At 38.1% G+C, this 69,512-nt stretch overlaps 3 protein-coding genes across 3 annotated transcripts; 2 read left to right on the top strand and 1 right to left on the bottom strand.

Moving 5' to 3' along the window:
• Positions 1-9,032: 9,032 nt before the first annotated feature.
• On the top strand, positions 9,033-12,962 carry LOC110162765 (proteasome subunit alpha type-6). The gene is made up of 7 exons (XM_020927661.2): positions 9,033-9,218; positions 10,018-10,112; positions 10,462-10,543; positions 10,770-10,925; positions 11,168-11,346; positions 11,450-11,544; positions 12,770-12,962. Exons 1-7 carry the CDS (start codon positions 9,143-9,145, stop codon positions 12,825-12,827), a joined length of 741 nt encoding a protein of 246 aa, XP_020783320.1. The 5' UTR covers positions 9,033-9,142; the 3' UTR covers positions 12,828-12,962.
• Positions 12,963-14,840: 1,878 nt separating this feature from the next.
• Positions 14,841-17,106, bottom strand: nfkbiaa (nuclear factor of kappa light polypeptide gene enhancer in B-cells inhibitor, alpha a). Its single transcript, XM_020927659.2, has 6 exons — positions 16,799-17,106; positions 16,193-16,298; positions 15,897-16,104; positions 15,699-15,787; positions 15,342-15,602; positions 14,841-15,225 (listed from the first exon to the last, which is right to left on the bottom strand). The coding sequence occupies exons 1-6, from the start codon at positions 17,032-17,034 to the stop codon at positions 15,196-15,198; spliced, it is 930 nt and encodes a 309-aa protein (XP_020783318.1). The 5' UTR covers positions 17,035-17,106; the 3' UTR covers positions 14,841-15,195.
• A 9,179-nt stretch (positions 17,107-26,285) lies between these two features.
• On the top strand, positions 26,286-35,293 carry brms1lb (BRMS1 like transcriptional repressor b). Its single transcript, XM_020927730.2, has 10 exons — positions 26,286-26,564; positions 26,778-26,868; positions 28,035-28,162; positions 28,948-29,027; positions 29,559-29,655; positions 29,749-29,838; positions 30,015-30,079; positions 31,275-31,314; positions 31,951-32,080; positions 32,887-35,293. The coding sequence occupies exons 1-10, from the start codon at positions 26,429-26,431 to the stop codon at positions 33,002-33,004; spliced, it is 975 nt and encodes a 324-aa protein (XP_020783389.1). The 5' UTR covers positions 26,286-26,428; the 3' UTR covers positions 33,005-35,293.
• Positions 35,294-69,512: the final 34,219 nt, after the last annotated feature.

Below are 69,512 nucleotides of genomic sequence, written 5' to 3'. Positions count from 1 at the left end.
ATGTCAACTGGTAGTACAGGAAGTGCTCCACTGTGTTTTTAAACGCCACACACCTTCACTAGAATCATTTGGATGATTTCAGTCCTGGAATTGCCCATATCTACTGAACTAAAGGTAAAAAGTAGCTGGTAACCTGAAAACTACCAATACATGACATCACAAGGTGGCCATTTTGAACATTTTGAACTTTGGAGATGTAAGCAGACAAATAACACAGGATTACGCAAACATCTGTGAATAAAACAAAACGCAACTCCAGGTATGTTTTTGAGGAAGTAGCAACATTAGAAGATGGCTTAAAGTTCAAAAGAGCCAATTCACATTACTAAAGTGGTTATCTTGCAGGGGTCATTAAGTGGTCCGAATTAAAGTCTTGTATTTCACTTGGAAGCCCCTGTCCATCGCCTAAGTGTGTATACAGCCCCGGGCCCTGCACACTTGTTATGGGGGCCGGGCTGTGGTTTGGAGTTTCCTCTCTGCCCTCTGGCACAGCTCTGCAGACGTGTTGACATCCTGGAGTGCTTACATTACACTGTTGTTGTTGTTTTGCTCACCTTTGCCTTGTGGCTTTGCAGCGCGAGTCACTTCTGCAAAACCCAATGCAAGACTTAGAAATGTGCACAAGTGTAAACAGATGATGACATGCGGCTCTTTGGTTGGTATGTGTTGTTTTAAAACCTGAACATGCTAGATGTTTTTTTTTTTGTAGGATCACAATGCAATGAAAGTAAAGTTTACACAGAATGCAAGCTCTTAACTGTTAACCCATATTACACTATTTTCTTTTCTATGTTACAATGTTATTTACTCATCAAATCATTCCTGGTGTTATGTTTTGTTTCATTCACACATTTTTAAGTTCTTTAAGAGTTAAGAGTCAGAGACTGTTCCACCTTGTGATGTCATGTGGTAATACAGGAAGTGCTCCACAGTTTTTTTTTGTTTTATTTTTTTGTTGTTGTTGTTTTGTTTTGTTTTTTTACTCCATGATTTGGATTATTTCAGACCAACAATTGCCATTCTCCACACAAAATGTGATACTTGAAAACTACCACTTCATGACATCACAAGTTGGAACAGAGTCCTTGGAACTTTGAAGATACAGTCAGACTAATAATAAAGGATTACTCAAACATGTGTGAATGAAACAAAACACAACTCCAGGTATGGTCTTGATGAGGTATCAACATTATAACATGGCTTAAAGCTCACAAGAGTCAATTTTATGTAATATAGGGAATTGAAACATCAATCTTTTGCCTGAAGTAAGTGATGCATTTAAAGCACTCATAGTAAGAATAGATATTTAAAGATATTTTTGAGCAATAAATAACACCTGTAGTTCAATAAACACCATACTGTGGACAATTTAAATCAAAGTATTAACATCTCCATGGAGACCCCCTCCAGATTACACAATGCACTTTTAAGGACACAATGATAGGCCCAATCCCAGTTTCTGAAGTTAGTCAAGAGTTTTTTTCAGGTCGAGGCCTTTTCAGCGTGGTATGGTTGTGGACCATGACATCATGGTTATCAGGCTCATTCATAAATTTGATTATGATCTGAATGATAAATCCTATCAGAAAATGTCACACCACAAATGAAACCAAAAGTGTGTCACTGTTATCTGCTCTCAAGTAAAAGTATAGAAAAACTGAAAGTATTACACTAAACCTAGCATGATCCAATAAACTATAATATAATAGTACTATTATCAATAACACTTTACTACTATTTACTACTACAGTCCATCCATCCAACCACCCATTTTCTTCCACTTTATCCAGGGCTGGGTCACTGGGGCAGTAGTCTGAGCAGGGAGGCCCAGACTGCCTTTGCCACACACATTTCCTCCAGCTCTTTCGGGGCTATCCCAAGGCCAGCCGAGAGACATAGTTCCTCCAGCGTGTCCTGAGTCTTCCCCGGGGCCTTCTCTTGATGGGACATATCTTGAACACCTCTCGAAGGATGCGTCCAGAAGGCATCCAGAACAGATGTCTGAGCCATGTCAGCTGGCTCCTCTCGTTGTGGAGGAGCAGTGGCTCTACTCCGAGTTCCTCCCATGTGACTGAGGTCCTCATCCTGTCTCTAAGTTAGCGCCCAGCCACCCTGCAGAGTAAACACATTTCGACCACTTGTATATGTGATCTTGTTCTTTTGGTCATTATCCAAAGCTCATGACCATAGGTGAGAGTAGGAAAGTAGATTGACCAGTAACTCAAGAGCTTTGCCATTCGCTTGTCTATTACCATTACTACTAATCTTTTTTTTTTTTTTTTTACTTAAGCACATTTACTTGACTAGTCCTATATTTGCATTATGTAACTTCTAAAGTGGAGGATCGGCTACTTGCTTGTCTCCATGGAGATGTTATTTCTTTGCCTCGAATGTTCCACAGTAGGGCATCCCTCGCATTTGTTCAATTACAAGTGTAGCTCAAAAAAATTTTAAAACCTGAATTCTTACCATGTGCAGGCTTGCGTCTCCATAGATCTAACCATATCTGATCATATAGTAATATCTCCATGGAGATAAGCAGAAGGAGGACTGTTCACCAAAAAAGTTACTTTAAGTAAAGTTTTGATTACTCCTAGCAATTTGCTAATGTGGGTCTAAGTGACAAAGGTTTATGCTGACAACAGTTAAGTATTTTTGTGTGTGTGTTTTATCCTTAATACCAGATATTGTCCATTATTTCATGTTCGATTCTCCCAATTACATTAACTTCAAATTATAAATTAAATAGTACATCCTCTCTTTTACTCAGTCACAATTACTCTTACCTGCGTGGTAGTTTTTACTTTCTATTTCTAATTGACTAATATTACCTTGAGGTTTCAGATTTTTTTTTTTTTTTTTTTTTGACTCCTACCCACTATCTGTTACTAGTAGTAGTTCCCCTGTGACTGCCACATATCTCTCACAGTTTAGACCACACACACCCCCAGACACACAGCCCTTACTTCCATTCTCTACCACAGACCTCTGCAGATTTGGTTCATTCAAATCTCGAAAGTGCTTCCAGTCCAGACTTACTCACACTTCATTCACAGTGAGTGTTTTACCAGAAAAAAATTCTTGAAGAGGTTCACATCAGGGACACAGCGCTCACAAGTCAGTTTCACTTCCATCTGATGACCTGATTCAAGAAAGTGATTTAGACTGTAGTTTGTCCCTCTTTTTCTACTTTGACTTTTTATGTGATGAGAAAATATTGACAAGTGAGAAAGTGAGACAAAGACTGCACACTTAATAGCAAACTGCATTTAATGAATGACAACATTTCAATTAGAGGATCTTCATCAGGTCATGGTTCCCTCTGTATGCCACTCCCAAATGATCCAAAAATGTTGTCATTCATTAAATGCAGTTTTGGAATAAGTGTGCTGGCTTTGTCTCACTTTCTAGGTTCTATGTATGTAGTAGCCTGGTACCAGTGATGTGCATATACCTATACCTTTTATTCTAAAATATTACTACTACCATCAAAAAATCTTAGTATTTAACTGTTATGTTGAAATAAATTTCAATTGTCCAGCAAGACAAGCAGACATAAAAGGCCAGAAGGGGTTTAATGTCTTGCCTAATGACAGAAAGTCAGAACACAGTGGTGAAAGTGGGAATTGGATTGGCAACTTCATAGCTCTAAACCTATGACTTCAAATCTTTGACTTCGACTTGGTTAGTATTGTGTAGTTTAGAAATCATAGTGACATTGTTGAACAGTTGGACATATGAAATGATAATTCAATGTAATTCTATAAATAATTTAATATTATCTAAAAGTATAAATCATAGTTCGGAACTTATCTATCTCTCCATGGAGATAGATAAGTTTTATGACATGATGTGGAATATCATAGCCAAAGGAACAACATCTCCACAGAAACCTCCAGACCAAATAAGAGTCAAGTTTGTGGAGATGCAGGCCCACTCAACGTTTTCTATGTTTGTCAGTGCAATAAACACATCCATCATGAAAGACATACTTTTATATTTGTCTACTTTTTTGGTAAAATTAAAAAAAAAAGTTACATATCTGGGGCTTTAAGAGTGTACTATTCCAGTTGATTACCGGTAGATCTAACTTGTAACTTGACCTGATTGTTTTCATGGACATATACAGAAGTTTAAAGCCCGTCAAGTAGGTAGTAAACTCTTCACAAAAAAGTTACAAAGTTGGTCAACTGTGTAACTTTTTTGTGAAGAGTTAAACAATGTATAGTTCAGTTTATTTGTTCAGTATATGCTGGATGGTTACTTGATTCCCACCATGTTCTTATTATTTCACCAGCTGACTCCTACGCCAAAACCAGCTCCAGTTGTAAAACTAAAAACTACCTTCACTCAACATCCAAAACAGATTTTCTTAACTCTTCACTTGACAAAAAGCAGTACTGACATCTGTGTAACGCATAATAATCTTCATGGAGAGTGCTACCAGCGCCTTGTCCCACTCACTCTGGTTAAAGCAAACTGCAAAGTCAATAGACCACAGAACAATCAAAGAGGAGAGCTCAATTTTCCAGCTCACGATAATCACCTCCAGGTCTGAGGGCCGAAGCTGTGGTGTAGGTCAGTTCTGTAGAAGTCATATAGGCTCTGACCACATTACATAAACACATTTACAGACAGTTTCCAGACGCTTATGCCCTTTCTGTAAAATTAGTGACATTATTTCATAGGCAAAATGAAATACCATATGCTTGTTTTTATACATTTAGTCTGTCTGAGAGTTTGTCTGGCTATTTCTTTTTGAAGTCACTTCACATCATTATATTTTGTGTTTCAAATATTTCAACATATTACCAGAAGAAAGTATTACTTGCATATGAGTAACTGACCAGAACTGGGGCAACTCATTTACTGTCTCTGTCCTTATCTGGTTAGCATTTTAGTGGTTCATTTTTCTCAACAAAAAAGTTGATTTAAAAGCATCATTCTAGTTTGTTAAATATGAATTTTATATCTTCATCAGATTATTTGCAAAAATAAACATTGAACAACAATTAAAGCCACTTTGTAATATGTGTTTAAGCTCAGGAAGCTGAAATAGTCTCTCATATTGTTATTAAGTTAGAATACTGTAATAAAACTACTTTTCAGCTTTATAAATATCATTGTTGATTGATTGATCCTCCAGTAAAGGTACTAACCAAGCCTGGCAACAAGATCACAGCGATGGACCCTGGGGGTGGTGGCCACTGCTCCTGATGAGAATGGGTCTAATACAAAGGACAAACTTCTCTATGTGGAATAAAGAGTACTTTCACTATTTCCAGTAACTAACCACAAACTATATTTATCTGCCAAATATACAATAATGAAGGTAAATAAATGCTGGCCTGGTCAGTACTTGGATGGGAGACCACAGTAAATACCGGGTGTTACAATGGGTCTGCAGAAAAATAAAAATAAATTATAAAATATTCGTTTATGAATTAACACACACCAAAGAACTGTATTCAAACATCTCACAGAAAGCATTATATCTATCTTTTCATTGTGGCAGATAAGAGTTCTTAGAAGCTGGCTGCATTTCTCAGAAACTCAGCACGCATGATGCATCCAAAAAACTCTAAATAATCACCACTTTATTGGAACAAAAAATAACATTTTGAACAACATATTCTAAGCAAAATGAGTCACATAAGTTCTAGTTATAGACCCTGGTAAATGTCTTTCCTTTATTGCTACACTTTAAACACTGATTGGAAAACATTAGACAAGAGCTTTGCAAAGTGAAAATGCATTTTGAGTGCACAGTGGAGATCCCCCCGAAGTGAGGCAACTCCTACACAAATGTTTAGATGAACGTGGGTGGGGGTCTTTTCTTGCTTTATGTTAGCAATGAGTGTGTTTTATGAAAGGGTCATGCTAAAGAAGAAAGGAGCAGTAGTGGAGAGCAGGAAAGGGGGAGGAGAGAAGTGTAGGAGGTGATCTTTAGCACTTAGGGTTAAGTCGGGTCTAGCTTTGTAAATTTTGGTTTAGGTTTATTTAGTTTATAAGGTTTGTTTAAAGAGATTTATGTTATAATGTTGTTTCCTCATCACAAACATACCCAGAGTCGTGTTTCGTTTCATTCATACATGTATAACACACAAATCCAGCTTATTTAAGCTGAGTTCTTCTCTCAAAACACACTGTTCCACCTTCACCTGAAACATTTGGATAAATTCAGTCCTGGAATTTCCAGTCACTGCTAAACAAAATATAAAAGGTAGTTGTTAATTTGAAAACTAGACAAACTTTATTGATTTGACCGATAAGGAAAATGATTTATCTAGACAAACTGATAATAAAGGGTTACTCATGTATGAATAAATGAAAACACAAGTCCAGGTATGTTTTTGATTAGGTAATATAAGGTAAAATAGTATTATAACATGGTTTTAAGCTCATAGGAGTAAATTTTGTGTAATATAGGACATTTCTATGGTGCAATATAGGTGACTTTTCTTGTGGTGGTGGTGGTGGTGGTGGAGGGGCTGCTTGTTTCTAGAGATAAAAGATTAATGCTGTCCTGTGGAACATTCTAGGCAATGTAGCAAGATAAGCTATTTAACAGATTTTTGTTGTTGTTGTTGTTACACTAAATATTCAATTGACATATATTTATTTATATATTTATTCATATTATTTCTTAATTTAGGGGTGAATAAAGTTGTATGACATAATAATTATAATCATAGTGAACCCACTGAAAAATGCCTTGAAGTAAATTTAAGTAATAGTAAATTGTCACATTTTTATTTTCACCCAAATTGCTTTTACAATCTGACCCAAATAAATCCAAACTGTAGTATCCACTTTGAAAGAAAATGAAGGTGGATGTTTACAGAGGAGGGATTCTGAAGAATTTCAGTTGAGCAATACTGTGTTTTCTATCATTGCTTTATAAGTCAGTGTTGATAAAACTCATCATCTGTTGGGTAATTTAGTCAGAATTGACAGTGTGTGCATATCAAGTGTGTGTTGTATGTATTACTATTGGCATACACCTCTTTGTGTGGGATTGATGTGGGTGGTGTCTATTTTAATGTGAAAAAAAGTTCATGTGTACTCACTGGATTTTTAAGAAGTATTACTCAGCCAAGAGTGCTGTTTAAGAAAACTATATTTAGTAACTGTGGTCAAATTTCACAACATCAGGTGGGGTATGTTATAATTATTTCTGATAAAAGATAATTGCTGATACTAATACAATATATGCACAATGCATACAATGTGCATATTAACAACAGGTTTAGGCATGGTGTAATAAGGAATAAATGTGCATATTGTATCAAGTATTCCTATATCCTGCATAAACATTCAATGAAGAACAAATAACCAAACATAGGCTCTAAACACAAATCTATCTATCTATCTATATATCCATATCTATATCTATATCATAAATGTGTTCCTCACTTTCCACAGTGGTTGGTCTCTCTCACCCTCATCCAGCTCGGGTCCTCTGCGCAGTATCTTTGCTGTTTCTGGACTGAGATGTCTGATGTTTTTCCTCCTCCAGTTTGGGGGCTACAGTCCCGAGTGCTCCGATCACCACGGGCTCCACTGATGCCTTCACCTTCCAGACCTCCAGGTTCTATTGCTTATCCACCACCACTATGTCTGGTTGGTTCTCCATCACCATTCTGTTAGTCTGTATCTGGAAGTCCCACAGGATCTTGGCTCGGTCATTCTCCTTTGGAAGTGTTTCCCACCTTGACCTTGGGGTCTCCAGCCTGTATTTTGCACAGATGTTACTGTACACCATGCATGTATGCTTTACCAGCTGCAGCATCTTACACCCTGCAGATATATATATATATATATATATATATATATATATATATATATATATATATATATATATATATATATATATATATATATATATGTGTGTGTGTGTGTGTGTGTGTGTGTGTGTGTGTGTGTAGTTCTGGCCACTACCTCATGTGATTTACTGTCATAGTTTTGCATCATTATCTTATCATTTGCCTAGTGTTTGGATGGGACTTTTTATCCCTGTATATTTACAAGAATAATGATATAGGCCTAAGCCATTCCTTGTTGTACAATGGGCAAATTTTAATTGCGCTCAGGCACGACACCAGATGAGTCATTATGGTCATTATATAATGAGGAAACAGTAAGCTTTATCATTTACCTGCACAGGGAAAACCCACAAGACAGATTTACTGTTTTAATCTGGAACAAGGAAAAGGGAACTGAAAAGGCTGTGTCATGTTTAAATAAGAAAATTGTAAGTTATACAAAAGAAAATTTCCATCTTGTGTTGAAGTGTATGTATGGAGACGCTGGCTCCAGTTGACTTGAAAACATTGCCCCTTTCTTAGGGACTGATCTCTGCTGGTGCCAGTCAAGACTAAACACGGGGGAGTGAGCTTTTCAGATTCATGCAGCTAAAACCTGGAACAGTGTTCCTGAAGATGTGAGACAGGCCTCTACTTTGACTGTTTAAATCCAGACTGAAAACAATTCTGTTTAGCTGCATATGACTGAAAGGTTTTCATTTTTCCTTCCACAGTCCTCTCTCTAATTTAATGTCTCTCTTTTTAATTTTATGATGATTATTTATGTTTTCATTTGTTTGTATTGTGATTGTGATTTGCATTTCTTATTCTGTAAAGCACTTTGAATTACTTTGTGTATGAATTGTGCTATACAAATAAAACTTGCCTTGCCTTGCCTTTCTGTAACTGTTGCTGTCAGACTCCTCATTTTGGTCTTAAAATGTAAAATGTAAACAGGTGTTTTTCTTTCCTATTTTGTTTGAATCCTTATTCCTAACATAGAGTCTACAGTGGCCTATAATGGTCAGCTACATGAAATGCTACAGGCTTTTAGCACTGTTCAAACATCAACTCTTTACTTTAAAGCTTACCAATTCAACATACTATACTGCGCATTATTTGATGTATGAATGAAAGAAACAATGAAATATGTTGTGTTGAAAACATAGTTAGAAATGACCCGTGAAAGGTAAAACATCACCATGGAAACTAACCTCTCGCACCGGATGTAGTTTAGTGTTGTCAGATTAGCTTCCGGGTGGAAATATTGTCCATGAAGTAAATTCATCTGCTGCAAATCCTTTTGGACGAACTTTTGCCACACTGAACTTTTTACAATGTCCAGAGGCTCCAGCGCAGGGTTTGATCGACACATTACCATCTTCTCCCCCGAAGGAAGACTCTATCAAGTTGGTTAGTATTGACGTTTGCTCAGACAAAAGCCGGCTCGCTCAGTTTTGCTAACGAGCTAAATGCTCTGTCATGGTTGGGGTAGCCTGGCTTCTAGCGCCGTGACAAATAATATCCTTCAGAAGTGAAAGTAAAAGTGGAGAAAGAATAAAAGTCGTCTTTATTTCTTATTGGTTTTTAATCGCTAAATGTAGCTAAAGTTATTGTTTAGCTCTAGATTGTTATGTTACGGCTAGCTGTTAGCTCATTAGCATTGTTAGCATGACAACCAAGCTGATTCATTGCACAAACTGTACTGTGTGATACTACAAGCAGGATTTCATTAAAGTTTTTTGTGCAATTAAATATAATTGAATGTAGATTTTAGTGATATATATTCCTCCGCACAAAGACATTTTTATGCTGTAGACATTTCTTGTTATCTAACGGTATCTGGACTTATGGAAAAAGAGGCTCCAAGTGTGAACTCTACTGACTATTTGTTAAGTGCCTATAAATTGTAATAGAAAAGTCAACATAAATTAGTTATTAAGGTGTTCAACATAATTTTTGATCTAAAATTGTGCACTAAAGATGTAAAACCAAAATGTAAAAGGAAGAAAATATCTGAAATATCTGCACTGATGAATAATTGAATTTAAACAGAGCTTCATATACCATGTATCCAGTCTTCATCAAATATTCATGAGAATTTGGAAGCAAAACAAATGCATTGAAATTATCATTGGCTTTTCACTGTTTGGCTAATGCCATAACAATGGTTGAACTAAGTAAATCCTATTTCCTCTCCATTCCTCTGCAGAATATGCTTTCAAGGCCATAAACCAGGGAGGACTCACGTCAGTAGCGGTCCGGGGGAAGGATTGTGCAGTCGTCGTAACACAGAAAAAAGTACCGGTGAGTACAGTGGAGCTTTTGTTCATGTTACACCACAGGGCTTAGACTTGTCGATTTAGGCTGCCATGAAAATAAAAAAGACCTACACTTGTCCACAAAAAAAAAAATATATATATATATATATATATATATATATATGTGTGTATATTTATGTGTATATATATATGTGTGTATATATGTGTGTGTATGTATATGTGTATATGTGTGTGTGTGTGTGTGTATGTGTATGTATATATATATATATATATATATATATATATATATATATATATATATATAATTATAAAAAAACAGCAACTGAAAAATCTATGAAGGCTCCTTTTGTAAACCTCTTGTATTCTGTTTGCAGGACAAGCTTTTGGATGCCTCTACAGTCACTCATCTTTTCAGAATAACAGATAATATTGGATGTGTAATGTCTGGAATGACAGGTAAATATTGTTTTCTATTAAAACACTATTAAAACGAAATAATAAGAAGTGATTTAGTAAATTTCCTGGCACATCAAAGTGTGTTCGTAATGCATTGCCATGTTTGTTTGATAGTTTGCCCAAGACACTATTAGTTGTGTTATATTCTACATTTAAAGATTCACAGTTCCCAACAGCAGTGTGCTGCTTTTACAGTGAAAGGTTTGTTTGTTATGTTTTTCTTCAGCCGACAGCCGTTCTCAAGTGCAGCGAGCTCGGTATGAAGCAGCTAATTGGCAGTACAAGTACGGCTATGAGATCCCTGTGGACATGCTGTGCAAGAGAATCGCTGACATCTCCCAAGTTTACACGCAGAACGCTGAGATGAGGCCACTGGGCTGTTGTATGTATACTATATTCTGTCTACTGACTTGACTTTTTTTTTTTTGTTTCTTTACCTTTTTTAATAAGTAGTAGTAAGCGTGTAAGTGTTTGGCTTTTTTTAACCTTCTATTTTGTGTATAGATAAAATTTAAATGCTAATCAAATTAAATTAGCTACTTGTACTGTGACTAATTGACATCTTTTTGCTTTCTGGTTAACTCCAGTTTAACTCGCGGTTGTCTCCGCCTCGTGTGTGTGCAGGTATGATCGTGATCGGCATAGACGAGGAGTTTGGTCCGCAGGTGTACAAGTGTGACCCAGCAGGATACTACTGCGGTTTCAAGGCCACGGCGGCTGGAGTGAAGCAAACGGAAGCGACGAGTTTTCTGGAAAAGAAAGTCAAAAAGAAACTCGACTGGACTTTTGAACAAACTGTGGAGGTATGATTCTGAGTCCAACTTTGTTTCGGTATCGAAGGTGAAATGGGGCTCTGTTGAAATGAGACTAAACGCACAGGAAATTTAACATTGCTCTTCTTTTTAGACGGCCATTTCTTGTCTGTCGACTGTTCTTTCTATTGACTTCAAGCCCTCTGAGCTGGAAGTGGGAGTTGTCACTACACAGGATCCAAAATTCAGGTAAACTGGTTAAATTCACATTTGTTACTCTTCAATTCCAAACAAATGCTAGTCATATTCCACTGTGTATTACATAGTAATCTGTAAGTAGACAAATTCCCAAAATACCAAATACATTAGAAAACATACTGCAGACTATGAAGTCTACATTTCAGTTAAAAGATTATTTTTAAGAGTTTGAAAACAGGTTGTGGCTTCGCCTGTCTGCACTGTCCACTTTTGGACTTCGGCTGAAGCAGGTTTGACAGATGTTGTGGGGAGAGGCCATGGAGGATTTTAAAAGCAAACAAGAAAATTTTTAAAAATCAATTCAATAGAGAGCCAGTGCCATTCTTTTAAAATGGGTGTGCCGTGTTCTCATTATCCCCTTTTAAAATTTTTGCCAAAGGAATTCATAGGCCAGAAGTATTTAGCAATGGTTATCATTTACAATTACTTGCAATGCTCACAATGCTGGCCAAAACTACACATAACAATAATTCCAACCTCAATACTTACTTAAAGCAGACTGATTATGCAAAATCATCCTTTCAGTGCATTTGACCATGTTATAGGTGTTTCCGCTTCTCACTTACCCTTTTAGAGTTGTATTTGGAGAGATTCAGGCATGTTTGAGCAATCGCTTATTTTAAAGACATCATATTGCTGCTCAATCCCTGTTTTCACTGTCACAGGCATGTACCCACTGCTCTGTAGTTACTTTGTTCTCCATTGTATTTGTCAATGAGGCATGTAGGATTCACCAGCATTGCGTAGTCATTTTGGTAAGAAAGAAAGTATGATCTGCAGCTTTCCATCGGCGCTTTCAACTCTTATTGTGATGGCATTTACAGCAATGTAATCTCCCATTGGGCACCACAGTTTTCTAATGTGGAAGTCAATGGACTTGTTTATTTTATTAAGACATTTTAGATTAATATTGCAATTTAATTTAAATGTGCAAATCTAATCCACAATGACCCACAAGTGTCACAAATTATAACTATACAGCAGACTCCAGCTGTTTTAAAAGCAGTGAGTAGAATTGTTTAAGGTTCAATACAATCACATGTTTTTGCAAATGGAACCTCCTCCACAGTTTGAGAACCTCCGCAGCACACATGCACAAACCTCCGCATGACCCCATAAGGTGCTGCTCTGCTGATCACCAAAAAAGAATGAACTCCTCTCTACCATCACCAAATCAGCTCTTTTAATTCACTTTGTTGTTACCTCTTTTCTGCAGGATTCTGGCAGAGGCTGAAGTGGACACCCACCTCATGTCCCTGGCAGAGCGGGACTGAGCACAAGAACGTTGGACTAAAACTAGAGCATGATGGGACATCCCGAGGTGGAGACCTGCGTTATCTTTGTTTTGCTGTACATTTATCCCACTGTTTCATTCAAAAAAATAAAAAGTGTTTTGGAGTAAAATACAACTTGCTGAAAATTTTGTGTGTTTTATGAAATGGTGGTCATTGTCGTCACATAAGGCTAGTATTGGTTTGATCATTCAGATTTAGAAACAGTGGGGCTGTGGGAACAGGAGCGCTGCAGAGTTGTAGACTTCCTGTTGTGGTTTGATGCACTCAAATCTCACACCTGCGGTGTGGCAGACTGGTGCTTTTATAACACGCGTCATACTCGCCAGGCTTGACCTGCTTTTTATCAGATCTTCTCATTTCTGCCAATCTGTCAAATTTAGGTGAATAGGAGATCTACTTTCTGTGTACATTTCTTACAATATACTGTAATGGAGAGTGCAGTATAAAAAGAAAAAAAAAAGTCCCAAAAATATGCTTTGTTTACTGCTCAAGATTTATTTATGGCTGTAATAATGATTAATAATGCTAATAATAACATTGTTTATGCTTTATAGTTGCACAATATGTTGATTAAGTATTGTGCAATCATACAGAGTTATATCAGATCTAATAATAAATTGCATGTACTATTTGTATTTTACATATGGAGTGCATTCCAGCTGGAAAATGACAACTATGATGTGCTTAAATTATACAAAGAGTTCAGCATGTGACAATGCTGACAATACTGACCTCATCTGTGCTGAAAATTGGTCATCAGCTCGTTTCCCCTTACTCAAGACTATGTATTGTCCAGTGTCCTTCCCATTTAATTGTAGGCTGACCAAGCATTATGAACTCTGGAAATTACCTGCATCACCTGTTTAACAATCACAGCTGACTAAAGTGCAGGTGACTGCTTCAAATTCCCCTGGATTTGTTCCTGTTAATGATTAAGCAGAAATGACAAGCAGGCTCCATTAAAACAATATACAACTTTTAAAGCCCACATACCGTACTTTGCCATAGGAAAGTACATTTGTGACCCTTTGTAAAGAAACTCAAATTTAAATAAATACATTTTAATTTTTTTTTGTTTTTATTACAATGGTGACTAACTTAACCACAATGCCCACTACAATCCTGGTGTGTACATTTTATCTATTCTGCGGTAAATCTCATGCTTATTTAATAATAACAGCCTGTAGGAGGGACTGGGTGGTCAAGCAAGTAAGTCTGGCCACACTCCTACTTGTTTTGTCCTAATTTGAGCACAGTTTAATTGTAATGTAGGTTCAGTTTGGTCCTGGTTTAGTCCTGTTTTAGCTCTGTTCTAGTCCAAGTTTTGTCCCAGTATAATCTTTATTTACCACTAGAATTTGCTCACCAATTATCACAAAATATTAGTGATTTTCATCTTTAATTCTACAACCTGGCAACAAAGCAACCCAGCACTTAACAATGCCTGACATAAGTGACAGATAGCGTTGTGGAAACCAACTGTAGTCTTTTTTTAAAGTTAACACCCACTCAAATCTACACTACCTTCCAGTCTACTTCTCCAAAATATATTTTTGTGAACTATGCACTATCTATGACACTTTATCTCTCTCTACCTCCGTTCACAAAACACTAACGTATCCCTTTCACTATCATGTGACCAGAAAACTTCCCATACTCTGGCAATTTCCCGGAAACAGTGACTTGGCACTTATGTTTTTGTAACCTTTCAGAATTCCCATCTTGGTATAAAGCACAATTTCCTACTGTCACTGTAGCTTACATGGAATTTTCAGTACATTTTGTTCCTCTTGTAGCGCACAGGGACTTTCAATGGTGTGACTCACATACCCACTGACCTCGCCCAGACAATAGGAAATCCCAGGCTGGTTCAGGGTGACAATTTTTATGAATTTTGTGGTGACTATAGTGTTTGTCATCATTTTTGCAAGCTAGGAGTGAACAGTACTTTTTACTGTTAAGTCATCACTCATTCAAGATCATGAGACCAAATTTTCATATCAAGACTTTTTTCTTTTATTCTCTCATAATAGTGTTTAAATTCACAGTAGATATTTACAAATACAAAAATAGTATCTCTGTATTTACACTATATAACAGCTCTTATATACAGGATATATATATAGTTTATGCATTTTACATGAGGGACTTTCAGAGTTCATGATCTTGCTTCTTTTGCAATTCAGTCTCCACTCTTGTATTCGGACCAGCTCGGCATCGCCTTCACATCTTCATGGTTCGGTCCGGCCAGCACTTCTGGACGTCCTGGCAGCCAGTTTGTTGGCCCTGAATGGACAGCCCCGATATAGCAGCTTCACATGTATCACCATTTTTTGTTGTTGTTTCTTTATTGGCCAAACTTTATGTCATCGTACAACTGCAAAAAAAAAAAAAAAAGCACATACAAACTGTTACGACCAATGCATTTTCAACACAGTACTTCTTGCCAATTGGCTAGTAGTTTGGATAACAACTATATTTTCCAATACTGACCTCATCATCTGACAAGTCCAAATCCTCCATTTCGCTTTCGTCTGATTCGCTCATGGGCAGTGGCCTCAGCTCCAGTGCAGTTTTGTGATACAATTGCTGCCGGATTTCTTCGTTTTGGCGACCATATGTGAGGTGATATGGTGTGAACCCTCCGTAGTTTAGGCTATTGACGTCTGCACCCAGATCTACCAAACACTGGACCAACGCCAGATTCTGGAAGTCTACCGCCAAGTGGAGTGCCGTTCTTCCACTGCACTGCTCCTATGGAAATGACAAAACACATAACATTAGATTAATTTGAAAAGATTATTTGGAATTACTTTGTGCAGGCTGTTTGTGAATGTATACTCAATTTACCTGTGCATTTATATCTGCGCCCAGTTTCACAAGGTTCTCCACAAGTGAAATGTACCCATTTATTGATGCAAGGTGAAGGCAGTTGTGTCCTATAGAGGGAAAAACAAAAACAAAAAAAAGACAGACCATAAGTCCATATTCAAAGTGCATTGTTGCTTTTGCATGCAGTGTATTCTTTGTACTTGTGTCCATGCTTACCACTGTAGTTGGGGAAGGACATGAGCGCTGTGAGGTGGCTGTGGCAGTTCTGTGTGATGACGCTGAAGCTGGCCAGGGAGCCCTTCTTGCAGGTGATGTGGAGGGCTGTGTTTCCGCTGTTGTCAGCTAACCTGGGGTCTGCTCCGGCCTTCAGCAATCTCTCCACAAGCTGAGGCTGGTCTGTGATCACCGCCAAGTGCAGTGCAGTCTGGATAAAGAGGGGAGCCAAGGGTTAGATCTGTTTGTGAATTTATATCAAAAGACTTCATTTTGGTCTTTTCTGTTGAGTTGCTTACCTGTCCCTGGTGGTTCTGTGCATTGAGGAAGGGGTGACTGTGGGACAGCTTGATCATCTGCAGGACATGTTCAATTGCTTCATGAATGATGGCCAAATGTAGAAGCCTGTTGGTGGTAGGGGAGAGAGAGAGAGAGAGAGAGAGGTGAGTTAAAATAGTACTTGAAAAGAAAAAAAAAACTACCCACTACCCACAGAGGAAGTGGTTCCAGCTATATAAGAAAGAACAAAGCCAGCGCAGCACAGCGTTTCGCAAGACTGGAGTTTTGTAGGGTTATTTCCACCAGTTGTGGCTTGACACATCTGATGCTTTATCAGTTACTGGCAGGGCGCCAGGGACTTTCCTAAACGCGCACAGCGGACTTTAGCCCCGCCCCAACTACACTCTCAGCCAAAATACACACGCAAGCTTGAATAAGCACTGCTCTGCACACACATACTTGAAATTTCTCGTTTTATTGCAAACTTTTTTTTCAATCATGTGTGCGCATCTGCAGGTTTGTTTACTTTTGCATCGGGGCTTTTATGCGCAAAGTTACTATGGGTAACAACCAAAAGCAGCACATTTAAATTCATTTAACAAAAATATTTAGAATAATGCACTTACGTATCACCGTCGTCCGTGATCACATCTCTCCAGGGCTCGTATTCCGGCGTAAACTCCGCATGTTCAGTCATCTTCAGCTCCTCCAAGTCTTTAACTATGTCTTCGTCTCTCAACGAATCCACGCCGCTGTCCAAGCGCTCCTCGTGGCAGGGCAGCATTTTCCCAGCCTGCTTGCCCTCCATGTTGTCCAAATTATATTCCATTCGAGTGTGGTGTGATACTCGGTGCACGTCCATGTTGACTGTTGTGTGACTGTAGAACAGCTCTGCGTCTGTCCAATGTTCAAGGCAGAATGAGCAGCGGAGGGAGGTGCGCTGGGTTAAAAACAGCAGCGGTGGGCGGGGTCAGCTCCTGGGGATTTCCATTGAGGGGAATTAATGCCGGGCTTTTGTGAGAAAAAATCCCCAAAATATACTCAGAATAAGAACTTGTAGTTTCCTATTAGACACCTCTGTTCACCTGTTATGTAGGCTGCAATACAAATCACTGTTTATTCTAATGAATGGGCTGCAGGAGCATGAATGAAAGAGGGCAGACAGCCCCTGACAGGCTGCCCTAGAATTCCCTTCTGCTGGGGAAATTATTTCATTCAAGAATCAAACAGTCACATTTAGGACTTTATTTTTATGTTTTAACCAAGCTATCCCAGTTATGATGGACAAGTTTGTTCAGTGGTTAGCTATGTATGAATGTATGCAATGATTGCTACACTTGTGGTTGTGATATAAACCTGTTGGATATACCTGTGACTGTGCCCAGTAACAGTGCCATAAACATATTCATATCCTTGTAACATGTAAAACTCACATTGTTATGACTTGTGCAGCCAGTTTTGCATAATGGCACTATTCCTGGATAAATGTCTACTTTAGGCTTCTGTGGGAGCAGATTTGCATGTGTATTGTATAACTGTAGACACACTTTCTTCTATTAGATGTGCAACAGTGCAAATCTGCAAAAGGACAAATGACAAAACCTTTTCCTATATTCAGGGAGCATCTGAATTTTTATTTCAATATATGATCAATATTCTAAACAATATACAATTGTGCATATTTCTAAGAGTCATACTGAAACTTAAGATACCCAATTGTTGAAAGTAACCATGGAAGCAATTAACATGCCATCCCTTTAAGCTAAGCTTTGGAGCCCCAAATTTGGGTTAGTTAACTTTGTTTAATTAACATATTTTGTTATCTCCTGAATTGCAGCACCGTACTTTACTCGAACAGGATTTTAAAATGATTTGTATTATATTATTATATTTTATTCTCTTACTATAAATGGTATGGGTCATGCCATGTTTCTGACAGAACAAGTTTCCTCTTGGAGACTCCCTTATGACAACAACACTGTGTATCCCCAGTTATCTTTTTTAGTGATTGCCGAGCATTGCTATGTGTACAATCAACATTCTGGGCAACATACCTTCAATGTGGAAAACACTGTAGAAGTTGGAACATATTTAGAAATTTGCATAATGTCCTTTATTTCCTAAAAAAATCCTTTTCTATGCCAAGATACTGAGAATTCTTGAGGGCATTCCTTCCTCCTCCTAGTGCGTGATATTCACCTGTCCTGTACTTTCTTGACATTCTGAGAGAAAATTCCCAGGTTTACCTTGTTTGTTTACACTGGAGAGCAACAGTAACCAAGCTCAGTGCAGCATTCAGCACTCTATGGGACGATACTTGTACCTCACGCATACGCAGAGTAGCTTGTGATGTCACTGGGAGCGGTATTTGCGTCTGTGCGCCACTGTCGTCACTCAGACATGTCCTGCTTCCTGCACATTGACAATTCTCTGCATAGTTTTAACACGGACATTGTGTTCAAAGGGTTATCTTGGATTGCCTGCATTGCCAACAAGTAGATAAGCACTTTATCACTTTATTTTGGCCCACTATAAGACATACTGGGACTTCCATTTCGCTTTACTCATGTCACCACTTGCAGTGTGTTTCCTGGCTGTTGCTATGGCGACTTAAGTTCTCTGCTTGTGCACTTCATGTTGGTTCAGTTCCACCTAACTGAGTCACTATGGGAGTAACTTGGTAATGTTAACACTAATATTAGAGAATCCCCAGACTAATGCAAGCATTAACTTCCAATTTAGACTTACATAAGACTGATATGTAGCACTTATAGTGCATGTGCAAAAACATATTTATCTTTGCATAAACTTGTCAACACACAGACATATTTGTATCCTAGAAAATCTGTTGCAGCTGCAGAGGCAATAGTTCAAGGGCTGTGTAATGTTATTCTAGTAGTGCACCTGCAACAAGCAATAAGCCATTATAATCATAAGTATAAAAAAATAAATAAAAGCTGCTTTATGTAATTTCACTACAAAATGAAAGATATGTTTTAAAGGTGCACTGTGTAACTTTTTTGGTGGGGTTCCACAACCTGTTTGTTTCCATGGAGATGTTAATGATTTGGTTCTCCACAGTATGGCATTAAACTAATCTGTCTTGCATTTACTCAGTTACAGGTGTTATTTATTCTTCAAAAATATATTTAAAGAAAAAAAAAAAACTTATTGTGTGTGCAGTCGCCTCTCCTCAAATCTAACCTGCAGCTTGCAAGTCTCCATGGAGGTTCATATATTTATGGCCATACTGTGGAACATTAGGCACATCTCCATGGAGACAAGCAGGTGACAAGTTACACAGTGTATCTTTAAGAGTAATTTAATGTAGCAGACAGGGGGCTTACTGATGATTAGAACCAGAGACCAGAGATGTTACAGGTGTTAATTAACACCTGTAACATTAACATTAAAATACACTATGTTAATAGAGAAACTAATCAGGTCTTTTGTGCACTGCATTTTCTCCACCAAATGTGTGAATCTGTTGCTCAGTTTCTCTACTCTCTCCACATTTCACTTCAGCTGTTCTTATCAACAAAACCTTCAGGACAGAAAATGTACAATAAATATATACAGAAGTGTGTTACCCAAGAACACAATAGCTGTATATACAAGAGCAATTGCTGCCCCACTGTGGCACCTGGTATCCACAGCAGTCCCCCATCCAAGAACTAACCAGGTCCAAACCTGCCCAGTTTCTGAGATTAGACAAGATCAAACATTGTCCAGGTGGCAGGGATCTTTATATTTGTACAGTGGGGAGATGATGGTCTATGTAAAACTAATCCAATAAAATGACTTTATAGGGCTTATTGCAATGATTCTTTTCCAGAATTTGTGAAATAATATATATAATATATCAAAGAGTAGTAAGAACTGTCAGTGGGGACAGGTGCAAATAGAAAATGCAGGACAGTGCAGGATTACTCAAACATAAATTAATCGGTCTAAATATAACTCTGAGATGTGATTAAGGAAAAGCATATTAACATGATTAAAAGCTCTTACATTTTGATTTAGGGACTTTTTTATGTTATTTGTCAGTACGTTTTATTAATTTGAAAGGAAGTACCCATGAAGCCACCATTATATTGTAATTATCTAATTATGTTATGTAAAAATACATTTCATGAGATAGACTGATAGAATCTATGGCCTTATCAGTGTTTAGTTATATAACACATGTCTCTTCTGCTCTGGCAATTTCCAAAAATGTGTTTGCTTCTGTCCATCATTCATAACTCTCTGTCCCATTCAAACAGGAAACTCTTGTTTATATCAGAACAATGACAGTGCACTCCATATGTTTCTGGTAGTGACACAGCATTACGCCCACTCCTCTCTCTCATTGACAACGTAGTTTCTTGTTTAGGTATTTATGCACAGATCCTGGATTAAATAATAATGACATAGCTGGGTTTAGTGAGTCAGGCTTAAATTACTCAGGGACACCATGGGCCATGCATAATGAAAGGAATGCAGAGTTATGGTATTGTTAACATCCCCAGTATGTCACTGGGTGCAAGTTGAAGGCCAAAGGAATGAATGACTTTTACTCTATATGGCCTGTTTCCAGTCTTACTCACTGGAAGAAATCATTATTAAAATTATTATGTGTCATGGTATCACCCGGGTTGGTGGTCCTGTTAGTCAAGGTTTAGTTCTGGTTCTTTAGAACTAGATTAGTCCTAATTTAGATGCTTGGGTGAGACTGAACGCATCCTAAAACTGGTTTGTGACTTGAGATGTAGGAGCAGATCTGGGGTTCTCAAGAAAAGTTGTTTTTAGAATGGTATTTGAACAATGTGACCTTAGGTAATATCTGTTTAATTGATCTTCAGTCAGTGTATCTATATACAATGAATTTGTATTTTCAGTATTTCCACCAACCTGATCGGGACTACACAGTTTCCTATGACTTTTATCTTGGTTAATCTATTCTTGTGGACTGCCCCTGTACCAAAAAAAGCAAAAAACAAAAAAAAAAAAAAAACATGCCATACCAATAATGAAGAAGGTCAAAAGGTTCCTCCCATGAGCCCAAAGCATGTGCATTTTTATCATATTTATTACTATTATGTTCTTCTGGTTAGCCCATTGATGATCTTAAAAAGGGGTTGTGCACCTTGGGACCTGTCCCACATTATCTATTAACAAAGGTTGTGTAGCTACTGTATTTGAACGGACATGGCGATCCTTAATCTTGAGTCCACATGACTGTTCTTGGAGGCCCTTGTTACATCGGATCTCATCTGGATCAGTGAATGAATAAGCATATCCTAATTCAGTGTTTTGGAATGGTTCTCATTTTTTTCACACAGTATAGCCCTACCACCTAAAAAGTTAATGGCTTTCTGAGTACCACAAGATTTAAACCCAGATATTATCAAGTCTAAATTAGAGCTAAACCAGGTCTAAAATAGCAGTAAATCATTTAATAAGATAGTACATAAGGTAAATGACAAAAAAAAAAAAAAAAGATTTGTCTCAAAAAATACACAAACTGCAAAAGGCTTTGTGTAGTACCACAGTGAGCCAGAGGGTATTTGGGTACTCCACTGTCATTACTCACTGCTCCTAGTGTAATTCCCCATAAAAACACCAATGATGTATGAGTACAAATACCATGGAAAAATGTGCCTAAAAGGAGTGATGGGAAGAATACTCTGAAAATGTATGCAGTTACATAAAACTGAATACCCAAATTAAAATATATTTTGCAACATATTCTCAGTCATGGTCCAATCAGAGTACTTTATTCTGAATACTTGGAATACTTTCACATCAAGCTGAGTAAAGACCCATGATAGTATTAAAAGCAGCTTTATACTTGTTTTTTTATGCTTTTCCTATCACTAACTGGAGAACAAATGAGTATTGCCATGTATTCCTTTGATTTTAGAAAAGTAACCTTATTCTGAATATCACCAAATGAAGAAGTAACTGTGCTGGAATACAGTTATTGAAAATGAATATTCTGAATATGTATTTTTGGTACATGTGTTCATTTACTTCCCGACACTGCCAGGGAAATAAACATCCCTTTTTGTTGATTCTTTTACAATGTTTAGATTTACTTTGGTGAACTCAATTTACACCGATCACATTATGAAACTGGCATCCTGCATGACTCAATACAATGGTTAACACTAGTTTTGAAAATCTAACATTTTGAAACTTTCGATTTGAGCCTTTAAAAATGTGTGTAATTCTCCCCTTTCACGGTTTCAGCCCTAATTTACACATGCAGATCTGTTCGGGGAATAGTGGGTGAGGAGCAGGTAACACCTCGGCTTTGACTGGGTGTCTTCATTCTCACGGGTAGACTGTCATACACCTCGTACACACACAAAGGATTATATTGTGATCTGTTCCTCTGCCGAATAGTCCCACGGGCACAATGTTCCAATGTGTACATGAGGTTTTAACATTTTGTAAAGACGCTATTATGTCAAGTCTGTTGTTGTTTTTGAGGGTGTTGTGGTATTAAACAGAAAGCATAGTACAACAGATCAAAATAGCCACAATAAATAAGTGAAAGTCATCAAAGGAAGAACCTTAAGACCTTTAAGGGATAGCTGAACGTGCATTATGTAAATTTTGTGGTGGAAGGTTTGTCACCTCTTTGTCTCCATGGAGATGTTGTAGCTTTGTCTTGAATGTCTCACAGAATGGTTTTAAATCAGACCTATAATACAAAATTGACTTCCCAGGGCTTGTAATTGTTTTCCCTTCTCATTTACTCTCTGTGAGTTATATTTGGAGTGATGTGTGCATGTTTGAGCAGTCTTTAATCACTTATTTCCAAAATGCCATATTGCCTAATTGCAGTTTTTACCGCCACTGGCATATGCCCACAGCTCTGTTCTTTCACCAGTTTTATTTTCTTAATCGGTGATATGCACAAGATTTGGCAGCATCATGTAGTCATTTTGGTACAAATGAAAAAACACCTGCGATCCGCTAGTGTGATCTGCAGCTATCCATGGGAGGTGCCGATAGCAATGCTGCTCTTTGACGTTTGTAATGTCAGCTCTCATTGGGCACCACAGTTTTCTAACGAAGAAGTCAGCAGACTTTTTTGTTTATTGTTTGTTTTGGATGAATATTGTGATTTAGAATGTGCAAATTATAATATAATGATCTACAGATATCATAGAGTATAACTATGTAGCACACACAAGCACAGTATGTCTTCTTTAATTATTTATTTATTTTTATTTATTTATTTATTTTTTTTGAGTGTTGTAACACATACATCAGAAAAAATGCTTTGGAAAACATGCATTCTTATGGTGATTAGGGTCTGCTTTCGCTGATTTCCATGGAGATAGATACTATGGAACATTCCATGCAAAACAATAGCATCACCAAGGAGACAAGAAGGTGGTGGAACCTCTACAAGAAAAAGTACATTGTGCATCTTTAAATAAGATGTGAATCAAGAAATTCACAATTATGGGGCCATTCACAGTAAAATCTGTACTAGATATAAACTGTGCAAGGAATTAAAACCAGCACCTTAAGCTGAATGCACAAGTTTTGCATTGGGGAGACGGGAGCCTACTGCAGAAACACATTTAGGCACAATGGGTACTGAACTGGGAACCTTGTTGTTATGAGGCAAGAATGCTAAATGAGTTGCAGTAATACTTTTGCACATGCCACTGCTTTAAATTCCAAATTAAGCAAGTACTTACTGGCCTAATCTCCAAATATTGTTAGTCTCAAAAGAGTGGAATGCCCAGATTTACAGAAGTGTACTGTCTGGTGTTATGGATACACATTTTCATAATAGCAGTTGGAGTTTTACAACGCTTCCCAACATGTGCAATGAATAACTCCACCAATAAACCCACCTTCAAAATTACTCAGAATCATCATTTGCATTGATTTACATGGAGAGACTTTGTTCCCATGGACACATTCAAACTCATGTAAATAACTGTGACAAGGACTTGGAACAGTCTATTCATTGTATCAAAATATGCTTTGAAGATTAGATATAATTTGTTTTTTCCATATTTTATTAAGAAAAACATTTACGTTAAATAGCAAAGGAAAATAGATGAAAATCACGGAATTATGAAACGGTGTGCATTTCAAAGTCAGATTTTCTGCTGGCCTCGACAAACCAAAGAGTTTCCTGACTCTGACAGTGGTGTGAAAATCAATGAGAACAGAAGCACAGTCTGGAAACAGCCAGGCGCTCTGCAAACCACACTCTGCGCTTCAAGAAATGTGTTCACTGTTGGTACAGGCAATGGTTAGTGGCTGCAGTATTGCATTTTAAATTTTTTTAATTTTGGTTAGATAAAATATGATAATAAGCCTCCACAATGTAGCCTATTCTAAGCTCATGATATTGGCTCCAGTTTATGATCTTGTATCTTAACAGGCCCCCCAATAGCGCATTATGTATTCAGCACACTCAGAGGTTGTAGCCACAGCTGCCCTGAGGCTGACTGACAAAGACTGCTACTGCTACCACCATGGCTGGTGGTTTTTGTATGTGAATGTGATGATGTTCCAGATGGGGACAGTTTCCCTACTGATAACATGCTACTTTCATAAGAAATATAAAAAATAAAAAAAAGTTGAATCTGATCATTTCTATTAGTGACTACAGAACTCACTATATTACAACAATCTGTATTTTACAATTATAAGTTTAGTTGCCCTCATATTATTAACCTATAGAATCTTGTGATATAATCTGAAACCCAGCGATTCTTGGACAGACAGGCATAGTGCCGGGATCACATTTCAATCGAGATTAAGCCTTTTGCGCCCTCATGTGATAGAAAGATGAACTGCATATTTAGCAAAAATGCTTTAAAACAACTATTATCCTATTTTAATTTTGTAATGTAATGTATGTAATTAATACCTTCTTATCATACTTTGCATTGTATTTTAAATCAGTACTGCTCATATTAAAAAACGTGATATGCAGTGATGTTGGATGTTAAATTCCTATGTTGTGAAAGACACAAAGTTCCAAAGTTTGTTGCAAGATTGCCTGACCCCACATTATATGCACAGTGGCAGTGTTTTTGATTGTTGAGAATACTAACTCAACTGCAACCCACTCTGCACTACACTCTGCACTACATTTGTAAGATTTTTATGTATGTATTTTTAATTATTTATTTTCATACAGGAATTTTTTTTTTTTTTTATAGACCTATCCATGTTTGAACCTGCCAGTTGGAGTCAGACACTGTGTGATGTCATTTCAGATTTATACTCTGCAATAAAGTGAACTTATTTCAGATGCCAGCTCATTGGGTACTCACTGAAATCTCACTGAGTTCTCACACAACAAGCCTTCACTTTCCACAGTCTCCCACCGCTCTCAGTGCAGCACCTGTCTGTTAGCAGCTCAGAGGTGAAAGAGGTGAAACAGGAGCAGGTGCCCTGACAGCTGCACCCTAGGGTGCTGCACTCATGTGCCCGTCTGTGCACAGGCCGATGTCCGACACCTCAGCCCTCTTTTGGCTGCTGCGAGCGGGAAAGTAGGCTACTGACTCACAACATGATGTCAACACTGGGCCATAACTGTTCAGCTGTGTCTGTAAACAATGAGACTAGATATGTCCGTACATGCAGAGTTATTCACTGAACGTCTGCACCATCTATGTGCTCGTGTTATTCGTGTTATTTTACTATAATATTATGGCTGCAGTGAATTTCCTTTTGGTACATGACAGCAAATCTCAAACATTTATAATCAAAATAACCAAGAGGGGAATGTCTATTTCTCTATTAGTTATTTCAAGATGAAGAAGTTGTGATTCCAATAATTGGTATCAGTCTACTGGTGTAAATAAATGAATATGCAATAATCTGTTAAACCTAAATAAATTAATTCAACCATTTAGGCTAAACAAATATTTAGTTGGTGGGCTTACATCATTAAATTGGATTTCAAGTTTTTCCTTTTTTTTTCTCTGTTAAGCTAAGTAAAAAAAAAAAAAAACTATTCATGACTGGATCCACGTGGGGAACTACAACTCCCATCAAGCCTGCTGTTTTTTGGTTGTCTAGTAACCTCTCCTCTCATCTGATTGGTGGGTCAGAGACATAGGTCTGAGTAAGGCATCCTCTGATTGGTCCACGGTAGCCATGTTTGCACATCCAGCTGTCTTGATGCTAACCGGTTAGCTGAGCTACATTTTTCGTTTTACTTGCAATTAACAAACTGATTCGACCGTGTCAGTACTTTAACACAAACCTATTGGCACTTGGCGATGCCGGTTCACTCCCGGGACAAGAAAGAAAACAATCAAGACGAAATGGAGGTGGATTTTCCGGATCAAGACGGCAGTAGCACAGACGAGGAAGATACGGTTAGCTCCTCGGTGTCTGAAGACGGAGACACATCGGGTAGGGAAAAAACAGGCCTAAAATGTCTTACTGAAGCTAACTACACAAATGCGCAAAACCAGATAGCAGTTGTGTACACAATTTATGGTTAATGTGAAATAACAGTCCAAAAATGACAATGAAAGAATCTAACAGTGCTCTCACAAGAATATGGAGGCTTGTTTGGTGTGAAAAGCTGTTTAAATGGATGTTAGTTGTGTTTTATTTGAACAGAAATGGACGATGAGGACTGCGAGAGGCGGAGGATGGAGTGCCTGGATGAGATGACCACGTTAGAAAAGCAGTTCACAGATTTGAAGGAGCAGTAAGTTCTCTGTCCACTCCCACACAAGCTGTCAAGAGTGTCTGGCAACTCATCCAAGGCTGTGCAGAAAGTTACAGACATACTTTATACTTGAAAATATGCAGTTTCATTCACCTCTTGCACTACCCTTGTGATTTCACAATATCCTCAGATATCATCTATCATATCAGATGTTTGTGCAGTCCTTTGTCTTTAACTTCAAACAGTGACGCCAACGCCCCTAAATCGTCAGTACTTCTTCTTGGGTTTCACACTCTGGTTTATAGTTCGGCACACTCATACAGACTGTATAAAGAAGTGGACTAAGTGAGTCTGACGTCACCCATAGCCTTCGGCTCCAGTCAAATGAAACTCACCGAGGTTGGCAGTTAGTGGAAGGAATTTGGAGCCAAGTTTCATATATATGGAATAGGAATTAATTTACATAGAAAATACCAAAATAAACATTGTAGAATCATGTAGAGTGGGTTAGTACAAACATTTTAAGACAAAAATGAGCCTAACAGCAAACGTTACAGAGAGACAAGTGACAGTTTCTCAATACAAATTGAATTGGAGACTGGAACCGGAAGTGCAGCTATGGTCACTTCCTATTGCAGATGACCTATGTCCAAATATATATACAGTCTGTGGTGGCACAGGTGCTTATGGAATCACGGAGCACTCTGTATATAAACACTGGGTTCCTGGTGCACTAAAATACCAAACATCATGTCCACCGGAGTAACAAGACCCTGATATATTTCATAGAATAGACTGTATGTCTTCAAATGGGCCTTTTCAGTTCAGCACACTTTGTACTTTTGCTGCAGAAAAATGCAAAAACTGATAAGATAAATAAGTCGGGATGTTTTTATTTCAGTTTGAAAATTTACTACATTTTCAGCAGATGTTGGACTTGGTAGTTGTTGCATGCTACAACTCCCTATTGTTCCTATTGTCACTGTCTTTGTCTATTACATAATTGAATTAAATAAATGCCTTCCTGATGAGGCCATGCTGAAGTCTAGCTCTCATAGCCATCATTTTCTAACCCCATTAGAGATAATGATGTCTGATTTCCTCTGCCATTTCTATAATTTTTTTTTCTAATACACAATTTCAAAGGTTAATGATGGTATTTGAGTATTTCTTACCCATTAAGTGTCATTATGTGCTCTCTCCAGGCTGTACAAGGAGCGTCTGAGCCAGGTGGACATTAAGCTGCAGGAGGTGATGGCCGGCTGTGCACAGGAGTATCTGGAGCCTTTAGCCAACCTGCAGGAGAACATGCAGATCAGGACCAAAGTGGCAGGTGCACACTCTCTCTCAGGCTTTGAAGCTTTGAACGGCTGAAGTAATAAAGACACAATCCACTCTGATCTTTGTGGTTTGTGCTTTTTAACCTTTGAGCTGCTGTTTAGTGTGTCGTTTGAGATTTTTAAGGCCTAATGCATAACTTTTTAGCCAAAAATAGACTACAATAAAAGCATGTTTTTTTCATGTTGGATCATTTTGGTTGCACTAAAACCTTGCATCCTTACTCTGAGCAGGCTTACATCTCCCCTGACTTCTGTTTGGCCTGGAGGAGAGCCTCCTCCTTCTTGTCTCCATGGAAATGTTGTTCCTTTATTATAATCCTCAATATGCCTATTCAAAACTAAAACTATCCATGGAAGTCTTCCAAAGTATGGTTTTAAAAGAACATTGTTGCATGTTGCAAAAACTGGATAATTATGATAATTATCCTTTGCTTATAGTTTCTCCTACACAAATTAATTCCAGATATAGAACCTACCAAAATATGTTAACACCATTTCATTTTCAAGAGTGTACTATCCCTGTATTTATATGAATAATGAGTTAAGGATTGTTCCTTCCAGATTTGTTTTCACTGCTCCTTATTTACTTTGTGAGTATGCAGTTGCCTCTACTAATGTGTAAAAAAAATGTAGACTAAGATTTTCTGGTGTAGTACATGATATGATATATTCCTGCATAAAAAAATAGATCAAAGTCAGGCTTGATCAGAGCAAATACCTTGTGATCCTTCACACTGTGTGGAATTTAATAATTGATTATGTCTTCTTGTTACGGCAGGAATCTACAGGGAGTTGTGCTTAGAATCAGTCAAGAACAAGTACGAGTGTGAGATCCAGGCCGCCTGTCAGCACTGGGAGGTAAGAAACCTGTAACAAGCATGCACCATGAACATGAAAATGTGTTAATCCATGTGTTTGAATCTTTCCAGTTTACATTATTATAATATAGTGATAATGACATTGAACAATTCAACAAAACATATGTATTTAATTATGGTTGTGTTGACTTATGTATGTATATATGTTATGTTATGTTATGTTATGTTAATTATTAATAAAATTTTAATTTATTCCAATGACAATAATTGCATAATATCCTGTCTGGATTAGCATTTGCCTGATAAGACCTGCCATTATGATACAAAAATTATATTTACACTGAAAATCCAACCAGAATATATGCATTTAATTAAATCTGCATCTTGGTACATGTAATGCTTTTATTCAATAAAAGTTGGGAAATTGACATTCATAATTTATTAATATAACCTTAGATGAAACATTTTGTGGTCTGTCTTATAGTTATAGTTTTTGAAAAATAAAACTGGTGAACTGCTGGTTACCATTTGCCTGATATCTCCTGCCAATATCTTTCTCCCCTACGCTCAGAGTGAGAAGATGCTGCTGTTTGATACGGTGCAGAGTGAGTTGGAGGAAAAGATCAGAAGACTGGAGGAAGACCGGCACAGTATTGACATAACCTCAGGTAGCAGCATGCTCAAAACACTACATCACAATGAAACTTCAAACACAGACTTGACCGAAATAACTCTCTCTTTTTCCCATTTTTACTTTTCAGAGTTGTGGAGCGATGGGCTGCACTCACGAAAGAACAAGAAGAAAGACCCGTTCTGCCCTGTGAAGAAGAAGAAACCTGTCGTAGTCTCTGATATCCTTTACTTTGTAGTTCACCTTGTTTTATTCTTCAGTGCAACGAAATGCAGTTTTAGCCTATAACCAGTGTGCAATCAAGCAAGTACTAGATAAAAATGTATATATAACAGAATATTATCATTCTGCTCTATTCTATCTCTATTCTAGACTTTTCCTTAATCTTGTTTTCACGGCCGTATATTGTTTACATGCTGCAAGATCTGGACATTCTTGAAGACTGGACCGCAATAAGAAAGGTGCTTGTTGTCTTTTAATGTTCAACTTTAGTCTCCAGCAACTTACAAGTTTTACAGTTAAGTGCATTTTCTACAAAACACATATTTGTATAAAAAAGCAGGCTAAGTGTGTTAACTTCAATCCAGCATAGAACTGCACAACGTAAATTAATTGTTTCCATTGCTTTGCGTGGATTGTTCCACAGTATAGCTTTACCCTTCTTTATCTCCATGGAGACAAGCAGGTGACACCATCAAGGCAAGTTACAGGTCAAATATGAGGAGAGGCATCTTCAAGGAAAAGAGCATATTTTCCTTTTTGAGAACTTTTAACAACTGTAATTGAATAAAGGCTATATAGATAAATGTATTCTAACGCCATACTGTGGAATATTAGCATCTCCTTAGAAATGAGCAGGTGGTGGACCCCCCTATAAAAAAGTTATGTAGTGTGCCTATTAAAGAAAAAGCCACTGAAATTGCTAGTAAAGATTTCCTTCACACAATAAGCACTTGTCAAACTACATTAATCCAAATATGTCGTAACTCAAATGTATTATTCAAGTTACTAAGCAACAGCACTGAAGTGGAAACAGAGACAAGACAAGATGACACATGGTATGTCGACATTCAGTTTCACAGGTCCCGTGATTACCCAATGTACAATTCTGTAATCATTTAGATCACCGATACCAATACTGAACCAGTGGCATGTCCCTCTAAGTTTGCACATTTAAATCCATGTGCACAAAGGCTGAATTCTTAAAACTGACAAATAACATAGAACAGTCTGTATTAAACAACACATTTCTAGGAATTACTGAATTAAATATAACTTTAAATGAAATAATATTGCTTATTGCTATGTGTATAATTTGCCAGTTGTGACCATTTAAATAGAGAGTTATTATTCATTTTGCAGCGTTAATTATGTAATATAAAATTCAGCTCTTTGAACTTTGACCTGATTTCCCATACTAGACACTCTGTTTTGTTGTATGGGTTCATTGTAGTTTTGAAGTTTAATCAAGATTGAACTGGACCTTTTGCTTGTGTAACTACTACACTATTTAATTCACATTTCAGATTTTGAGGGCTAATGAATGAGCCTCTATAGTCTCTCATTTTGAAATGACTGCTATGTTTGGGTCGATTTTGTACAGTTATAATGTATACACAAGAGTCTGCCCATCTCATTTGTGTGCTGTCCCTTCAGGCTATGGCGTCCCTGGGTCCGCACAGAGTAAAGGTGGATGGTGAGTTTTGTTTTTTTTCCTCAGTAAAAGTCAGCATTGATCTCCGCTAACAAACTCACTTCTTTCACTCTCAAACACTAATGGTCATTATTGATCACACATAGATCTTGAGTCCACTTTAATTTTTTTTTCCTCTAACTCTCCAGTGAGTTTTTGATGTGATTGTGTACAGTTTCTCCTAGGCCTGTCACGATAACACATTTTGAAGACTTGCTATAAAGATATACTACGATAAATGATAATATATATTTTAAACCATTTTATTAAGTATACTATATGATTAAAGGGCATGAGCTGCAACCGTTAACTTTTTTCTCAATTTTTAGACTTTTTAATAATAGAATGAAGCAATAATTAGATATGGAAGTTAATTTTTCAACCCTCTTCAGCTCAAAGGTTATTGTATTGCAACAAAAATACCCTGAATCTCCCCACTTTTACAAAGAAACTGTGCATATGATAAATATTGAGCCACAAAATATATAGTTCCAACGTTCATTTATTGAAGTCGATATAGTAATTATCATGACAGGCCTAGTTTCTCCTCCTCTTTGACCAATATGTCTCCAGTGAGTTTTTGATTGTTTCACAGTCTCTCCTCCTCCTTGACCTCTGTGTTGTGTTGATCTGGTGTAGTCCCCGCGGTGAAGGTGGACAGGCATCACCATGTGGCGCGCTCAGAGGACGGCCGGCTGTTCTATGACAACCAGTGGTACTGCAGAGGACAGGCCATCTGCATCAACCGCAAGGACGACTACCCCACCAGGTCTGTGCACTGGAGGAGGGATATTAGATTAGAGTTTTTGATATAGTCCAGTCTTTTTGTTAGCAACACAGTAAATCTATCAAGAGTTTTGACTTTCACAGCAGTTTGTTCTGTTGCCCAGGCAGTATAATATAACTAACTTCACTTAATAACTCAATGAATGTTGAAATTACGTTTGCGATTCATTTGACATTCAAACAACATTCTGAAGTTTAATCAGACTGAAGTTTGGTATGTGTACATTTCAGAATATGTTTGTAGAAGTTCAACTTCAACCCATTATAAGACGTGATTATTTGTTGACAAATTGCACAGTGTTAATGTTTCTTTAGCACTTTTAATATATGAGGATGTATATCTTTCTTGCTGCTATTATAAATGAGTTACTAACAAAATAATTTCCTGAAAAGGATTAATAAAGTGCATCTAATCTAAATAGCAATTTCCTTTCTAATTAATAGTGCTGCCAAGGGCTGGTTAATATGGCAAAAAATCATCACAGTTTATCTTTCTTGTATTGATCAGTCACATATGTTTTATTAAAACAATACAATGAATTTACTATTCATTTCAAGAACACAAAGAAGTCAGACTTTAGACTGTCTTAAATGCAATTTAATGCAAAATGTAATCCTCCAGTGTCTGAACTCTGCTCCAAACCACATGCTTTAACTGACAGGTTTGGCTTTGGTCCTATTGATTAAAAGATCAGGCCCAAGATGATATTTGATTAAAAATCTAATAACTGCATAATTGCCCTCCATGTATTCTTATCTTGGGTCTAATTTCAAGTTTTTATTTTGCAGTGCCATCATCACCACCATCAACAATGATGAGGTTTGGTTTAAGCGCTTGGATGGGACCAAGTCGAAGCTGTACGTCTCTCAGCTGCAGAAAGGCAAATACACCATCAAGCACTCGTAGGTCTGCTCCTAAACCTTCTCTGTCCTCGTGGTCCCGTTCTACATGCTTACCTATATGTGCAGTGTGAGAAACATCAGCAAAACTCGACTAACATGTGGCAATTACACAAACACTTTGAGTCTATAGTTAGTATTTACTGTAAATATGTTGATAAAAACTCACAAAGTGTCATTTTCTCTTGAGATTAAGTGCTGCTAAATATGAAGGGAGAGAACTGTTGACTTGTGAAGTATGGAGCGTGCCTTTTTGAGACAAGAACTATCAATGCAGTGAAGCCTTACCCCTAACCTGCTGAGCAATGAGCAGGCCAAAAAACTGAAAGATTTAAGTTTGCCTCTGTGCTTCATGCTCTGTGGAGCTTATAAATCTCTGTTAGAGATATTTTGCAGTGACATCACGCTGGGGGTGGTGTTCATCAGTTACCATGGAGATAAAATTCACACACATAGCAAACACAGTCAAAAAGGATTTAAGATTATCTGAAAACACAAATTTAAACAGCACATAAAGCTCAGAATAAAGTCTAACCTGAATAACAGAGCCTCAGACAGAGCAGAGCCTACAGTTAGCATCACATCCCCAGGGAATGTTGATGACATCAGCTGCAAAGTATCAATAGGCCCCCAGTTGCCTGAAACAGCAAAATTGCACAGGTTGTCTACATTGAGTTTGTATGAAAGCAGTGAGTTTTGATATGATGAACTTGTTATGATAATTTGAGTTGTGTTAGAGATATCACATGTGATTTTTTAATTTAATTTTTTTTATTATATAGTTGAAATTCTATCCAATGAATGCACAAAATATAGCGATAGATAGATAACATACACTTTGAAATCTAAAGTGATAAAAAAAAAAAAAATACTGTTAACTAAAACACTACAAAAACATGAGCTAAAATATTTATTACAAAAAATGCTACTCTAAATTAAATTTCAGCTACCATAGTGTTGTCCAGTTGTGTCTTTTTTGGTCACGGCCAAAATAATGAGTTAAACAAAATGTAATTATTAAATATTAAATTATAAACTATTAAGTTAGTTGGTGCATGTCATCTTTTCATACTTAAATAGCCTCCTGCAGTGGCAATTTTGAGGCACAATTTGCAAATATTACTAAACCATAACTAAATATTTGATCATGTACCATTTAAACTGTATTGCAATAACACAATTATTAATGGGTCTATTATAAAAGACTGTAATAGAGTGTGGAACCATTGACAAAAAACAATGGAGCTCAAGTAAATTTTCCATTAATTTTTCCCTTAGACATAAAAGCTTGAAAGCTTGCTCAGGGCTAATCAGCTATGTGGTAACTAATCACCACAAGACCTATAATTGTATTTGAAATCTGCTTCTAAAACTTTAAAACGATTTATAAAGATGCGATTTGGATTTAACACTACTGCGTTAGTTACCATGTAGCTGGTTAGTCTTCGTGATGCTTTTGAAATTTTCCGAATAATCTATCATAAAAATTAATGGAAGTGGGCAGGACTCCATAGAGATGAGGATAAGGTCATTACATTTCCTAGAATTTTCAGTATAGCCTTATGTTTTATGCTAAATACTAAACTTGGTGCCCATTTAAAAGTATTGTAACTCTATAGCGATAGATGTATTTACCAGCAGCTCACTGAGTTGTTCCACTGCTCTTGTTTACTTTTTGTAAACAAGAGCAGTACCGTACCATAAGGTGGCCGTAAATGGCGGAAACGGTAAAGAAACTGTTGAGAATCAAGATGGCGGCATTGTTTTTCGTCACTGTGAATCTCCCTCTGTCTTCATGTTGCCATTTGTCCCATAGTGCCTCCTAATCATAAGTGAAAGGCAGGTTTATGCTGTTCCTATGATGCCGGCTGTAAAAGGCAGTCGCAAACTTGATCTTTATTTGTCATTGTATATCCAGTGTGTTACTTTTTCACTTTCTACAATATTCTCATTTTTCAGTGTTAATCTCAATATTTTTACTGTCAGAAAACCTAAAAAAGGAGCCACGTTGCAACTCCGTCCTTTGAATATTGCTTGATTTTGATTGTTTTGCGTTGAATTTGCGATGATCTTTGTGTTTCTGATGTAAAGAAAAAAAGGTGCTCAAAATAATGTGAAGCCCAAATGCTGTACTGTACTGTACTGTTGAAAAAATAATAATACCATTGCATTTAATTTTCATTTTGTACATTTTTTATGCATCATTTTCTCTTCCACAAATGCTGGAAGCTGCAAAGACAAAATGTGAAATTGTGCCATATGCATGTCATTAAAGACTCTTTTGGTTGAATCTGTATTGAGGTGTGGTGTGTAGTTTTTGATGACATCTGATGGGGAAAATGAGATTGCAGTGACTAAGTATTTTATTAGATTACATTTATTTTCATTAGATTACATTACAGAGAATTGGTTGGGTTGGTTCCATGTAACCTATTGTCACTGGAGTAATACTATTTCCATAATGATGATGACTGTGAAAACTCTATCAGCCATGTTATTCTTTAGATTTGAGTACGTTAACAAGAATGTAGATAGGCAGGTACTTTTCAAAGGGGCATTGTGTACTTTTTTCTGGTTGATGGATGCGCCACCTGCTCGTATCCATGGAGATTGTATTGCTTTGCTTTGTAATGTTTTGCATTGCATTTTGCTTGTCTATCTCTGTGGAGGAGGTGATTAGTCAGGCTGGCGCCACCTATTGCCTCCGCTCAACTTCATTTCTCTCCAGGGACTAGGTCAGGAATCAGAATACACTAGACGGTTTGCAAAAACCTCGGAAGTGCGAGTTCAGGCACCAGCCAATCAGCGAAGAGCCATACATTCTGTTTTGGCAACGATTCCTGAGATCGAGGATTTAAAGCCGGAACAAACAGAAAGTTTGGTGAATTTTATCAAGCTGAAAGACGTTATTGCCCTTCTTCCTACGGGATTTGGGAAAAGCTTATTATACCAGTTAGCCCCATTAGCAGCGCATTACATACGTCACGACCAAATAGCAATGATTGGTTAAGTAAAAGAAAGTACCCGCCTACTGTCGAGCGAATGAATCCTAATGCTGCGAGGTCAGACAGTTTCTACAAAGTGAAACCAGCTGATGAATCAGGCTAGGAGGTGATGCCACTAGGCCAAGTTTTACAGGTCAGATCTGTGGAGAGGCAATGTTGTTCACACGTGTAAATAATGTTTTCAAGATACTTTTATAATTGGTGTTCTATTGCTCAAAAATAATTCTTGATACATAAGTAAAATGCCATACTGTGGAACATTACAAAGCAGTAAACTTTTCATGGAGACGAGCAAGTGGTGAATTCCCAACCAGAAATGTTACACAGTGTCAAGTAGAAACAGAGGGAGGACCCAAAAATGCAGGACTGCTTCAGTTGTTTAATATAACAAAAACCCCAAAACAGAAGAAACCAAATCCAAAAATAGAAACTACCACAGACATGATACTGACAAAGACCAATACAATGGACCAACAAAGTGCAGAGAACACAGCGCATATAAGCACATAGACACAGGTGTAATATATTAGGGCGGGGCAAACAATCAACAGACAGGAAGTAAAACTCAAACTACAAGCAGACAGGACAAATGTCAAAATAAAACACCAAAGGTACACTACACTACAGGAAAAAATACCCCAAAATAAGCCAAAACAACAACTACAGAACATGAACCATGACACACAGTGCACCTTGTTACACTTTAGTCTCCCTCTTAAATGTTTCACGATTCAGCTTAACCTGTATTCAGTTCAGGTCAATCAAATTTTCTTTCTCATTTTACATTTGCAGATCAATTTCCACACATATCTCTATATAAAACAGCCCAGCGTATTATCCTTATAGCCTGGACCGAGCAGCCTGGACACCGTCTTGCACAACTTATTCTGAGGCATAAAGAAATTCCCTGACGGTGCTTGGGCCAAAGTCACCCCTGGGCTTGGATGAACCTCCTTTGGCTCTGGTCCCATGTCACAAAAGCTGCCTTCTTCTTTTCAGGAGAGGGGCAAATGCTGAGGCAGTCCTATTTGATAATGGCTCCTTAGTGCCTCGTGCTGCTCAACCTTTCAGCTATTATTTTAGATTAACTACATGCAGCTTTATTGATTGCGGATAGGGCGCTGATGTACCTCTTTTCCTACCTCTGTGCCTTTGCCTTCAACAGTAAGGGAGACATCTCATGCACAACGGGAGTGATTGATCTATAGGGAGAGGTATTGATCAAACGTAGCCACAATTTAAATAGAATCAATGATAAACGTGATTGGTTAAGCATACGCGTACAGCTCAAGGCCCCTTGGCTAGTTTTGGCCTTTGTAAAACGCCTTAAGTGTAATTACATTTGCAACAGGAAGTCAAATGCTTACTTACCGGATCTCACGCTAAATCTGTTATTTAATTTATATGCAAAATAAGCATGAATTATATATCGTATGTAATAAAGGGAAGCAGTTCAACTTCCCCTGAGAAGACAAGTTTGTGGTGTCGCTCTGAATTGAATTGCTACTCATAAATGAATGCAGAGTTTTAGTGTTTTATGCTCTCAGTTCTCTAAAGTAATTATTGGTAAAACCTTTGACGAAGGCAAAGAAAGACTGGCGTTTGCAAGTTTAAACGTGCATCTATTGCGCCATACCGCTGCAGACCATTTTGAAATCTTAGAAATGAAATCAACAAGTGGTACATTTGATAAATATGTATGCTGCTATTTTTATTGGCAGCCAGTAGAATTCAGTTATAAAGGTTATCAGTGATTTCCTATTCCTAGTAAACCTGGATAGTGGAAACAAAGGCACCAGAGTATTTGAATAGTCCTTTCAAATCAGGTAAGAATGAGATCTAGGGTCTTGTAACAACAACGCAAGTCAATCAACGTTATTTTGTTTGTGAATAGTGCAAAACATGTATGTATTTTGTATTGCTTGGAATGGTTCAGTGTTTAGTCTATCTGGAAATGCCCCATGTAGCCTATTCAGTCCTGGAGCCTATTATTTAAAGAGCTTATATTATGATTTCCTTTGTTAGAATGTTGTTTCCTCATCGCAAACATACCTGAGTTAACCCTGCATATTTTAAGCTCAAACTGAAATGTCTTTGCTGCACCTCGTGATGTAATACAGGAAGTGCTCCACTGAATATTTAAACTCCATACACCTGCATATTTAGGCTGAGGCTTTTCTCAAACAGAAAACACTCTGTTCCACCTTGTGATGTCATGTGGTAATACAGAAAGTGCTCCAGTCGATGAAATCTCGAAAACTCGATACACGTTAACTATAATCATTGGGATAATTTTGGCCCTGGAATTGCCAATCTCTACTGAGCAAATGGTCCTAACCCTAACTTGAAAACTACCACTTCATGACATCACAAGGTGGAATAGCATTTTGAGCTTTGGAGATGTAGACAGACTTACAGGCTTACTCAAATAAAACTGTGAATTAAACAAAACAGAACTCCAAGTAAGATGCATTTTGTAACTTTTCTGACCTGTAATATTGTCTAGTGTTGAAGGTACGTTTAATGCCATATTGTGGGACATTTTGAATAAAACAAAATGATATCTACATGGGAACAAATGGGTGGATGAAGTTACATATTGCAGCTTTAATACAACCTCCCAAATGTAAATACAGTAGTCTGCATCAATTCCAATTATATTACTTCTAAGTTCTAACACAAGGTGTCAGTGTAAAGCTACATTTGAACTTCCATTGAGCAGAGGGAGGCGGGGGAGAGAGGGAGAGAGAAGGAAGGAGGGAGAGATGGAGAGTGAGGGAGGGGTGGGAGGGAGGTGGTCTGTGAATCTGGGGCACCCTGCTGCTCGAAGCCTTCCAGCTGATGAGAGAGAGCAAGAGGAGCGCAATGGATGAAGGCACGGTTTGATCACAGCACACTGGCCACGTCCGCTACTGCTGCTGCAACAGAGGAGAGAGGAGAGGAGAGAGGGAAGGAGGGAGAGAGGATAAGGGGGAGTAGAGAAGAAGAGGAGAGGGAGAAAGAAGGGAGGGAGAAGGACGGAGGGAGAGAGGATAAGGGGGTGTAGAGTAAAAGAGGAGAGGGAGAGAGAAGACAGGTGGAGAGAAAGGGAGAAGATGGGGAAAAGAAGGGAAGGGAGAAAGAGGGAGAGAAAGAAGAAGGGAAGGGAGAAAGAGGGAGAGAGAGGATGGGGGAGTAGAGTAGGAAAGGAGATACAGAGAGAAGACGGGAGGAGGGACAGATGAGGATGAAGGAGAGGAAAGAGGGAGGAGGGAGAGAGAGTGAGGAACTGCGAAGGAGAGGGAAGGGGAGGGAGACAGTAGATAGAGGACAGAGGATGGAGAGAAGGAAGGAGAGAGCGAGACTATATTAGAGAGTGAGAAAAGACAGGAGGAGGGGGAGAAGGGGATAGAGGAAAAGAAAGAAAGAAGGGGTAGGGTGGGAGTGAGGAAGACAGAGAGGAGAGGGAGAGAGAGTGAGGAAGTGAGAAGGAGAGGAAAGGGGAGGGAGAGAGTAGATAGAGGACAGAGGAGAGAGAGAGACTACATTACCCAGAATTGCAAATCTGTTCATGCCTTCTCTAGATCTTTCCATTAGGCCTATTCTTAAATTCACAAATATCAGCCTGAAATGGTAGACACTGTATCACAGTCATGAACCATGCAAAGACACTATCAATCTAGATTTTACATCTACCTAACTACAATCCATTTTAATATTCAGGCTTCAAATCACAGGATGCCTCACAGTTTGATACAATACACGATACATGCCTCACGACACGATATTCTCACGATATTGCAATTGCAAATGTGATAATCAATATATTTCACATGATACTCTTGTGAAATAGTGCTGTTTTTTTAAGAACCAAATACATTTTAGCAACAATATTTCTTTGTTAAACCACTACTTGTCCAAAGTTAATAAGAAATACATCTATTTTAATCATCAAAACAGTGAATATGTCAAGTCAATGTCAAGGCATAAACAAGTTTCCTTCCACTAAATAATGTTAGAAGATACCAACAAATACTACATTTTATCGATACAGCGGCCCATGATAACGATATTGTATGACATTTAGTATCAAGATCTACAGATATTTCAATATTTGTGCTCACTACTATTTAATATCACATAGTATTTGCTTCAACTGGTCACAGTAGGTTGCCTTCATGTTGTAAACAAGACCAAAAAAATTCACAAATGATGTATCTTTGTAATTTTCTACTCTGTTCAAGCATGTTCTAAATGTGCTAAAAGAGATATTTGACTGTATTTTTGTTTCACGTGAATTGATAAACTGCAAATATATTATCCAAAAACCCCTCCACGACACCATATATCTTTGCCATTTAGACACATTCATTCTTAACTGCCCTCAATCTCTCACTGTACGATTTGGGTTTGGACTTTTCTAGAGTGATTTGGTTGTTGATGGATTGGAGCTTCTTCTGTATTTTAAATTTTTAATGTGTAACTGCACCTGGAGGGGATCATTGGGACTGTGTTTACTGCAACACTGCAGCTAATTAGACCGTGAAAGTGTCATTGTGCCCTAAATTACTAATACCTCTGCTGCTGCTACTGCCCCTGGTGGATGGGTATGACATTTTCTGCACAGCAACTAGAGTGTAAAGGCTTGAGGTTTTAGCAGTTGTAGGCTTTACTATGAAATTCCATAATTTTCTGTACCTTATTCTTTTGCTGCTTCTGTGGTCAGAGACTTTAGTATAGGCTGTTTTCAGTGCTTTAATGTCAGAAGACTGATTGACAGTTAGCTGAATGTCTCTCCCCATTTCACTTCCAGAGGAAAGACTTCGAGATCTTGTAGAGTAACTTCTTTGAGGAACTGAACCATTTCATCACAAACTAAAACAACAGAGTAGAGTGAGGCCTTTCCTGCTCCCCCTGGACACTGCTGTGACGCTGCAGGACACAGACGAGGGACACTTTTGGCTCTTCCTTTCCTCAAACTGCCCTGACACAAATCTGCTGACCCTACCTGACCAGTCCTCCTGTTAAACACTGAGACCTTTGACTGAGACACAAAGGCCACTGAGAAGTGCAGTGTAAATGTTGCTACAGCAAAACTTGAATTTCCTCCGAAGTATATAAAGTATGTCTCTCTCTAAAACTATAATATTTGTCTTTGTATTTTGACATAGTGACATTAATGGAGAGTCTGAGGGGAGAATAGACGCATTCATGTGCTGAGAAGAGGCAGCCCAGTGCGTGTGTGGGCTGATTGTTCTGATTGTGTAATGCTGAAAATGTCTGTATGCACTAGCAGCAGAGGATGTAGCGTCATGACGACAGACACAGGGGGAGAGAGGAGCAGAGTGGAGCAGAGTGGAGCAGTAGACTCAAATGCACCAGTGCCCTACATGAAGCTGCTATCACTTCCCCAGGTGTGGCCTAGAACACCCTATTAGCATTCAGGATATCACTATGTCTCATCCAGCGCATGTCTAGACTTACCTCCAGCCCAAAATAGACGTTACTATAGCGATGACCAGGTGGGAGTAAGACACTTTAGGTAATTGCAAGTTTGATTGTTTAGGCTAGGTACTTGTTCAACATGTAAGGACACTTGTGCTGTATTTTACACGTCTTCTAAAGGTACTTGATCATGTGAGGGGCTGTGAGCATCTGTTCCTCTTCCTGTTTCCCAACCAGGAGCACAGGGACAGTTGATTTTCGGTGCTTACTGGATGGTGCTCACCTCGTTGCGTGTTTCTTTTCCTAGAATGTTCAGTGGTTTTGTCACATGTGTTTTATTGCTTAAAATGCCTTGAATAACAGGTTTTCATGAGTGGGCCTGCCTCTCCACAGATCTGGCTTGGCCTCATAATAAAATGTTTTTTATGTAAATATCTAAACTGTTTTTTCTTGTCATAGAACGGGCTGAACTCACTGTTTAACCTCACTTTGGGACCTCCCATTCATTGGAGGAGTATATGAGCACCTAGCCAGGCTGGCGCCACCTAGTGCCTCTGCTCATTTTCATTTCTCTCCAGTGACTAGGTCAGGAATCAGAATACAATAGACCAGGGGTGTCAAACTCATTTTGGTCTGGGGGCCATATCGAATCTACTTTGATCCCAAAGGGGTCGGATCAGAAAACTCATAGCATATATACCCCAAAAATAGCAATAAGTTCAAATATTTGTGCAGAGAAACACTGAACTCTTTGCATGCAATTTCAACACAATATTTTAACATGAACTTGTATGCAAATTGGAACAAGTCCATTTTTCTTGGAAAATCCTGCACTTGGTGTCCACTTTTCTAATTTTTGTCATTTTTCTGATGAGGGTGTCACGATCTACAGTCAAAACGATCGTCCTTTAAGAAAGGAAAGAGGCAAGTTTTCATTTGTGCTGCTCTGGTGGGAGGGGCCATGCACAGAGGCTCTGGAGACGCTGGTATGCTAAGCGGTGCAGAAAATTACCAATATTTTAATAGAAAATGTAATGAAAATATTTTTTGTAGAAAATCAGCCGAGGGCCAGATTAAAGGTCTTGGAGGGCCGGATCTGGCCCCTGGGCCTTATGTTTGACACCTGTGCAATAGACGGTTCATAAAAACCCCTGAAGTGCAAGTTCAGGCACCAGCCAATCAGCAAAGAGTGATATATTCAGTGTTGTCAATGATTCCCAAGATCGAGGATTTAAAGCCAGAATAAAGAGAATGTTTGATGAATTTAAATGATAAAAAGTACCCGCCTACCGTCGAATGAACAAAATCTAAAGCTACGAGGTCAGGCGGTTTGTACGAAGTGAAACGAAGTAAAACTGGCTGATGAATCTGGTTAATGAGCACCTGGGCTGGCAACCATTTTGTGTACTGTGGTCCAAAGCAAGAAAAATATCTGACAAAGGCCTTTTTGCCAAAATGTTTTTTTTTTTAACAATAAAAAAGTTTTTTGGACATCGGCCATCTGAGTGTGCTATGCATTTTTTTCACTTTTGTCTTGCTGCTCCTTGCATTTGCACTTCAACAAGAATTCTGGTGTGCGTTTCGGTGACTGACCATCCACCACAAAAGTTACATAAACCAACTTCATAGGTTCTAAATATATATATACATTATTTTAAATGCACACAATGCATCATCAAGTAAAATCTAGGTAAGTTCAAGTTACTTATATTAAGAACCTTTAACTTGATTTGAATTGATTTGATTTGACAGTTTTTGCCAGTGGAATTTGAAAATTGTAGTTCTTGATTCAAGCAACACAAGATTTCATTTCTTATTACTATACTTAAGTACAAAAAGGCTTGTTCTGTTGGTAGATAATTTGACTAAATCAAGTCATTTTAACTTGACCATGATTTAGTTTTTTGCAGCAGATTTCTAAAATTACAGTATATATGAATGAAATATTGTATTATGCATTTACCATGTGGATCAGATGACCTCGTAAATTAAACCATGAATTAGCTTTCTAACACTTTTATGTTAGAGTCGTGATCATCTCCACTGTCCACACAAAGGAGGTGCTTATGGGTTGAACAGCAGTGAGAGGAGTGGGGATTTCTGAGACAACATGAGGTCATTTCTGTTACGCGGTTTACAAAAGAAAAACTCTGCTGCTGGCGGTATCACACATCCTAAAGCATGAACTGTGAGTGTGCTGAGTTACTGCACTTTTGTTTGGATATTTGAGGCATTCGTCAGATTTCCAAGCTTCTGGCAGCTCAGAAGTACAAACTAGTCTTTACTCAGCATGAGCTAAGCCAGTTTCTCACATTGTATTCTTTGTACGGCTGAGCTATTTGAGAAAAATATCAAATTGCGATTTTTCTGACAAGCATTGCATTTGTGATTTTGGTTTTAAAGGTTCTATATTACACAAAATTAACTCTTCTGAGCTTTAAGCCATGTTAGAATGTTGTTACCTCATCAAAAACATACCTGGAGTTGGTATTATTTCATTCGCATGTGTTTGAGTGATCATTTATTATTAGTCTGTCTACATCTCCAAATCAGAAAACACTGTGTTCCACCTTGTGATGTCATGTAGTGGTAGTTTTCAAGTTAACAGTTACCTTTAACCATGTCTGTGTACAATCATATTTAATGAGTGTAATACTAAGAAACTGCACATACCTTGTTATATGTGCACTTCTAAATTCTCAGCAGCAAACGTCAGTCTGGCCACCGGTTCTACGTCTTGTTGTTCAAACGTTTGATGTCAAATTTGGTATGTGGCTTCAATTAGTAAGAAAACCTCTGTATGTATACACAGCATTTGAAAGCAGCAGCAGTGTCCTTGCAGAGTCCAAAAGCGTTGAACACAGAAGCCTTTTGTTCCAATATTGATATGTTCCACAGCAAAACAGCAGCCTTGACTACCACACTCCAGTCTCTGAGCACTTTAAGAGGTTTTCTCTTCATAAGTCCTTTATGTAACGTCTTTAATGGTAAAAACACTGAACTGATTTCTCTTCTTCTTTTTAGCTATAATATCTTTATTATCCATTATTCAACACAGAGAGTCTTATAATTGTTGTGTTTCATTCATGTAGGCTATTTATTATATTATTTGACTTATCTTTTATTCAGATATGTTTAGGGTAGTCAAATCTGTACGACTATATTGACTAAATGTAAGAGTACAATTTACTTCAAAATAATATTGACATAGAAGTGCAAAGTTGTAGTCTGAGAAATAACTAAAGTGAGTAAATTATGAGAAACTATGTACATCTTTAATCATCTGCTTTTTTAGCTTTAACATTTTGATTACCACAGTCATTCATCACAAAAAACTGTATTATTGTTGTGTTTTATTCGTGTAGACTTCATTTATTTGACTTATCTTTTATGCAAATACAGTAGAGTACCCAAAAAATTTACACATGTAAGAGTACAATTTACTTCAAAATAATATTCTAACAGAAGTGCAAAGTCATGGCTAAAGTGAGTAAACACGTATTGAACAAACTGTAAGGGTAACTGTTCTGATTTACAATTTAGAGTTCTGACATCGGGAAGACAAAATATAATAAGGGCCCTTTGGATTTTGTTCAAAGTTCATAACATGCCCAGAAGAATTGACAGAAAGACTGAATCAGAATCAGAATCAGCAGCAAATTGCCATGGTAACCAACGTGGCACAGTCTTAGATTGTAAACCTGAAATATGAACTGATAAACTAATACAAGAATCCCATTTCAGAACATGTTTGTACAGATCTACTAGTAAATTTGTTTCTGGCGGAAATTATGGTACTAATCACAGTCGTTGTGATTTGCTAATTGCTAATTGTGTTCATTAAAATTGCAATTTCAGTTTGATTGAGATTAATCTTGCAACCCTATTTCATACATGTTGAATCTTCTACAAATATTAGTAAACACGTATTGGAGAAACTATGTACCTTTCAAGTAAGAGATTGTAGGAGTAGCTGAAAACATCAGATTTACAATTTCAAGTTCTGACCTTGGGAGGACAAAACATAAAATAATGCCCAGTATCTTCCTATTACCTTGAATGAGAAAAAAATAAATCATACTTGAAGTAAGGAGAAAACTCAAATGGAACACAAATAATGTAATATTGTCAACCTCAAGCTTTTGTAACTTACTCACAGTGGGGAGAGTAACCACAACATTTGCTCTGGATATGTTATAAAGTACTATTTCTGAAGAAGAAGTAAAATAATGGTGTCTGAAAAATACACAGATACATCTTATTTCAGTAAATGTACTTGAGTAAATGTCACTCCCCACATCTGCTTTTATTTGTGCTAAATATGAATGCAGTTTTCCTGGTTGATTCAAACTAAACAGTAAATGCGTGTGTTCTGGTGCATCATGTGAGCGTGTTGTGAGTTGACAGTGCGTTTGACTCTGACCTGCACTGGGGACACTGAAGAAATCTGCATCCTCTTTTTGCTGTGTGAGCTGTTAAATAATTTGCACTTTGCAGCACTTTCTTCCTGCAATGTTAAACTGCCCCACATCTGACCTATGGCTGTCCACTGCTGTTCACATGCAACACTAGAATCAAGTTTATGTGCGATACACAGCTTACCTCAGTCAGATTTTAGACACGCAAACATATACCACTCAATTTAAAGGTGCATTATGTAATTTTATGGTGGACGGTCTTTCAAATGCTTTTCTTCATGAGGATGTTATTACTTTCTCTGGAGTGTTTCACAGTATGGTATTAAACATTTTTATCTTCATGGAGATCAGATTAGTTACTAGTTACAGGTCAGATCTGTGGAGAAGTGACCATGCTCACAGTCATTGTTTTTCTAGTATTTTGGAGCTATAAAACCAGTAAGGTAGATCTGTTTAATGTCATACTGTCATACTAATATTCCAGAAAGAACAATGACAATGATCTCCATAGAGACAAGAAAGATGGATCCCCCACCAGAAAAGTTACACAATGCACATTTAAGATTGAAGTGTTTACGAGGACTCATAAAAAAAAAAGAACTCAAAATAACTATTGGTAAAATTGGTTTAAAACAATACTGTTAAATTTGACCATTTTACCCACTGATTTGACAATGCATTTATTTGTATTTAAAAGTTATAACCTGCAAATGGATTGGTATTTTATTTTGCAATTAGCAGTGATTTCAAAATTTGCAGTTTGCAATTTGCAGCATTTTCCTCATCCATTGTTCAAACCAGACTAATGCAAACTTCCTAAATTTTCCAAAGTAAATCGAGTATTTCTTCAAAAGAACCAACAGTAGTAGAAGTAGTATGTAGGTTATGTATGTCCATATGTAAAAATAAAATGGATGTGAATGGAATAAAATGTGCCTAAAACACATCAAAATATAAAAAGTATCATCTATTTGTCAGTCACTATAATTCTCGTAATTTAAGTGTTTATTTATTGATACTATTTCTCCAGTTTGCCAACAAGAATATTAAGTTCACCTTGTCACCTCAGCGTACCTCGTCAATATCTGATATGTAAAGCGAACAAGGCACTTATTAGCATTGGTGGCAGTCTCTTTCTTGGACAGATGAACGCAGCTCTCTCCTCCTCCTCTTCCAGCAGGCTCGCTCACACATGCTCTGAGCAGGCGAGATATTCAAATGTAGTCAAATGACCAACTGGCATCCCTGACAGGAGAGCACTGCACAGGAGTTTGCTGGGGCTGTTTTGTTGTTTCAAGTCTTCACTTCTCTCCGTTTGTTTGTCTTTTTGTAGAATTGACTGTGAGAAAAGCAAGCCTAGATTTGAGTCAATAGCCTGTATTCCAAATATGAGAACACTAGTAAGTAGGTTTCAAGATTTCTTGATCACAGCCAGGGTGTTTCTGATTCCAAAATCCTGGTGGACTTAAACCTTTTTGACCTTGCCCCTCTTCCCCCTCACTCTTTTTTTTATTCCTCCAAGTACTGACCAGTTTAGCAGCTCTTTATGACGTGTGTGTGGGTTGAGATTAGGTGTTTAGTCTCACTTTAATAGGGGAGATGCATTGTATCAGGTTGTAGCAAACATGTTGATGTCCCCATGGGCATGCTGATGCAAAAAGCAAACTTTTAATCCAATATGTTTGAATATGACCTTGAACATGGAGATCAGTTACAGGGGAGGAGCTCGGAGTAGAGCTGCTGCTCCTCCATGTTGAGATGAACTAGCTGAGATGGCTCGGGCATCTGTTCCAGGACCTCAAAGCATTCCAGCCAAGAGACATAGTCCCTCCAGTGTGTTCTTGGCATGTCCCACCTAAAGAAGGCACCGGGGAAGACCCAGAACATACTGGAGGGACTATGTCTCTTGGCTGGAATGCTTTGAGGTCCCCCCGGAGGAGCTGGAGGAAGAGTGCAGGGTGAAGGTAGTCTGGGAGTGCCTGCTTAGACTACTGCCCCCGCTACCCGGCCCCAGATAAGCAGAAGAAAATGGATGGATGTTTGAACATAAAAACATAAAAGTCCAAAGAAAAATATCTTTACCAGCTATTGTGACTATCTAGCTCACACAGTTTGATACTTTCTGGTTTTTGAACTTAGTTTTTAACATCATATCATGGGATTTTAACCAACTAGGAAATGCAGTATTTGCAGTTCAAAGGATACAGTAAGAAACTGTTGAATTGTGTGAAATGAGCTGTTTGTTTTTTCTGTTTCCATGGAGACCAAGGGCTAGCTAAGGCACTACCTAAGGAGCGAGCTATAGACGTCTGAGATACTACAGACTTTTTACACCAAATGTGTCAGAAGACCTTTACAATACTTTGAGAAATTCCATTAGAAATACTTTGAGAGAATAGCCCATTTCATCACCAACCAGAACAACAGTGGAGTGTGAGTGAGGCTTAGAAGAGGCACTCCTGCTACGTTGGCCAATAAAATATGTTAATTTAGAATATTTTTACATTAGATTCTGAAATGTGTGAAGAATCTCTCAGTCGTCCAGGTAGAATCCATGGCAAGGAGAAAAATCTGTCGACAAACAGATTTTTCTCCTCACCATTAGATTCTGAGATCTCTAGTCAGAGCATTTTAGTGCAGTTCAGTTTCTAAAAATCCAATGATGTTTACTGACATACTAATGTCTTTATTGAATAATCATCTGCAAATCCTGCCATGCATGTGTTTTTGATACTCCCACTGGGCCTTAGAAATGCTGTGACCTCACATGAAACTCATCTTTGTTGCATCTTTCAGAAATCCAATTTAGTTTTGCTGTTGTAAATTGTTTTACACCCTCCCCTTCCTTCTCCTCTTCCTCCGCGTTTACGATATGACTTGATGCGTCTTTTGGATTTAGTGAATAGCTTTGTTTTGAATCAATAGCTAGAAAGAGGGAGAGAGGGGGAGAGATTAAGATGGAATGAGAGAAAGAGAGAGGAAGGGGGAGGGAGAGCAGTCAGTGAGGCGTTTGGCTGTGGTCCTAATTGGCCGCTGTGTGTTGACAGGATGCTGACAGGGCACATCCAGCAGACAGGTACTCCGCCTCATGTTAAGATTTTGTGAGAGAAAAATACTGCCCAGGGAGAATACGCCAACCTGCCCTATGCATTTTCAGTCAGAACAACTTAAAAATGGTGCCTCCTTTTGACTCTTACATGTTTATTTTGTTCGATGCAGAAAAAGGCAGAGGAGAGACAGGAGATTGGCCAGTTTTACTGAATGTGATGTAATAGGATGGCTCACTGCTCACTGTTTTGACTGAGCCTGATGTGAGAGTGCTGTTAGTGGACACCTGCCCAAGCTCTTATCTGATTTAGTTGCATAATTTGAATATTATTTAAAGAGTCTATATTACACAGAATTGATTCTTGTGAGTTTTAACATGTTATCAAGCTGTTACCTCATCAAAAGTTACTCTTAGTTGCATTTTGTTTTTCTCACATGTTTGAATAATTCTGGATCTGTCTTTATGTCCAAAACTCAAAATGCTCTGTTCTGTCTTGTGATGTCATGCAGTGGTAGTTTTCAAGTTAACAGCTACTTTTTACCTTCAGTTCAGAAGAGTTAGACAATTTCAGGGCTGAAATGATCCAAGTGATTCTAATGAAAGTGTATGGAGTTTAAAAATACAATGGAGCACTTCCTTTATTACCACATGACATCACAAGGTGGAACAGAGTTTTACAAATGAAACATATTGTTATTACCAGTATTTATTTTTTTTAAAGGGAGACGTAGGGTCCTATATACATTAACAAAAATAGCGTTTACAGAAAAGAAAGAAAAAACAAATCAAAACAGAACAAAAGACAAACAGAACACAAAGACAACATTCACGCAACACACAAACAGCATTCATACTATACAATACAGGATCCTAAAATATACTGTACATCTCTCTGATTTTATCATCACCACACCTATATTTGTAAATTAGTGGGGAAAAAAAGCAACTCTACGTACAACAGAAAGTACATAGAACAAAAGGAGCAGGTTGTTTGTAAGTATCTGAAGACTGACACCTTAAAATGGTGGATTGATGTAACTGATTTATTTATTTTATTGATTATTTATTTTATTTATTTAGACTCGCTCATAGTGGAAAGAGTAACACAAATCTTTGCCCGAGTCAGAGTACTTAAAAGAAATAAATCCTCTTGGCCTAATAAGACCTTAAGCACGTAATAAAACTGCATTTATAGTGATGTTAAAATGGCCGGTTGGTTTGTTAACAGTCTAATACTATATTTCACTCCCGTGTTTCCTCATGAAGCAAAGTGCTAATGGATGTTTGCCCCTCCCAAAACTTAGCTGCCTTCATGTACTGTTTGCTGAGTGGGTAAATTCATTGGGTCGGCTTTTCTAAAAGTGGAACAACGGTTGAATATTTCAGAGACTAAACTGCGACATGAACTGAACTCCAGAGCAGTAACGCCGCTCAATATTCCTCCATTGTCTTTTTAGTGAGTTTGATTATATTTGTATGTTTAATTATGTAAAATACAACATAAATAATAAAATAAATGTGCTTGTAGGATGTCTCATTGTGCTTAGAATACATTCTACTGAAATTGGGAGATGAAATTGTGTACATAGGTTAAAGGTGCACTGTGTAACTTCTTGGTTGTTTCTATGGATATGTCATTTCTCTGCTTCGAATATTCAACAGTATGGCATTAAACAGTTCTACCCTGCCTTTAATCAGTTACAGGCCTTTTTATAGCTCAAAAACACAAGCATTATGACTGTGACCAGTAACTTGGTTTAGTTTAGTCTCCATGACAATAGAGAGGTTTAATACCGTACTGTGAATATTCCAGAAAAAGCAATGACATTTCCATGGAGAAAATCATTTGAGAGACCCTCCACCAGAAAAGTTACACAATGCACCTTACCCACAGCACACATATACACACACACACACACACACACACACAAAAGCTAAAATCTAGCCAAGTTAAGATGACTTGAATTAAGAAAGTTTTATCATGATTTGAGTAAATTTCACTTGACAAGTAAAATGATCTGCCAGTGGAACAAGACTTTTTCTACTTAAAATATGAAAATACATCTTGCTTCACTTAAGATTAGAAAAACAACAACTTTTTGCACAGAAAATAAGAAACTAAATCAACTAAATGTTGCTTGAATTAAGAAAAACACACTTATTCCACTGGTAGACCATTTTACTTGTCACGCTGAATCCACTCAAATAATGTCAAATGTTCTTAATTTAAGTCATTTTAACTGGCCTAGATATTACTTTTTGCAGTGTGGGACTGAACCTGGAACTAAACCAGAACTGAACCAGGTCTTCCTCAGGATTAAACATGGCTTAAACCAAGAACAAACCTGAACAAAAACAGGATGAACTCACCCTAAAGTGTCCAAAAGGTAATTATTTTGTTAGAAGAAAATATTTCCCTGGGTCTTGGACATGTGTGGTTGTAAAAAAAAAGAGCTGGAGAGGCTGTGGAGGCTGTTGTTTCTTCTACTGAAGAGTGGTTCAGTCAATCACATTACACGTTTATAATAATATTTCAAATATTTCTCAAGAATCCAGTCTGTGGCTTCAGTGTTACAATGAGCGACAAACTCCAAATAGCCTTGTGTCTGTGAAGAGTCTGTGTTCGAAAAGAGTAGTGAATAGAAAAGAAGAAAAGAAGATGGAAGAAAGTGAATTTGGTGTTCCCTAATGACCGTCTGCACTCAAAGATACAACGCTTTCAACTTTGTAACCCTTTGCTTTGGTCTGGAGGAGTTAGGCTTAGAGTTAGGTTAGTGTACTCCTTGATTTAAGTAAATTTTCCCTCCATAACCAGCCCCCTCCATACCTCACTGACCTCGTCCAGCCTCACCACCCCTTACCAGAAACTTAGATTCTCTTAACATTTTCAAAAGACAGTTCAGTCTTTCCTCATAGCCTACAGCTCCCACATATGACTGTTCCTCACTAGTTGTTTTGTCTGCCCTGTCCTTGTTTTTGTGTTACATTATTGTGAAGTGCCTTTGAGTTACCGTGAAAAGCTTTATTTAAAACTTGATGATTTCTTTTAATTATATTCACTGTACTGTAGTTTTCTGACTATAAGTCACACTTTTTTTCAAAGTTTGGAGTGAGTGAGAAACTTGTGAGGGACGGACGGAAAGTGGAGATGGAGAACACAGCTTCATGCCAACCGGGAGGATGCGCCATGCAACTTTCCTGGAAGTCATTGGATGGATTGTTAAAGCCTGGACTTCAGTGTCATCCGAAACCATCCTGTCGGGATTCAGAAAGGATAATTCGAACTGGAATGGACAACAGCTACTTAGACAAGGAAGCTGCCCTCTCTTTACTTCCGGAGGTCACAGAGTTGCTCAGAAGTGACACCGAGGATGAAGAATTCAATGGATTTAGTGATTTGGAGTGAGATGGCAAACTTGTTCTGTTCTGTTGTTTATACTATAGTTGTCTGAAGAACTGTTCATATGTGACAGTAACAGCCTGTTGTTCTCTGTTCTATTGTTATTACTATAACTTGCCTTTCAAGATTAAATATCGGTTCCTGGTCTCTGATTTTATAACATAAATTTCCTCCAAAAAGTGCGACTTATAGTCCAGTGCAACTTATATATGTTTTTTTTTCCTTCTTCATTACTCATTTGTTGGCTGGTGCGACTTATGCTCCAGAGCGACTTATAGTCAGAAAAATACAGTAATCACTTGTTCAGAAAAGGTCTGGCTTATAAAAAATCATATTAATATTTGTAAAATGCTTGTATTTCTGTGGTTTCTTGTAAGGCTTAACTGTAAGGTAACTCCATATTCACATACACATTGAATTACAGGTTTGCATTTCCCCCCTGATGTAAAACGCACAACATTTTATCCATTAAGTTTATACTGTAACACCACAAAGATTGTTATTTTATGCTTTGTGTGTGAATGCGTAGTATGTACTTTCCTAAGAGTCCTGGCGTAGATGGCATAACAGGAATAAAAGCGAACACCTGCAGGCTTCTGGGATGCTCTGAGTGGGGGTCTGAAAGGGCAGTGTGTGGGGGGAGGAGCTACATTAAATGATATGATTGTGGCCTGTCTCCGGAGTGTTGCTAAGAGCACCCTAAGGCGACAGAGCTCTCCCTCCATGGAAACAAAGCTCACCTTCAGCCCGAGTCTTTAAAGTGCGTCACTTCTTCGCATGTGATGTAAGAAGAAGCAAGAGTGAACGATTCACATTGCATTGGTTCACAGTGATTGAGTTGGTAACAGGGTGCTAAAAAATATAGAGCTTTATGCATTTGTAATATAGTGTTAGACAAACTCATAATAGTTCACTGCTCGAAAAGATACTACTGTACGTATTTTTCTACCTGCTTGTCTCCATGGAGATGTTACTGCTTTGTCTCGAATGTACCTCAGTATTGCATTAAACTTATCAATCGCCAAGTGACAGATTATAACTTGTATGAGGAGAGGAGAGCTTTTCAAGTTATATTTGAACAATAAAAACAACAACTTCACTCCTTGCTTAATCCGTGTATAATTCGTTCATAAATTTTTCAAAATAAAACCAAAAATAAGAACATGAAAACATAACAATTTTCTTCATTATTTTTCTCCAAAACCAAAATGAAAAAAGGATAATGATTAGTTTATTAAATTTTCAATTTGGTGTTTAAATGCATAATGGAAAAACAAATAACAGCCGTTTCCCGTTTCTGTGACGTAAACTGTGATGCCGGACATTTGCGCTGCATACGGACTGAACCAGGACTAAAACAGGACTAAAACAGGACTGAGTCTCGGAACAGGCCCAGAGGTGCACCCGCATAGACTGACTGGTGATCCGTACTGATACCAGGACCAGACTGGGACCAGACCAGGACTGAGACCGGGATTGAGACTAGGATGGAGACTGGGATTGAGACTAGGACTGAGACCGGGACCAGACGGGGACTGAACCAGGACTGATTCCAGGACTAAAACAGGACTACATCAGGACTAAACCAGCTCTAAACCAGGACTGAACCAGGACTGAACCAGGACTAATCCAGTCTCAGTCCTGGTCTCAGTCCCAGTCTCAGTCCTGATCACCCAACACCTCCGGGCCCATCTTGACACTCAGTCCTGTTTTAGTCCTGTTTTAGCCTTGTTTTAGTCCTGGTTCAGTCCATATGCAGCGCAAAAGTCCGGCATCGGAGTAGTCACGGAAACAGGAAATGTTATCTTTTTTTCCATTATTCATTTAAACACAAAATCGAAAACTGAGAAAACAAATCGTTTCAGGGTTTTTCATTTTGGTTTTGGAGACAAATAATGAAGAAAATAGTTGTTTTTTTCATTTTCTTATTTTTGGTTTTATTTTGAAAAACAATTGAACGAATGATACACGGATTCTTGGAAAACCAACATTTTTGCCAGCAGGAGGTACCAAAAAATCACTTTTAAAAATGATCATGAAACTAAATTTGGTCCCTCTGTCATAGACTACCTACTACATGTGCATTTTCTTAATTTTCAGTACCATGGTTTTATATCTGTTAGCCTTTTTATTAGTAATATCATTAAAGTTACAAGTCACCCTTTGAAGGTCCGATATTACGCAAAAATTTACTCTTGTGAGCTTGAAGTCACGTTATAATCTTGTTACCTCCTCAAACCCCATACCCAGAACTGTGTTTTGTTTCATTCAGACTTGTTTGAGTAACCTTTCATTATTACTTTATCTATTGTCCAAAGCTCTTAAGCTCTCAAGCTCTCACATAAACAGATACCTTTTACCTTTAGTTCAGTAGACATTAGCAATTCCAGAGCTAAAATTATCCAAATAATTCTAGAGTGAAGGTGTCTGCAGTTTAAAATTCACACAGTCATTTTGCAATATTTATTATTCTGTAAAGCACATTGAATTAGTTTGTGTACAAATTGTGCTATACAAATAAACTTGCCGTGCCTTGCCTTGAAGCATTTCCTGTATTACCAAATGAAATCATGAGGTGGAAAGAAGTGTTTTCAGTTTTAGCCCAGATGCACATGGTTTTTGTGTTAAACATGCACGTGCGAAACAAAACACAACTCTAGGTATGTTTTTGGTGAGGAAACTACATTATAACATCCATCCATCCATATTCTTCCGCTTATCTGGACCAGGTCGCGGGGACAGACTGTTGTCTATGCAGGGACTTCCAGACTTCCTCCACCCCAGACACTTCCTCCAGCTCCTCTGGAGGACCCCAAGGCATTCCCAGGCCAGCTGAGAGACATAGTCCCAGTGTGTCCTGGATCTTCCTGAGGGACTCCTCCCAGTGGGACATGCCTGGAACACCTCCTGAGGGAGGCGCCCAGGAGGCGCCCAAACCACCTCAGCTGGCTCCTCTCGTCGTGGAGGAGCAGTGGCTCTACTAGTCCAAGCTCCTCCTGTGTGGCCAAGCTCCTCATCCTATCTCTAAGGAAGCGCCCAGGCACCCTGCGGAGGAAACTCATTTCAACCATTTGTATCCACGATCTTGTCCTTTTTGATCATTAAATGGAGATAGCTTCATAGATTCATGATCTTTTGTTCCATTTCAATGCAGAAAACATGAAGAAATAACTGTTATAAACAACTTTTCAATTTTAATTATTTGGACTATTTGTCACAGTTCTGCCTTTTGTTTACATGTTTTCCCTGTCCAGCTCCATTTCCCAGGTAAGGCAAGGCAAGTTTATTTGTATAGCACAATTTGTACACAAAGTAATTCAAAGTGCTTTACAGAATAAGAAAAACATTAAAATCACAATAAAAACTAATGAAAACATAAATAATCTTCATAAAATTAAATATTAAAATGAAAAAGAGAGAGAGAGACATTAATTACATAAATGAGAGAGAAGAGTGCTGAATGAAAACCTTTCAGTCATATGCACAGCTAAACAGAACCCTTTTGAGCCTGGATTTAAACGGCATCAAAGTCTGTTCCGGTCCTTTTGCTGCCTCCTTCCTTTTCCTACAGCTGCCTCTTATTCCCTAATCATCCCAGGGTCGTCTATATATACTCCTCCTGTTCATTCAGTCTTTGCTAGATTGTTGACATGTCAAGACACACACTTACACACTTTTCTCCTGTTCCTATTACCCATTTGAGTCTATTCCTAGTCCATTTTCTACTTAGAATATTTAGCAGTTTTGGAAGATATTTTAGTTTACATGAAATAAATCCCTTTACATACATCCCTTTGTTGTATTTTCAGTCTGATTTGCCATATACATTACCTGTTATAGGACACTTTCTGTTACTGCACTAAGACTTTGTTTGCCTGCGTTTGTGGTGCCTTTGAGTCCAAGTTACCTTCGTGATACTATGACACTAATATAGCCCCAAGTCTATATATATATATATATATATATATATATATATATATATATATATATAGATAGATAGATAGATAGATAGATAGATAGATAGATAGATAGATATATATAGGCTTTTAGAAAGGAAATAGTTGCATTTAGACTTATTTTTAGGATATGCAGTGTTTCCTCTGTAGGAGCCTCTGCATCAGGAGCAGAGGTCGGCTGTAGCTGTCGGGTCTGTCCCGTGGGCTCCTGGTGGAGAGTTGGAGCTTGGGCTTCATCTCTCCCCTGGCTCCTGTGGTGGTTCCTGGTGGTGGTGGACGTCTCTCTGCTCCTGGTGTAGACGGCTCCTCTGATGGTGCTTTCTCAACTTGTTCGCCTGTATTCAGCCTCACATTTTACTATGTGTCGTTTTTTATGTATTTTAGCAGGTTAATGTGTGTGTGTGTGGAGGGGGGGTTTGGGTGTTTGGGTGTCTGTGATGTTTGGTTGTGTCGAGTTGGGCAGCTGTGGGGGTTGGGTTAGTGGGTGGGTGGGTGGAAATGTGGGATTGTTTTTAATCTGTGTAAAGCACTTTGTGTTACATTTTTGTATGAAAAGTGCTTTATAAATAAAGTTTGATTGATTGATTGATTTCTTCAATTCTGTTAGCCTCATTCATCAGCCGGTTTTACTTCATAGAAACTGTCTGACCTCGCAGCATTAGAATTCGTTTCCTCAACGGTAGGTGGGTATTTTTTTTAAATTTAAATTAATTTTGGTCGTGAGGTATGTAATCACTAATGGTGTTAACTGGTATATTAAGCTTTTCACAAATCCTGTAGGAAGGAGAGCACTAACGTCTTCCCCCCGGGATAAAATTCACCAAAAATTCTTTTTGTTCCAGCTTTAAATCCTCGATCTCGGAAACAAGAACACAAAATATATGGCTCTTCGCTGATTGGCTAGTGCCCGAACTCGCACTTCTGGGGTTTTTGTGAACTAGCCTGGCTACAATCCTCTAGCATCTCCACAATATCTCAATAAATACTGTATCGTGAAATGAATATTGTAATTGTATCGTACCGTGTGATTTACATCGTTACATCCCTAATCAGAAAACAACGTGATATGGGCCCTTTAACATTTCTTAGCCCCTATTTGTATCCATTTGTATTTTCCGGTCTGCGCTATTCTCTGCAGAAATGAAACAAACATGGTACTTGGAGTAACATGTGCACGTAAGCGTAGTGATTGTCTCCCTCTATGAATCCCTTCCCTTCACACAACTGTGGGTTGAGCAGTCTCCTTCAGCGTTATTATATCTGTCAGCAGCCGTGCCCATTGGCTTGTCCTCATCACATGGATCTAACGCTGATGTGTGATTGGCTGACAGCTCCGATTATGATCACTGTATTATCGAAGCTCCAGTCACTGCCTGTGCCGAGGAGCTGTTCTGTCGGCCACTTGGTCCGAAGCCATTCAAGGACAAAGAGAGAGGAGCTATGACTCATAAACCAGTGTGAAGTGCTACAATGCCGGTCCAAATGAATCTATTAGCCCGTGAAGTCTTCCTTTTATATACACACCTTCTAAGAGATAGCTAATGATAAGAGCAGCTGTCGAGGCATACTAGATTATCCCTCACCAAAATTCACTCTTCAAATAACTCATGTCTTTCTTGGTACATTGCCAAAAATCATCATTATTTTATTATGTTCAGTGGCAGTGTGAGGTTTTTTCTTTTCAAATTCTGTAATAACAGCACTGAATGTAGTGTTATTAAAATCTTATTGGATGCGAGCTATAGGGCGGCATGATTTGGAGAAAATGTAATTGCTACTAAGATAAGATTTGCAATGTTTTAGTTTTTTTTTAAAAGGTAGGATTCTGTTTAAGTTGTATTAAAGAGCCTATATTATGCAAACTAGTGAGATTTAAGCCATGTTAGAATGTTGTTACCACCTCAAAAACATACCTGGAGTTGTGTTTTTTTTTTTTTTTTTCATCCACGCATGTTTGAGTAATGTGGATGTGATGAGGAAACAACATTATAACATAGATCAGAAAATAGCGTAATATGGGGTCTTTAACATTTGAGAGCTGACTGAAATATGAACTGAACTGAACTAAACCAAGAATCTGTAATTTCGTAGAGGCCTTGACTACAGGTACAACAAGATCTTTTCTATATAAAGACTGCATATTTTGTTCTTTGCGAGGGCATACTATTATCTAAATAACTGCAGCCTTTGTGATTTGAGAACTACTCCAGCATTGTAATTTTGATTTGACTGCAATGTATTGACTGGCTCCACCTGCTATTTTGTGAGTGTAAGGTTGCCAGTTCAATCTCAGCTCAGTCACGATAATTACTATTTTGACATGATCGTTCAATATATGAAAGATGGATCAATATACAGTACTGAATTTTTTGGACTATAAGTCACTCTGGAGTATAAGTCGCACCAGCCAAAAAATGAGTAATGAAGAAGAAAAAACATATATAAGTTGCACTGATCTATAAGTCGTACTTTTTGGGGGAAAAGTTTTATATAAAATCAGAGACCAGGAACAGTTCTTCAGATATCTATAGCATAAACAACAGAACAGAACAACTTTACCAAACTCTCCATCTCACTCCAAATCACTAAATCCATTGAATTCTACATCTTCTATGTCACTTTTGAGCAACTTCGCGATCTCCGGAGATAAAACGGAGCACCGCTTCCTCTTCTGTGTAGCTGTGGTCAGACTCAGCATCAGCTCCAGTTAGAATTATTCTGGCCTTTCTGAATCCCAACCGGATGGTTTTGGTTGTCACTAAAGTCCAGGTTTTGTCAGTCCATCCAGTGACTTCCAGCAAAGTTGTATGATACACCTGCCCGTGTTAAAGTGAAGCTGTGTTCTCCATCCCCGCTTTCCGACAGTCCCTCACAAGTTTCTAGCTCACTCCAAACGTTCTTTCTGCTGCTCGATTACCATTTTGGGCTGAATATTTCATTACTTTCAGCAGGACAGTGGCTTTTTCTGCAGGAGATATGTGCAGTAGAGCACCAAGTGACAGCAGTACAGAAGTAAGAGTAACAGATACTGACACACAAGCCTAGAGCCTCTCGTGCCTGTCAGTGTGAAAATTTTAATATATAAGTCGCATTGGAGTATAAATTGCAGCAGCACCCAAACCATGAAAAAATGTTATAGTTCAAAAAATACAATATTCTGGGGCTCAATATTTATGTATGTACAATTTCTTTGCACTAGTGGGGAGACTTTTGCCATTTTTATGTAATAAGGTACGATTCAAGCTGTAGAGAGCAGAATAAATAACTTTTTTGCCTAATTATCAGTTGATTCTGCATGTTTGCAGCTCAAGCTTTTTAATGATATTGTCTATTTATAAATTGGTTTAATGGGCTTATCTTGCTTTGTTTCAGTGCATAAAGTAGTTTCAGTGTTATCGATTATTGCCATATTTCTCTGTAGAAATATATTGTGCTTCAAAATTTGTTATCGTGGCAGGTCTAGTCCTTGAGCAAGACACTTCATCCACCTTAGGATTGTATGAAAGTTATGTAGTCAGGTTAAGGTTCCAGATTCAGTTTATTGTCATTATTTGGACAAATACGGATCAGCATTGCTCTTCCTGGAATGTTCCACAGTGTGACATTAAACAGCTCAATTATAGGTCGTTTTATAGCTCAGCTGTAACTTGGTCTGGTTTGGTCTCCATGAAGATAGAAAGGTTAGTAACATACTGTGAAACATTCCAGACAAAGTAATAACATTTCCTTGGACAAAAATATTGATGGACCCTTCACCAGAAAAGTTACACAATGCACCTTTAATCCAAAGAGAAGTCTAGTCGGTTAGCACTAGAATGCTGGCTGTTATCCTCCTGATTTGAGATGAATAACTGGCATATTAAAGCTCATGTTATTCCAGCTGATGAGTGAGATTGACAGCTACAACACCTGCTGCTGTCTGGTGGACACATTTTCAAATGTTCTTGTAAAAAGCCTTTCACTGGTGACAAACTCTTTTTCAGTCCTTTCGGCTTCCCTTTCATAGGTTGTCCTTGGAAAATGTCATGTCTTATATACTGTGTGTTTTAGATGTCTTGTTGTGAGCTGGTGCAGCTTTTAAGTGGGATGTTCTTGCAGACTGATTCTATCCTAATGATTCTCGTGAAGGTGTATGGAGTTAAGAACACAGTGAAGCACTTTCTGTATTATCTCATGACATAACAATCCAATCCAATCCAATAGATAACATAACAACATAATAACAAGGTGGAACAAGGTGTTTTCTGAGCCTAAATATGTAGGATTTGGGTGTTAAATGTGTGAATGAAACAAAACACAACTCCAGGTCTGTTTTAGATGAGGAAACACTATAACATAGATCAGAAAAAATAGGAGTGTAAAAAAAAAAAATAGCTTCAGGGATATATTGTGATATTTCATACTCGCATAATTCTCAAATCTATTCAAAATGCATCCGGATCAATTTTTTTAAATAATATTTTTCAGAAAAAAAATGAGTTACATTCACTTAGCCAGGCTGGCAACACTTAGTGCCACCAGTCAATTTAATTTCTCTCCAGCGACTAGGTCAGGAATCAAAATACACTAGATGGTTTGCAAGAACTCTGAAGTGCAAGTTCGGGCAAAGAGCCATACATTCTGTGTTGTCAACATTTCCCAAAATCAGGGATTTTTTTAATGTTTGGTGAATTTTATCAAGGGGAAAGACGTTATTGCCCTTGTTTCTATGGGATTTGGGAAAAGCTTAAAATACCAGTTAGCCCTATTAGCTGCACAATACATACGTCATGACCAAATAGCAGTGATTGGTTAAATAAAAAAGTACCCACCTACCATCGAGCGAACACATTCTAATGCTGCAAGGTCAGACGGTTTCTACGAGGTGAAACCGGCTGATGAATCAGTCTAACATTCACTGGTCTTGTGATAAAATAATAATAAATAATAATAAATTATATTTCATATTATTTTGTTCTCGTGAAGGTGTAGTTGACTATATTATTAGAAGTAATTATTGATAAATCACATTATATCATCCATTGGTTTTGTATCAGGATAAAGTGTAATATATCGAATCGTCACACGTATATCATGTCTGATATACAATATCTGTATTGTATCATCAGACTCAAGGCAAAGCTCATCCCTAATAAAAAGGCTAATATGTGATACTTTATTTATTGTATAGAGGCTAATATTTAATCATGGATCATGGATTAACATTTTGTTTATTACAATCCACCATATTGATCCTGTATGGCTTGACATACAAATAGGTCTATTGATTTCATGTTCTAACTGCAGAGAGGATTGTCTGCTGCAGGCCTAGTGTCGTTTCACTGTAGCAAGAAGTGGATTTTTTAAATAGTTTGTATTTTGTACATTTCTGAACATCAATGTGACTGTAATATGTCCAAATACAAGTGCGAGGAAGTATAATGTTATGAGTTAAACATGTGGGTTATGAACTATATCGTAACAGTTTGGTTGGTTCTGCCATGTTTTGAGATAAACATGGTTGACCTATTTATTCATTTATTTATTATTATTTTATTTCTACACAAGTCACTATATATATATATATATATATATATATATATATATATATATATATATATATATATATATATATATATATATATATATATATATATATATATATATATATATATGAGCATATTTCTTTCTTTCTTTCTTTTTTTTACATACAAATAAAATCAAAATAAGAATATATGAAAAAATACTAATAATGATAATAATACAATAAAGAAATATTAAGGAACCAATATTTGTATGAAAAGAAAATAATAATTAATATTACATAAATAATTATAATAAAAAAAATAATAATAAAAGAAAATAAAAGAAATTCTGATTGACCTGTTTTTTGTCGAACCTTCCTGACAACATTGAAACACACTTCATCCTTTATACTTATAATCACTACCAATTAGTACAGTCCCCTTTAAACACTGGCTTACACTCTGCTTCACAAACTAATCAACATTGTACACCGTGAACGTGTTGAAAAACCACGCCTGGAGCTTTCAGTTTATGAATAAGTAAATAGTTCTTTGCTGCCCGGCTGTAGCTCCATTTGCCCAGGCCTGGCCCACTGCTCTCGGGTATGTTTTTCTCTTTCTCTCTCTCTCTCTCTTCCTCCTCCTCCCTTTTTCCTCTCTTCTTTGGATGTTCATGTACACTACAATTCCCCCTTTGCCTTAGAGTGGTCCAACTCCCCCCCCCCATGGCTGTTCCAGAGCCAGTATGCCTGCATCTTCTCTGTCTTATGTAACATTTGGAGCAGGGTAGCAGGCTGTCTTCATGGCTTCATTGAGCTTTAGTGGTGCCCATGGGGGATTTGCGTTTTAGACCAATTGCAATGGCGTATATGTACATAAAGTTAAAGTGTGAGGCTGTGTTTTCCACCTGACCCATCCGAGCACATGCAAGTGAGAACAAATATATTGTCTATGTGTCTGCGGTAGCACATACGGCAGCGCTGTGTTCTTGTTATGAGCTACTGAACTCATGCAGGGGGTGGAGAGGAAGAAAGGGCTTTTATTGTGAAATGGATGCATGCTTTAATGGGTTGGAGAGGGGGAGGAGAAAGAGAGAGGGGGGATGGAGTGATAAAGAAAATGTGTGAGATAGTGAGGAAAACAGTTTGAAGAGAGGCAAGAGAGGGAGAGGGAAAACATGCTTTTATTGTGAAAACATATGCATGCTTTAATGGGATGGAGAGAGGGAGGAGAAAGAGAGGGGGGATGGAGTGATAAAGAAACTGTGAGAGATAGTGAGGAAAATGTTTGAAGAGGGACAGGGAGAGAAAGAGGAGAAGAGAGAGAAATGAGAAGGTCAGAGGGGGGAACAGAGGGGATGGAGTAATAAAGAAACGATGTGTGTGTGAGAGAGAGAGAGGGAGACAGAGAGGAAAAATGCTTTTATTGTGAAATGGATGCATGCTTTAGTGGATTGGAGAGAGAGGAGAAAGAGAGGGGGGATGGAGTGATAAAGAAAATGTGTGCGATAGTGAGGAAAAATGTTTGAAGAGACTCAAGAGAGGGAGAGGGAAAAGATGCTTTTATTGTGAAAACATATGCATGCTTTAATGGGTTGGAGAGAGGGAGGAAAAAGACAGAGGGGATGGAGTGACAAAGAAACTGTGAGAGATAGTGAGGAAAAATGTTTGAAGAGGGACAGGAGAGGGAGAGAAGGAGGAGAAGAGAGAGAAATGAGCAGGTGACAGGGAAAACATGCTTTTATTGTGAAAATGCTGCATGCTTTAATGGGTTGGAGAGAGGGAGGACAGAGAGAGAAGGATGAGAAGAGTGAGAAATGAGGAGGAGGAGAGAGATGGGGGAAACAGAGGGGATGGAGGGATAAAGAAACTGTATGAGAGAGAGATAGAGAGAGACAGAGAGGAAAAATGCTTTTATTGTGAAATGGATGCATGCTTTAATGGGTTGGAGAGAGGGAGGAGAAAGAGAGAGGGGGGATGGAGTGGTAAAGAAACTGTGAGAGATAGTGAGGAAAAATGTTTGAAGAGAGGCAGGAGATGGAGAGGGAAAACATGCTTTTATTGTGAAAACATATGCATGCTTTAATGGGTTGGAGAGAGGGAGGAGAGGGAGGAGAAGAGTGAGAAATGAGGAGGAGAGAGGGGGAAATGTGAGAGATAGTGAGAAAAAATGTTTGAGGAAAGGGAGAGAAGGAGGAGAAGAGAGCGAAATGAGAGGGAGAGATGGAGTGAGAGGGAAAACATGCTTTTATTGTGAAATAAAGTAAATGCATGCTTTGATGAGTTGGAAACAGGGATGAGAGAGAGAAAGAAGGAGGAGAAGAGTGAGAAATGATGAGGAGGAGAGAGATGGGAAACAGAGGGGATGGAGTGATAAAGAAGAGAGGAAATGTGCTTTTATTGTGAAATGGATGCGTGCTTTAATGAGTTGGAGAGAGGGAGGAGAAAGAGCGAGAGACAGAAGGAGGAGAAGAGAGAGAAATGAGGAGGAGAGAGATGGGGAAGCAAAGGGAATGGACTGATAAAAAATGTGTGTGAGAGAGAGAATGAGGCAGAGAGTGAGAAAAAAAATGTTTTATTGTGAAATTAACGCATGTTTTGATGGGTCGGAGAGAGAGAGGAGAGAAAGAGGGAGAGAGACTAGAAAGAGGAGGGGAGAGGGTGAGTGAAAAACAGGAAAACAGAGGGGAGGGAGTGATACAGAAAACAAAAGAGAGAGGGTGAGAAGAACTACATTGCTTTTATTATGAAATGGATGCATGCTTTAATGGGTTGGAGAGAGGGAGGAGAGTAAGAGAGGAAAGAGGGAGGAGAGCGGGTGAGAGAAGGAGGGGGGCTGAGTAAGAGTGTCGGAGAGGGGAGTGAGACAGAGAGACGAAAACACTGGGGGATGAGCAAGGGAGGAGGCAGAGAGGTGAAAAAGAGAGGGAAGGTAGAGATAGAGCGGGGAAGAAGAGGAATTAGCAAGAGTGAGAAAGAGGGAGCAGGATACAGTGCCACTAATGGAATCCACAACCATCCAATCATTTTCAAGCTGGCTTTTTATAGCGTCTCTCTCTCTCTCTTTTCATGTGATTAGAAGTGTACTCCCGCTGATGTGAGTCCGGACCCCGTTTTTGGGACAATAACACCACGAGGGAGCAGTTAAACTGGACTGCTGTGGCGTTTTACAGTGGAGAGTAAGTCTACACCTGCTCTCATGAATCATGCATCAACATCAACACTGGAGAGGTTTATAACAGGCAGTTCAGTACGTACAGTGTGTGTCTGTTTCTCTTGTGTGTGCATCCTATGAGCACAGGTAAATTTAAATGACTTGAATTAAGAACATTTGACTTTATCTGACTAGATTCTGTCACATGGAAACAAAGGGAGGACCCAAAATGCAGGACTGATTCAGTTGTTTAATGTTACAAAACCAAAAAAACAGAAGAAACCAAATCCAAAAATCCAAAAATAGAAATTACAACAGACATGATACTGACATGACAAAGACAATGGACCAACAAAGACCAGAGGAAAGTGAGAGTCAAAACTAGAAGCTGACAGGAGAAACGTCCAAATAAAACACCAAAGGCACACAACACTACAAGAACAAGATAAACCAAAATAAACAAAAACAATGACTACAAAATATGAACCATGACAGATCCAACTTGACAAGTAAAATTATCTACCAATGGAATAAATGTGTTTGTCTTAATTCAAACAACATTCAATTTTGTTTATTTTAAGTGCAAAAAGTTTGTGTTTTTCTTATCTTATCTGTATCAAGATGTGTTTTCATATTTCAAGTACAAAAAGTTGTATTCCACTGGCAGATTATTTTACTTGTCAAATGAAATTTACTCAAATCATGATCAAACTTTGTTAATTCTTAACTTTCTTAACTTTTTAAAATCTTAACTTGGCTAGATTTTGTTTGTTGCAGTGGGATCAGTGATTCATTTGTCTCAGAAAGTATGCATCACAAAAGTTAAGATGACTTGAATTAAGAAACTTTTATCATGATTTGATTAAATTTTCACTTGACAGGTAAAATTATGTGCCAGTGGAATACAACTTTTTGTAGTTAAAATATGAAAATACATCTTGCTACACTTAAAATAAGAAAAACAACAATTCTTTGCACTCAAAATAAGAAACATTATCCAATGTTGCTTAAATTAAGAAAAACACTTACTCCATTGGTAGATAATTTTACTTGTCAAGCAAAATCTACTCAAATAAAGTCAAATGTTCTTCACTTAAGTCATTTCAATGTACTTAGATATAGTTTTTTGCAGTGTGGAAGGGTGCATTCAGATTAATTCATATTCAGGTGATACTGTATCATGTAAACACACATAAGGGCAACACCTGATGTCTACAGTTTTAACTTTTTTTTTTCCTTTAAGCAATTATTAAAAAAATGCTTTCATGTGATAACAAAAGTGACAACATTATGACCAGTGCACGTTGTTCTGATCTGCAAGAAAGAAGGAGAATCTAATAGGCAAAACGTTTTGAGCCTGAGGATAAAATGTGCATGTTACACTAATCCTCCCGCAAAGGCCTCTTGTCCAAAGAGCAGGGGTCATATGCAAGGGGCCCCTACAGCAGTGTTTCCCCTTCGTGACCCAAGTCAACAGACATTATTCCTAAATCACAAAATAAATGTGGATTTGACCATTATTGAACATTAATGAGGATATTGTTGACTGAGTGATCATGTCTCTCAGAACAATTAGTATTACTCAAGTTTTAAGCAATGAAAAACATTGAACCAGCAATAAAAGGATCCATAAGTCACCTATTTAGACATTAAATGTAGCCCATTTCTTCTTCTTTTTAACATTCAATTTAAACAACAATATTGGAACAAAATATATACATTTCAACATTTCTAATGGGATAGGTGGGCCTGTCTGGGTTTTTGTAGCACGTTCCAACACGTACACAACACACATATCAGACGCAGCATTCAGTCTGTTTCTGTGCTTTGTTTTCATTTTTGTGAGCACAGAAAATCCCATTTCACACATAAATGTAGTAGTGAAAGTAAAAATAAGCATAGAAATACTGGCCCTACTGAGGACAGGATATTGTGACGAAATGCTTATCCAGAATAAGTTCACAGATCAGAACTGTATATTACAGACCTACATGCAGATCATGACAAGGTGACCCAAAAAAATCTCTTGTGACCCACCTGAGGGTTGCAATGCAGTCTTTGAGAAACAATGTCCTACAGGGATAAGAATCTGCACTTTAATAAATAAATAAAAACCAGGCCTGCCTATTGCTTATTTCCATGGAGAAGCTATTGCCAAACTGTTGACTTCACAAACCAAATTACAGCTGAGTTCTGTGGAGAGGCAAGGTCAGGACATGGTAAAACTGCATGATTTTCCAGGTAATTTTTAGAAATGCAAACAAGTATAGACTAAATGCAAGATGGATCTCTTTAAATCCATACTATGGATTAAGCTAGACAAACCAATTCCTTCTGCAGCAGGGAAGCAGATGGCAGACTCCACCAGGAAGGATTTCACCTTTAATAAAAGTATAAAAGCTGAATAAAAATACTTGACCAAAAGAGCAGCATGTGGGGATTAGCTTGAAGCATATTGAGCAAAACACACCATAGACTTTGACAGTAGATATTTCTGGCTTGTGATGAAAATAATTAGTACAGTCATTCTTGGCTTGGTCTATGCTTGCTATTCTTGATCTAAAAATACGAGCAGTGCCAAAAGCTGCTATTTGCCCCACCACGCTTCATCTGCTGTGAATCCTGAGAGGCTCATTATTATAACAGCTCACCTGGTATGGCCCCATCACCTGCCTGTCTCTCTCTGGGTCCCTGCCCTCCACTTGCCCCCCTCCGTCTGCCCTGTACCTGTGTAGGTTCAGCCTCCTGCCCCGACCTGGGATACAGCTCCTCTATAATTGATGGTGCGTCTCAGGTGACCCTCTCCATAAACAGGCAGTTATCTTTTGGGATCCAGTGTCTCATTATTGCAGCATTCAGCGTGCTCTAATATTGCTTTGGTGAGTGTAGCGGACCGCTGGTCTCCACAGACCCACTGATCTGCAGTCTGCACTCGTCTGCAGCTCAGCCTGTTGTGACGGACCAGGGACAATTAGCCTCGCATGGCTAACACATGGCTTAATCCAGCCAGGCAAAGTTATGAAAAGTTTGGCGTGTGAGCTACCCCTAAAATATGACACCAAATTAAACATAAATCAAAGAAAAATTCATGCCTGGAATGTTCCATAGTATGCCATTAAACTTCTATATATATATTTTTTTTTTCTATGGAAACTAGCAAGTGACATCACAAGGCCATAAGTTACAGGCCAGACCTGTGGAGAGGCAAGCCCCCTTACAGTAAGAATGTATTTTGAGGCCTAGATATTTAATTGCACATTTTACTGTAGAGCATTACTGGCAAATGGATAAGATTGTCATGGAGGTTGAGTTTATGAAAATATCCGGGTATGTGTAGTCAGCACTCTCACCTCACAACAACAAGGTTTCAGGTCTGACCCCGGCCCTTCTCTCTCCATGTTTGGTTGGGTTTCTTTCAGGCAGTTTTTCCTATTAAGCCAGTGCAGGCGTGGCTCTAGGGGAGGGCCACACTTATAATCTGACTGGCCCCTGAAGTGCCCCTGTTGTGTCAATCAACTGATGAGAAGAACAACTGGAGAATTCAGTGATCACTGATGCAATTCCACTCCCAAACTCTTGGCGGCAGTAGACCTATTGTGTCAATACAACATAATAGGAGAAGAAACAGACCTATGAAGGGCTTTTTTTTAAACTGTCTGTGCTTGTATTTGCATCGTACTGAATTTATTATTTATGTGTGGCCCCTTAATGGAACCTGTTTCAGAAAAATCTCAGAACCGCCACTGCCAAAGGATGAACCAGGTAAAATCCTCCAGCTAAGTTAGTCGTCACCAAGCCTATCTCGTGATCTGGAAACGGGTCCCTGGGCGCAGCACTGAGCAGCCCACTTGCAGCAAAATTGATGGATGGGTCAAATGCAGAGGATACATTTTTGGGACAATAAATATACCTTAAGCCGGGCATGTCCAAACTATGGCCCGTGGGACAAATGCGACCCTCAGACAAATCTTTCTTGGCCCTCAGGCTTCCAGGTGAATTGGCCCAAATTACCTTGCATCAATTAAAAATTAACTTTTTACTGCAAGTTTTTTAAAAATCTAAATATTAAAAATTGGCTTTATCAAGGTAGTGTGTGGATTTTAGGATTTTAGCATAAATAAAGACATGCACATATTTCAATTATTCACTGTATTGAGCAGCAGTCTACGGCCCTCGATCAGCCCTCTGCTTTGTCTGTGTTTAGATATGTGGCCCTTGATGAAATGAGTGTGGACACCCCTGCCTTAAGCAGATGGCTGACAGAAAGTTACATAGTACACATTAAATAAAAAATCTAAAAGCAGCATTATAAAGCAACACAATTTACACCTCCCTGAAATCACCAATGGATGAAAAGATTTTGTTTGGGTGTGATTTGCCAAAACTATTCATACCTTACTCTACTATCTTTTCTACACTAATTTCACAGAACATTGGAAACTGTACATTCTTTGGACTAGGCGGTCGAGGCGAGTTTGAACCATCCACTGTCCGTCCAGCTCAGGTTTTGTACTGTGAAGTCGTAGAGTGTAACTTCAGCTCTCCACACAAGAGAAGAAAAGGCTATTTTTAGTGGCACCAGCCTGGGCCTGTGAGTTTAGCTTCT

This window comes from Boleophthalmus pectinirostris, unplaced genomic scaffold (genome assembly GCF_026225935.1).
Source record: "Boleophthalmus pectinirostris isolate CB_2022bp ecotype Guang Dong unplaced genomic scaffold, ASM2622593v1 HiC_scaffold_13, whole genome shotgun sequence".
In the NCBI taxonomy this organism is placed as follows: Eukaryota; Metazoa; Chordata; class Actinopteri; order Gobiiformes; family Gobiidae; genus Boleophthalmus; species Boleophthalmus pectinirostris.
This window is presented reverse-complemented; position numbering and strand designations above follow the sequence as displayed.

Excerpts from the sequence above, each read along its gene's own strand:
- brms1lb (XM_020927730.2), top strand. The coding sequence starts at position 26,429 with ATGCCGGTTCACTCCCGGGACAAGAAAGAAAACAATCAAGACGAAATG. Across the intron at positions 29,028-29,558 it reads CCGCCTGTCAGCACTGGGAG|AGTGAGAAGATGCTGCTGTT; the intron begins GTAAGAAACCTG and ends CCCTACGCTCAG. Across the intron at positions 29,656-29,748 it reads CAGTATTGACATAACCTCAG|AGTTGTGGAGCGATGGGCTG; the intron begins GTAGCAGCATGC and ends TTTACTTTTCAG.
- LOC110162765 (XM_020927661.2), top strand. The coding sequence starts at position 9,143 with ATGTCCAGAGGCTCCAGCGCAGGGTTTGATCGACACATTACCATCTTC. Across the intron at positions 10,926-11,167 it reads GATGAGGCCACTGGGCTGTT|GTATGATCGTGATCGGCATA; the intron begins GTATGTATACTA and ends GTGTGTGTGCAG. Across the intron at positions 11,347-11,449 it reads CTTTTGAACAAACTGTGGAG|ACGGCCATTTCTTGTCTGTC; the intron begins GTATGATTCTGA and ends TCTTCTTTTTAG.
- nfkbiaa (XM_020927659.2), bottom strand. The coding sequence starts at position 17,034 with ATGGACGTGCACCGAGTATCACACCACACTCGAATGGAATATAATTTG. Across the intron at positions 15,788-15,896 it reads GTCCTTCCCCAACTACAGTG|GACACAACTGCCTTCACCTT; the intron begins GTAAGCATGGAC and ends TTCCCTCTATAG. Across the intron at positions 15,603-15,698 it reads GCGCAGATATAAATGCACAG|GAGCAGTGCAGTGGAAGAAC; the intron begins GTAAATTGAGTA and ends TCATTTCCATAG.